The 52,998-nt window shown below is 37.9% G+C and overlaps 1 protein-coding gene across 1 annotated transcript; it reads right to left on the bottom strand.

Annotated features, from left to right (window-relative positions):
* Window positions 1–1,443: 1,443 nt before the first annotated feature.
* DLGAP5 (DLG associated protein 5) lies at window positions 1,444–43,667 on the bottom strand. The gene is made up of 19 exons (XM_068965816.1): window positions 43,596–43,667; window positions 40,916–41,154; window positions 34,995–35,188; window positions 30,062–30,124; window positions 28,925–29,009; window positions 28,715–28,834; window positions 27,857–27,927; window positions 26,051–26,325; window positions 25,196–25,320; window positions 24,694–24,820; window positions 22,605–22,690; window positions 21,705–21,865; window positions 14,363–14,455; window positions 10,582–10,798; window positions 7,805–7,988; window positions 6,251–6,311; window positions 4,997–5,240; window positions 4,098–4,147; window positions 1,444–1,780 (listed from the first exon to the last, which is right to left on the bottom strand). Exons 2-19 carry the CDS (start codon window positions 41,151–41,153, stop codon window positions 1,640–1,642), a joined length of 2,535 nt encoding a protein of 844 aa, XP_068821917.1. The 5' UTR covers window position 41,154; window positions 43,596–43,667; the 3' UTR covers window positions 1,444–1,639.
* Window positions 43,668–52,998: the final 9,331 nt, after the last annotated feature.

The following is a 52,998-nucleotide window of genomic DNA, read 5'->3' as shown; positions in this document are numbered from 1 at the left end:
CCATCTAGTTGTAGGGCATAATGACAGCTGCCTACCTGACTCATTCCCTGCTACCTAACAGTCCTGGTTTTACCCAGGTATAATCCCAGGTAAAACAGGGAATCCTGATTAAGTAAATCCCAAATAAGATGCAGATGGAGATGTGGCATTAATTGGCCTAACCAAACTAAAGGGAAGGACATAGCTCTGATTACCACTAGCAGCATATCTTATCACCCCCAAGCACCCAGCGTTAGAGATGTTGACACCAAGGATGCCAGAATGAACTGTGAACAGATATTGGAGCTTGATGCATCATTGAGCTGTTGACTGTGAAGTGCCTGAAATCACCATGACAACATTATAATAATGAACTTCCTATTGTTAACCCAGTTGGAGTTCACTGCATTGTTACTTTAACAGCCAAAAGTTTTCTAAGTGATTCAACAGTACATCTTATTAAACCTAAAAAAAATCATGTTTACTGACTGACATTGTTTTAGTCTCATCTACTTTATCAATGGCAACCCACTCCAGTATTCTTGCCTGGAAAATCTCATGGACAGAGGAGCCTGGCAAGCTACAGTCCACGGGGTCGCAAAGAGTTAGACACAACCAAGCATGCACACACTGACTTCATCCTTGAGGGCAAATGTTATCTTATTGTTATATCACATATCGCTTTATGTATGTTCTAAGTCTTGGGTTGCTCTGTACTCATCTCTTTTACATGTTCATGGCCCTGGACCCTTAGAAAACTCCCAACTTTGATAATACTGTCTTTTCTACAAGCCCAACACAACTTCCTCTAACAAAAGTGGACGTGCTTTTCCTTTCTTGTTTGGAAGGCCCTCATCTTAAAGAATTATCCATAAAGGTGCTGCTTGTTCAGTGAATACCCCCAACACTCACCTCATTTGCAAACAGAAATAACTGGCCCCAGGTCTGATGGGAAGCTTCTGCTACTTATGAGTCAGCTTAGTGCTCTGTTGTACTGAAGCCCCTGTCTTCTACAATCCTACAGTCAAGAGTTTTATAAAGGAGAAAGTATTCCAAATATACTGATTGATAGCTAAAGAAACTCCACATACCCTGAAAATGCAATATGTAAGCTATTCAATATCAACAAATTTAAGAGTTCAAACTAAGAATAAAGTATAAAAGAATGCAAATATTTGTCAAAGTTTAACATTATATTTCAATTAAACTGAAGAATGTTAGTAAGCTCTGAGCAGGTATACTTAAGCTTATACATTTTAAACAAGAGAGGCAAGGCACAGTACATTTTTATTCTGCATTGGTTAATATACAACATATCCCCACTTCCCTTGAGAAATAGTATCATAGCTAAAATACACTTTGATGAACACTGAATATTAAAATATTACACAATCATTCCTCAGAATCCTGAGGGGGGTGGTTGGGTTGGTCCCATGATCACCCCCGTCCCCTCACACACACACAGATACCAAAATTCAAGGATGCTTAAATCTCTTAACAGCAGGCTCTCAGTATCCACAGGTTCTGCATCCACCTAAGGAGGGTCAACAGTCTACAAGTGGCTTGAACAGCAGTGAACACAAACACTCTTCAACTTTTCAATATTCTAAGAACACAGCACTGATGACATGAAGAAAGATGTCTGGATTTATTTTTAAATTTAAAATTTTTCTGGTTGTTCTCCACTGAGAGGCTTCAGAGGTGAAAAGGAAATCAGGTTACCACCAAAGGAAATGTGTCTGGTCTGTTCTTGATGTCTTCTCTCCACCTGAATGAATGTATTACTGCAGTTCAGGCCTGGCTAGAGAAGAAATTTAAGAGAAGCCACTGAAGTAATTATCAAGAGTTTTACCAAGTGAGTGTTCAATCTTTCAAATTAGTAGTGGATTAATTAATAATATAAACAACATTTTTTGTACACAATGATAAAATTCTTAGTAACATAATGTTATGCTACCCTCCATGGATCTAATTTCAAAATAGAGATTTTTTAAAATTGAAAAGTATATTAGGAGTATATACCTTATATATGGAACCTAGAAAAATGGTACTGATGAACCTATTTGCAAGGCAGGAACAGAGATGCAGACATAGAGAACAACCTTCTGGATACAGTGGAGGAAGGAGAGGGTGGGACAAACTGAGAAGTACTGAAACATATAGAGTATCATATATAAAACAGAGAGCTAGTGGGAAGTTGCTGCATAACACAGGAAGCTCCACCTAGAGGGGTGGGATGGGATGGGAGGTGAGGGGGAGATTCAAGAGGGAAAGGACATATGTATACTCATGGCTGATTCATGCTTTTGTGTGGCAGAAACCAACAGAACATTGGGAAGCAATTATCCTCCAGTTAAAAATAAATTTTTAAAAAATAAATATTTCTAAAAAGGAATACATGCCTTAAAAGGTGACAGACTTCAGTAACATATGCAGGGTGACTAAAACTGAAGCTACTTAGGCAGATTCCACACACCCTAGTCCACATCACTGTAATTAGCAGAACTTTTACTGGTGTGATCCTGCCAGGATCCTTCTCTTTGTTCTCCCTCAAGCCCTACTTCAGGTTTAAATTATGCTGGTAATCGTGTGGGTCTAAAGGTATACCTATTAAAAAGATCCTAGAATATAAATCCTAATATTTATGGGAATGGAAAATAACTCACAGGGAGACTAAGTTATAAGATACTAAGATTTATCAACAAGAAAATGTATAACTGTGAAGCAATTTTAATTATATTACTAATAATATATCAAAAAACAGAATGTTATGATTAACTTCTAGACTTATTTATAATATCATATATTATCAGAACCAATCATGTAGAGTTGAGAACTGGGAACGAGATTAAATCAGGTTTCTATAAACTGGCCTCATGCTGAAATCCCTGTCCGTCTAGGTGTCAGCCTCTGAGTAAAGAAGGCTGAAACCAAGAATGAACAGTGCACGTCACAGTAACCATTCTGCTCCTGAGATGCAGCGAGCCCTGAAGGCTGAATATGGAGAAGGCAGCTTTGAAAGATAATAAAAAGTCAACATAGTCAGAGGTCCTTAAGGAATTAGTGGTGTAAGAAAGCCAAGCATTCGTCAGGCTTCGTGAGATTAACAAAAATTGTTGCTGTTTTATCCTACATTTGCCTTAATGATTTTTTTATATTCTGAGACTGAAGATTAGCAAAAAAGCCCATTCCCTGACTCGTTTTAACAATTGTCCCTGGAAAATTTCCAGGTTAAGGCTGTAAACCAGAGTTGCTGACCCTGGCTACATAAATTGCCTGGTGAACGTCCAAAACCAGATCACTGAAATAAAAATATCTGGGAGTGGGGCTGAAAACCAATGCTGCAGACACTCAGTAGGCAAGAGAGCACGCTTCCATTTATGTCCTACTGTTAAGTGCCAGCATCCATGAATATGAATCAGACAGCTCTGCCCAAAGAGGAACTTATAGTTAATAAGGGAAATAGATTCCTGAAAGCATCGTATGTTTTACGAATGCAAGTTTATTCATATTATACTCTCAAAAAGAGATTAAATGTGTGTACTGCATGTACTGTACGCCTTTGTCTACAGAGGAACAGGTGAGAGATGAGAGCTTTTACAGGAAGGCTTCACAGACAGGCAAATGTCTGGACTAGACTTAGAGGCAAGAGGTCACTAAAAGGTAAAGGTCGGGGGGCTTCCAAATAAAATAACAGGACATAAAAACAGCAATCTAAAAGAATTACAATGAAAATAAGCATTGATGACTGAAGATAGGATAGACATTTTCTTCTCAACTGTATACTTCAAAAGGGTATAAATCTTGTGTTATCCTTTTCTTGCATCTTAGTATTTCTTGAGAAATACTAAGCATACTAAGTATTCAACCAATCTGTCACAACAAATTTGATACATAAACCATATAAAGAATTAAATCTTCAGTTTAATACTAAAGCATACTATAAAGTATATGAAAATTTTTTCCCCATTTTGAGAAAAAAATGAACAAAAAAGGACTTCAGAGTAAATAGTGATAAGATGTACATTTTAAACTGTGCATATAAACTGAAAAATAACGCTCATTTTATAAAACAAATCTAAAATACAAAGAACTTTTCAAATAAATTGAAAACTTACTGAATCAAGAAGATGGCATCCAGTACTGAGACTTTTATTATCACATAATACTGAAAAAAAAAAAAAAAAGAATAATTTTTAACTTTTTAAAGAATATTCTCGCAGTTAAGGGTTGTTAGAAAAGGACAGACTTAAAAGATATGAAAACTTCCAAATATCAAAGGCGAAGAAAAATGTGGGCCATCTTATGCTATATCTTTTTAAATGTAGTTAAATTTCTTCGTAAAATTCTCATCCTTAATTTCAGTAAACTAAGTCTTCTCTAAATAAATCTCATGCTTGTAATTTAAAGGTACCCAAAAGACGCTATAAGAACACAGCAGAAGTGCATTAAGTGTCTGCCCAATGTTATAATGTTTATTTTACCTTAGGCCCCAACCAGAACAGCACCATAGGGTAACAGGTAAAAACAGGAGGTGAAACCAGCACACATTACATTATAACATAAATACAAGAGCCATTTCCTATTGAAGAACAATCGCAACAAAACAGGTAAGAAAAGGTATTAGTGCAGAAAAAAGGGACATTTTTAAAGAAAGGTTTGAGGTTCTTTGATGGAAAAGAAGAGAACTAAAAAAAGTTTAAGGGAATTTTTCTAATTCTGAGCCTTCACAAACAGCAAAGGACCCCAGATAGTTAGGTCTAATCAAAAGTGCTCCTGTCATTCAACATGGATTAGTATCTGCTGCTGATTTTTAACAAGTCTGTCTCAAAAGGTTTGGGGTAGAGAGTGGGTTACCACAACAAGAACTAATTCTCATTAGATATTTACAGCAAGTGTCCAGTTTCTCAACCTTTATTCTTGGAAACTATATCCAGAAGTATCTACAATAATCTATACTTTAGGACAAGTTCATTTTTTAATGAAACCTTATTTAAATACATTAAAAAGACCTTACCTGGCTGAGAACTTTTTGTTTCTTCTTCCCATGAGATGTTATTTTGTGATTCTATATTTTTTTCAGGGCTAATCATCAAAACATCTTGTGTTGTAACTGAATTTAGTTCCATTCCTTCCACAACATCTGAAACTTCTTCCTTTTTGTTAGTATTAATATCATCTGCTACTTTGCCAGCATGGAGAGCCAAATTCATTCTTTTACTAGATAAACAATCTATCTCAAAGTTTATCTTATTTATACCCTGGAAGTAAAAATGGTTTTTATATTTAATTACCCAAAAGTTAAATAAACATAAAAAGTCTTGTCACTATTTAAAATAATAATAGAGGGATGACATTCTGAGCACAAGCTAAAGAACACTATAAATCCATCCTACTATCTTGCTTCTTGAACAATGAGATCAGATAATATTACAGCAATAGTATAACTGAAGGAAAGTTTCTCAGCAAGTACCAATATCCCGGTTCAGAGATTGACAAACATTCTATGTGAAGGGCCAGGTGTATGATGGACTCTTGAACAATACATGTTTGAACTGCAAGGGTCCACTTAGAATCTTTTCAGTGGTAAATACTATAGGATCTGCAGTTGTTGAATCCACAGATGCAAAACTACTAACATGGAAGAACCAAGTATAAGGAGTGGGCCAACGTAAGTTTTATGTGGATTTTCAACTGTGCAGAGGGATGGCACACCCCTCTTGCTGTCGTTCAAGTGTGTGTGTGCTCAGCTGTGTCCAACTCTTTGTGACCTGAAGGACTGCAGCCTGCCAGGCTCCTCTGTCCATAGAATTCTCTAGGCAAGAATACTGGAGTTGGGTTGCCATTTCCTACTCCAAAGAATCTTCTTGATCCAGGGCTAGAACTGAAGTTTCCAGATTCTTTACCATTACACCACCTGGAAAGCCCTCTGTTGTTCAAGAGTCAACTATAAATATTTTAGGCTTTGTAAGCCAGTCTCTGACACAAACACTGATCACTCTATCATTGTCTTTTTAAAGCAGCCAAATATATAAATGAATGACAGTGGCTGTAGTACAATAAAACTTTATTTACAAAAATAACCTTGATGTAAGCTGAAATACAAATTGGCACTATGGTCTCAAACAAGCCAAAGGAATAAGAACTATCATTTCATATGACTGATTAAGATTTCCAGTGGAAATTCTGGGGGTTGTTTATGGAGTTACTATATATATTGATACAAATAGATAACATCCTGGGCTACCTAATGCATCGGAACAGGACTTACATGGTTCATTTCAATTAAATCTTGTAATCCAAGACACTTAGCATCTTTTCCTATGCTGTTCCTGAAAAAGAAAAAAGAAGCACTGTACTCAGAAAATTAAACATATTGCTGTCTTGACTTGTTTTGAGACTATCCTTTATGGGTCAGAGATGGGCCCTCATCTAAGATCAGGCCTGATCCAAATAGATTAGTTTTTGATGATAGCTACTACAGGATGGCCTTAGAAACCAAATGCATTTTCCCCAGAATGCTTGCAAGCCTCTGACCATGCTGGTCAGTCTATTGGAAATCTTTTGAACCTCAGCCAAATCCAGAGCCACATACTAGGGAAGGGGAAGCTAAAGCTTACTTCTAGGGGATGGAAGCAACATGCAAGTATTGTATAGCTGGAGTTGGCTACATTTACTTGTTAGCTACAGCACAATACATTCAAATCCTGAAGTTCTTAACTCACGTTTTATTAGAAACACCTGTCTCAATCTCTTGGAGTTTTTTTTTAAGTATACTCTATTTTTCTGGTTTTCAGCTTCACTTTGCCTTCATTGTACAAAATTGTTTGTAAAAAGGCTCTTTTGAGACTTTTTTTTTTTTTTGAGACTATTTTTAGAAATTAAACAGTAAAGAGAAATCCTAAATAGCACTTGTAATATCACTTAAATACAATTTTGGATCTTCTTAGTACAAGAAAATGAACTGCAGGATAAGAAATGACAATAAATTGGTATCTTATAATCCCCAGAGTTTTAAAGCATCTAAAGTATTTTAACTGCCACAAATGCTAAATACACTGTGGCTTACATTAAAAACTAGAAATTTTACAACTTGTTCCATGAAATACTTACGAAGAAAAACTTTAATTTGTTTCCCCCATTTCAAGTTATAGGGTGTTCTCAAGGTGAATTTGGGTAACTTACTCACTTTCCAAATTTTCTCATTTTTGAAAAATGGGGATTCAGTACCTCACATGGTTGTTCTGAGGACTGAATGAGATAATATGTGATAGGAACCTAGAACCATGTCCAGCCCATAATAATTGTTCAGTACGTATTAGCTCCCCCTTGTCTGCTCTGCCATCTGTCAAGTCAAGATTCCCAAGGTACTTTCCATAAAGGCTGGTACAAAAGTGCCTACCTCTTAATGACCCTGCAGGGACGTAACAGCACTATTTTATACATGATGAAACTGAAGCTGAGTTAATTAAACTTGACCTGAAGTTTCATAGTATGTCACATGACTGGTTTTGAGCTCAGATGTGTCAAGCACCAAAACTGCATACAAAAGAACACTATACTGCTTAGCACCAAAGAACACTACATTGTTTCTTTTCTTCTTAGTTCTGCAGAATTTATTTTATCCTTCTAGATATGACCATTTCCAAATCTGAAATCTGAAGCCTTAATTTCCTCCTTTATAAAACAGAAATATTGCCTATATGTTATGGTCATTGTGAAATTTAAAAATATATGTGTTGCATACTTAACAGGTTAACAATTGGAAATGGTATTTAATGTCTACATCTGTTAAACTCTTAGTAATAACACATTAAAGAAATACCTGTTTCCAGGAATATTTGAAATCAAAGTCTTATCAACATGTTCACTTTTGGCACCCTGAGGACCAGGATTCTCTGGTGATGTAGTTTGTCTTAGAAGGCCCATCTCAGCCCTGGTCTCAGACACAGTTTTGCTGACAGACTGAGGTGTTTTAAGTCTTTGAGAAACACATTCAGAAGAAAGTCCTAGAAGATGAAAGAAATCATCTCAATACCAAAAAGCTCTTTCATTCATTTTTCACTATAGTTAGAGAGACAGTGCCAATTCTTCCTATTCCCCTAACAACTAGCTTCTTTCTCCTATAAAAAATAATGTTTGTTAAACTCAAATGCCTGAGACTTTCAGTTAAAGATGATACTGAACACACAAACTAAAGGCTTCCTCTTAACATTTCACTACTATAAACAGTAAAGAGATAATCTTAAAAGGGAGAACACTACAAGGACAAAGCATCCTCTTTTTTTAAGGTCAGTGACTTTTAAAATTTGGAATGTAATTTTCAAGGACAGGCGAAACAAAGAGACAACAAAACTCAGGAAATTTTGGAAGTGCAATATAGATGGGTGAGTAGTGTATTTCCTAGTAAACCTGAGAAAATAAATCCTAAGCCACCAGTCAGGAAAGATGTGAATCAGCCCAGTTTATACCACAGTACTCCTCAAAAAGAATTGGTGGCGTCAAGAATCGCTAGGAGCACAGGTAATAACAGGAAGATTGGTTCAAAGTCAGTTTAAAAAACAATTAAGAGTCCAGACGCCTTTCCTCATTATGCACAGCTGGGCAGCTGTGAACAATCCCCTCCCACCATGAAGATTAAAAAAAAAACTAGAGGCTTATTTCCCCTAAAAAGTTGAAATAGAGGGTCTCTGGTTTAGGGGATACAATTCAAAGATGAGTACTATGTGGAAAAGGGGGGATGAAATGAGTATTTTTAAAACTGTTGATACACTCAGTTTCCCTCCCTCCATGTAGCTCCTGAAAGACTGGCAGCCAGAATTATACCCTCCAGGCAGCAGATTGGAAAGATCTCTGGAGAACCTGACTGCTGCTGCTGCTAAGTCGCTTCAGTCATGTCTGACTCTGTACGACCCAATGGGAGCCCATCAGGCTCCACCGTCCCTGGGATTCTCCAGACAAGAACACTGGAGCGGGTGGCCATTTCCTTCTCCAATGCATGAAAGTGAAAAGTGAAAGTGAGTCGCTCAGACTCTTAGCGACCCCATGAGAATCTGACTAGCCCATGAGAAAAGACTTAAATACAGCATAACAATGCAGCTAAATCATCCCCATAACAATGCAGCTAAATCATCCCACAGTAAAAACCCTACCACCCATGTGCTGCCATGCAGAGCCCTGCTCATCGCTGTGAGCAGGCAGTGAATTGCCATTAGATACCCAAGGGAAGCCTCTGATACAAGAGACAGAAACCAAAACCAAACAGATAAGAGTATTTTGGAACAAATATTGACTCTCCAGGAGAAGAATACATAAAAGTTATCATTAATGTCTGCAGAAAGATAAGACAACGCACTTAAGAAACAAGTACAGAATATTATAAAACGGAACATCCAAAGAATGAGAGAGAGCTCTTAGGAATTAAAAACATCGTCAACAGGAAAGTTGAAGAAATTCAGGAAGTAGAAGAAAATGACAAGTACAGGAAAGAATGATAGCCTATTACCAGGGGAAAGACATGTGCTTCTGGAAGAAAGATCAGAGAGAACCAAGGAAAGTATATCAAAGAAATAATTCAAGAAAAAAATCTACACTTTATTTAGAAAAGGCCATAAATAATACCCAAAGATTCCTCTAAGCACTGGAAGTGGTGATCTTGAGGACATAACAAATAGGGGCTTCTTGGGGGACTTCTGTTTTATAACAAACCTCATATAACCTATGTGTTCTATAATTAAAACTCAATTTCAAAAAGATAAATTTTGGTCAAAAACCTTGATCTCTCTAGTCATAAGTGCCAAGATGGGACATGAAAGAACACACAGCAGTGAACCCACAGTCCTGCAAACTACTAGGATCCTTGGAAAGTAAGCAGCAAGGAGCCGTGTCATTAGCAGTGAGGCAATTCCTGGGCATCCAGGGAGCATAGCTGCTTAGAAGAAAGGAAACACATCAAAACCACACACTAGGTGTGATACCTAAATTGATTGGGAGGTTATAAAATACTTGGTGATAAATTTACATTTTAAAGTAAATATTAGATAGCAACTCAACTTTATTGTCAGAAATCTTCCTAGTGGACACAGTTAGATAATAGAAAAAAAAAAAATCCCTTCTGCTAATTAGTACTTAAAGAAGACTTGGTCTGCTTCTCCTTGGAAATAAACATCTAGCACTTAAAGCATTAACAGAAGTGTCTACCAAGATTTAAGGAACAGATTACTTCAACTATGACCTCTCATTTATGGCTTATATTTAATTTCAATCTAAGTAAATAAATTCAATCTAATAAAGATTGCCTATGAAAAACACAACCAGAGTTAGAAAATCATAAGAAAGAATGACTTCCTAAAGTATTAAGAGATGGTTACCTGGCAGTATTTTAAAATCAGGGAATAGGTACTTTCATTACATTTCAAAAACACTGGAGGAAAATTTTCACTCCAAATGAAAATGAAACCAAACTTATCTTCCATAAGCTATTTCTCAGAAATCACAGTGAAAACACATAAATCTTCACATGAAAACTGTTTTTCAACTCTTATGCAAGCGTCCATCCAACCAAAGTATTTCCCTTAAGTAGTCTCAGCAGAAAAAACTAACCTGAGAATGATTTAATGGGACTTTCAATTCTGAAAAATCCAGCATCAAACACTATTTTATCCACTTCCTTTGGCATTACAGAGGCTGCTGCCTCAGCCTGTTCCTCCTGCTTAATTCTCTCTCTCATTGCATTTTTTATGGCAGCGAGGCGATTTCTAGCAGCAATTCTTCCGTCATCCTGTTTGGGTTTACTTGCTATACCCGAGACAACTTTTTTCTGTGAAGAGAAATTATAACATTTATTAAAGCTACTCATTATCATCTAAAGAATCTGCCTGCAATGCAGAAGGATCCAGGTTCGACCCCTGGGTTGGGAATATCTTCTGGAGAAAGGAATGGCTACCCACTCCAGTATTCTTGCTTGGAGAATTCAATGAACAGAGGAGCCTGGCGGGCTACAGTCCATGGGGTCACAAAAAGTTGGACATGGCTGAGCAATTAATACTTTCACACATTATCATTTTATAAGAAAAACAAATAAAGCATATGTAAAATATTTAGCATGTTCAATATATACTTATCAAGCTCCTAGTATGTGCTAAAATGCTGGGGCCAAAAGTTAAAGGACCAAGTTCCTGCTCTCAAGGAGGTCTCAGCCTCATGGTGGAAGAGCTAGATAAAGGCACAGAGAAGAATAAATGTCATGTTCAAACTAAATTCAGAGGGCTGAATTTATGAATTAATCAACCTTCAGAGGCGCCAAGAAAAGCTTCCAGGAAGTCACACCTAAGCTGAAATCAGAGATAGGTGAGCTACAAGATGGGGTAAGGAAAGGGCTAGGCAGAGAGAACAGCATGTTTGCAAAACCAGAAGTGAAAAAGCACAGAGGAGTTGGCATGAGGTGAGCACAGCTAATCAGAATCCTTCACATGTGGCCATTTACACAGAGGACAAAAGAATAGAGATTACCTATGATTTTTAAGCAGGAGGTTAGCATTACCGAATTTGCCTTTTAGAAAGGTCACTCACTCTGTCCAGCCTGGAGAACGGGCTGGAGGGTGACAAGCCAGTTAGGAAGGAGACTTCCGCAGTGACACTGGGAAAAGATGCCGGTAGTTGAGGTTAAGGAGGGGGTAAAATGGAAAAAAGTAAACAGATTCAAGAGATGTTTAAAAGGAAGAATTGAGAGGACTTAGCAATCTTTTAGACACGCAAGGGTAAAATGGTAAAAAACAGAACGGATCACAGAAGATAACCAGGTTTCATCTTGGGCCCCTGGAGGGATGGTACCACCATTCTCTGGAACAGGGAAACATCAATGTGTGTGCAGATGATTTCAGTTTGGGATAAATAGCTTATATATATGTTGATACTTAAAGTATTACCATGTCAGCAGTAAGTGTGGTTTGAAATATAGATTTGGGAATCATTGCAGGGTGGGTACAACTGCACATGAAGAAAGTGGAAGGAGGGAAGAGAGCTGAAGTAGAAACTTGAATATCACAAACACTTAAGGGACAAGTGGAAACAGAAACTTGCAAACATGACCGAAGAATGGATATAGAGGTAGGAGGAAGATCAGTAGAATATAATTTCAAGAAAGAGGAAGTAGACTGTATTTAATAATGCAGAGGGACTAGATTTTGTAATTAACTGTCTATTAACTGCGGAACTAGTGGGTCAATAACCTTGGTTATAACTGTTCTAGAGGCCTGGAGGGGGTGAAGCTGAATGGCAGTGAGCTGGAGAGGTAAATGGGAATCAAAATAGTAAAGACAGAGTATAGAGAACTTTGTGACTGGGAAGAAAGAAATGGGAATGAGAAAAGGAAGGTGCAGATAACTAGAGGGAGATGTGGACCTCATCGGTTTAGTCGTTTTTGTTTTTTCTAATGTAAACAAAGATAAGACACTTAAATTTATCTAAAAACAGATGGAAAAAGGAGGGAAAGGTAGAAAACAAGGCTAAGTGATGGAATGAGAAGTCAATAAATAGGAATCAGAAGGGAACGGTGTCAAAATATAGGTAAAAGATAAATCTTATTTGTTCCATAGCTTAACAATAGCTTATAAATAAAGTAGGAGGAGAGAGACACCTGGTGATAAAATGCAGAATTACAAGTCTCTGCCATATTGCTACAGCCATTATTTGCATCACTGATGATATTGATGTTTCCAGGCCTGAGTACTCAATAAGAAATATCTACAGTAGCTTCAAAATGTTCAAGTATCCTTCACTGTTTAGTATATTTAAAACTCATTTGTTTAATTTTGTCAGTGTCCTTAGAGTCCTTGTTATAACAATTAGCAAAATAATTTTATTAAATCTTTCTTTAATACTCTAACATCTTAAATTCCTAAGGAGTCAAAACAGTTTTTTATCTGGATTACACAGCATAATAAAGTACCAATCTGGAAGCCTAATTTTATAACCACAGGCATTTTTCTAAAATCTAAAAGGAAAACTGGATGTTTGAAAAGTGCTCATCTGAACCAGTGAGTTTAAAACATTACTAGAAGGCCTCCCTGGGGCTTAGTGGTGAAGAGTCCGCCTGCCAACGGAGGAGACACAGGTTTGACCTCTGATCCGGGAAGATCCCACGTGCCATGGAGCAACTGTGCTTGTGTGCCGCAACTACTGAGCCTGTGCTCTGGAGCCTGGAAGACACCTCTGTTGAGACCACGTGCCACAACTACGGAAGCCCACCCACATGCCCTAGAGCCTGTGCTCCGCAACAAGAGAAACCAGCAGCCTGCAACTGGAGAAGTGCCCCACTCGCCACAACTAGAGACAAGTTCACAAAGCCATGAAGACCCCATACAGCCAAATAAACAAACAAACATTATTAGGGGAAAAAATCTACAAATATATAACACTGGAATCTATCATGATAGCCAGCAGCCTGCAACTGCAGTAGTGCCCCACTCGCCACAACTGGAGAAAAGTTCACAAAGCCATGAAGACCCCATACAGCCAAATAAACAAACATTATTAGGGGAAAAAATCTACAAATATATAACATTGGAATCTATCATGATAGCCAGCAGCCTGCAACTGCAGTAGTGCCCCACTCACCACAACTAGAGATAAGTTCACAAAGCCATGAAGACCCCATACAGCCAAATAAATAAATAAACATTATTAGGGGAAAAAATCTACAAATATGTAACACTGGAATCTATCATGATAAAGTGAATTTCACAGAGAAAAGTAATAGGAAATTTTACGAAATAAAGTGTAGGGAAGAAGACAGATATTCTAAAGAGTCATTGTTCCTCTTTTCTATTTAAAATTCTTTCATTTTGAAATGTATCACTCAAAAGAGACACACAATCCACTGTACTGGATAAAAGCAGGGATTCTGGAATGTGCAAGTCTGGCCTGAAACCTAGCTCCACCTTGGGCATGTAACTTAATCTATTCTGGGCCTCACATCCCAGATAACAGTACTACCTCAATAGGATTGTTGAGGATTAAATGAGTTAAAACATGTTGCGTACTTGGAACAACACCTGGCACATACTAAGCGTTATATAAATTATTTACTTCTACTATACATAAACACAATTTGAAGAATAAAACAAACACACACATATGCGCTACTGAGTACCTCAGAAGCTCCTGGGGTACCCCAATGCCATCACAGCCCCTATCATTCCTCCCTCCAGAAATAATCATCCTGAATTTCGTGTTGTTCATTTCCTTATTCTTTCTTTAAGGACAATCAGGATATGAAACTTATTTTATAAAATGATAAAAAAATCTGAAGCTAAGTTTTTGAAGCTGGAAAATAAAAATTCTTTAGAGTAGAAGAGTCTATATTAGAAACCCACAGACTTACCCGAAAAACTTTTTTGCTTGTATTGTTATTGTTTTGCCATCCAGATTCCTCAAGTTTGGTCAGATTGCTGAATTTTTGATTTACGTCTTCTATCTGTTAATAAATAAAGCACAAGTTTATCAGATCAATTAAAAAAACCACATTAAAATGACAAACTAATAAACTGAAGCTTAAAAAAAATTGAGAATGGCAACATAAATTAGACTAAATCATTCTCAATTCAGTATTCAAGTAAAAAACTCTTATGGTAAAATTGTTTATTGTTATTTTTTGTCTTCTAAACCTCCAAAATCTACATAATGGATGTCATATATGAATAACTCTCCTAAATTATTTTTGATCACTAAAATGCTAAGAGAGATATCCTAAATGTTTTTGTTTCCTAAATTACACAATGTGAACACAACCATTCTCTCTCTTTTTTACAGTTTATTTATCCATTCTCTTACTGAAGGACATCTTGGCTGCTTCCGAGTTTTGGCAATTATGAATAAAGACGTTATAAACATCTGTGTACACGTTTTTGTGTGCACATTTTGGATTATATGATAAGAGCATATCTAGCTCTGTGAGAAACGACAAACTGTCTTCCAAAGTGGCTGTACCATTTTGCATTCCCACCAGCAATGAATTAGAGTTCCTGACGCCTGCCATGCTCACCAGCATTTGGTGAAGTCAGTGGTTTGGATTTTTGCCATTCTAATAGGCATGCAGTGGCATCTCATTGTAGTTTTAATTGGCAATTCCTTAGTGATCTATGATGTTGAGCTTTATCTCTTCAAATGCTTACTTGCCATCTGTATATCTTCTTTGGCAAGGTGTCTGCTCAGGTCTTTTCTCCACTTTAAAACCACTTTAAAGGTGGTTTTAAGGATTCTTTGTATATTTTGATGCAGATATGTCTGTATCAAATATCAGATATATCATTTGCAAACATTTTTCTTCTAGTCTGTGGTTTGCCTTCTCACAATCTCACTTTAAAAAATTCAAAGTAATATCCCTATCCTTTTGATATTTCCAATCTCTTCCAAAGAGGTACCCACTGTCAACAGTTTGGTAAATTTGCTTCAAGTGCCCTTACTATGTATTTATATTTATAAATATTCTCAACCTCTCTCTCTCAAAAAAAAATTTAAATGTCAAAATGACTCAGGATTACCTTTATGATTACTGATTTTCAACAAGATGCCACTGCAGTTCAATAAGGAAAAGACAGTCTTTTCAAGAAACAGTACTGGGAAAATTTTATATCCTCAAGAAAACAGATGAATTTAGACTTTTGCCTACACTATACACACACCAAAAATTCCAAATGGCTCACAGACCTAGCTGTAAGAGCTAAAACTATAGCACTTTTAGAAAAAACCTAACAGAAAATCTTTGTGATTTGTGGTTAAGCAAAAAGAGTTCTTAGATATGATCACAAAAAGAAAAAAAATTGATAAATTAAACTTCATCAAAATTTAAAATATCTACACTTCAAAAGAAATTATTTAGAAAATTACAAGACAAGCCACAAATTGGGAGAAAATATTTGCAAATAATACTTCTGATAAAGGACTTGTGTCCATGATACATTGAAAACACTTACCACTCCATAATAAAGACAAACCAATGTAAAAATGGGCAAAATATTTCACTAGATATTTTACCCCCAAAAATATGAACAGCTAATAAGCACATGAAAAGATGCTTAACATCATTATCATTAGGGAAACACAAACCAAAACTATTATATAACGAGATACTTCTCACCCACTAGGATGGTTATTCTAAAAACGACAGACAATAACAAGTATGAATATGGTAAAAAAGGAACACACCAACTGTTGGTAAGAAAAATGCTGTAATCACTTTGGGAAATAGTTTGGCAGTTTCTTTAAAAGTTAAACATAAATTTACTGTATGATCCAGCAATATTCCACATATCTACCCGAGAGAAATAAAAACATAAATCCACACAATATATGAATATTCATAGAAGACTTCATAATCACCAAAGAGTGGAAACAATCTAAACATACATCAGTTGGTTAAAGTTCAGATACAATCTACAACATGGATGAACCTCAAAAACATCATGCTAAGTGAAAAAAGTCACATACAAAAGACCACATACTGTATTAGTCTATTTAATATGAAATGTTCACAAAAGGCAAATCTACAAAGACAGCAAGATCAGTGGTTGATTGGGGACTAGGAGTGGGAGTGCGGACTGATTTGCAGATAGGCAAAGAGGACCTTTTTGTGGTGATAAAAGTTTTCTTGGGAATTCCCTGGTGGTCCAATGGTTAGGACCCAGTGCTTTCACTGCTGGGGTCTGGGTTCAATCCCTGTACAGGGGTCTAAGATCCCTTACGCTGAGTGGTGAGGCCAAATAAAAAATGTTTAAATAACAAAAATGTTCTAAATTTGGATCATGGTGATGGTTATACAACTCTGTAAATTTATTGAAAATCATTGAACAGAACACTTGAAATGGGCTAATTTTATGATATGTAGATCATACTTCAATACAACTCTTAAAAAAAAAAAAATAGGTCCCAACAGCCAATTTGTTGAAGAGGCTCCCAATGACCAAAGCTGAGAAATGAGCATCAATACAGATGGTAACTATAAACAATGAAAACACATCCAATATCTTTAAATCTATAAATTAACAATACTAGGAAACACAAAATTAATTGATCACCATTGAAGTATACTAGCTGCAGTCCATGGGGTCACTAAGAGTCAGACACGACTGAGCGACTTCACTTTCACTTTTCAATTTCATGCATTGGAGAAGGAAATGGCAACCCACTCCAGTGTTCTTGCCTGGAGAATCCCAGGGACGGGGGAGCTTGGTGGGCTGCCGTCTGTGGGGTCGCACAGAGTCGGACATGACTGAAGCGATTTAGCAGCAGCAGCAGCAGCAGCAGCAGCAGCAGCAGCAGCAGCGAACCAACTCATCAATGTGAAAATTGTCAGATACATAAAAACTGGTCACAAAGTAATGCTTACAGTATGATTACATAAACACTATTCACAGGACTCCCCTGGCAGTCCAAAGGTTAGGACTTCGCCTTCCAATGCAGGGGGTGTGGGTTTGATCCCTGGTCTGGGAGCTTAGATCCCACATAACTCGCAGCCAAAAAACCAAAACATAAAACAGAAGCAATACTGTAATAAATTCAAAAAAAGACTTTAAAAATGGCCCACATTAAAAAAAAAAGAACAAAACACTATTCACATCTGAGTCATACAGTTATTAAGACAATTATGTTCCTTTACTCATTTTTTTCTCTAGACTTGTGTTTTAATATTTTATTTATTTGGCTGCACTGCATCTCAGTTGCAGCACACAGGATCTTCGCTGCAGCAAGCAGATCTTTAGCTGTGGCACGAGGGATGCAGCTCCCCAACCGGGCACAGAACCTGGGCCCCCTGCCTTGGGAGCGCAGAGTCCCAGCCACTGGACCACCAGGGAAGTCCTCTTGTTTTGCTTTTTACTTGCTTAGTTGTTCATGTATGATATCTATCACTGACTCATTCTAAACTCTGCACAGTAAGTATAAATCTCCTCTTAATGCAATTTTTAAAACAAATCAGGTATTTTACTCAGTTTCACTTTCCAGAATTAGGTCTGGAGGAGCCCGAGGCCCCCTGCTCTGCTTGGAACATTCTTGGCTCCCCCCGGCCTCAATTCTCTTGGTCTCTTTCTGGGGATCAAATTCATCTTCTCCCCCATTCTTGGTTCATTCCCTCATTTTTGTGAGATACTTTCTCATTTAGCTTCCTGAAAGAGTGCTTCGGAGGTAGTATCTGAGACTGTTGTGCTTGGAGAATGCCCATCCACTTGATTGGTTGGCTACAGAACTCCAGGTTGGAAAATTATTTCCCTTAGAATTTTGAGGGCATTGTTTTCCCAGTTTTAAATGTTGCAGTTGAGAAATTCAAGGCTATTCTGATCTTTGACCCTTTATATGAAACTTGTTTTCTCTCTGGAAGCTTCTAGAGTTTTCTCTTCATCATAAGAGTTATACAGGTACACTTAATGAAGTGTGCTGGTGTGGATCTATTCTGATTCACAGTGCTGGGCACTCAATAGGCACCTTCAATCTGGAATTCATGTCCTCCAGTTCTGGGGAAATTTTTAAACCACTTCATTGATTTCCCATTTTTTCTGTACTATTTTTCTGGAATCCCTATTATTTGGATACTATACCTCCTAGATTGGTCCACTTCCTCCATCCAAATACCTTTCTTATGTTTTTCTTGGCTTCCTTCTTTCAGGTTTGAGGCTTTCTTGAAATGTCTAATAGTTGTTGGCTATAGGTTCTTGACTTCCCTGGTGGCTCAGAGGGTAAAGCATCTGTCTACAATGCGGGAGACCCAGGTTCAATCCCTGGGTCGGGAAGATCCCCTGAAGAAGGAAATGGCAACCCACTCCAGTACTATTGCCTGGAGAATCCCATGGACAGAGGAGCCTGGTAGGCTACAGTCCATGGGGTCACAAAGAGTCGGACACGACTGAGCGACTTCACTTTCACTTTCTTTCTTATAGGTTCTTGAAATGGCTTTTTATATACTTATCACTAAAACATGCCCAAGAAGCTGGAAACTGTCATCTCCTCCCATGCCTTTACTAATCTTCCTAGTGATTCCCTCTCTCATAGCACTTTTTACATTAGATTGGAATTTCTCTGGGGCAGAAAATGTGCCTTATTTTATCAACTCCTAGTACAATGTCTAGCACACACAGGAACTCAGTAACTGCTAGATGAACTCAACTACTAAAGAACAGATTTCATTTTCTCACATGTAGAAGCATTACAGATTATTCAACAGTTGAATATAACTCAATTTCCAACCCAAATAGAAAACACTGATTATATGGGGAGAAGAAATCAGTCATCACATTTTGACAGCACTTTACAGTTTAGAAAGGTACTAACATCTCATTTATTAGGTTGGTGCAAAAGTGTGACTTCAGACTGTGAATTTTAAATCATTATAACTAGCTTAAACACATCTTTCAAAATAGGAACCACTACAATCAACACATTTTTGCCAACAAGAAATGTTTGCTTATTCCTGTAGCATAAAAATATGTGCTTTGGGATTCGATGAACCCTTGGAAAGCATTTTCTGTATCCTGATGATTGTGGAAGCATTTCCCCTGCAAAAAGTTGTCAAGATGCTTGAAGAAGTAGTAGTTGGTCAGCAAGGGGTTGGGTGAATATGCTTGTTGTTCAGTTGCTAGGTCATGTCCCACTCTTTGCATCCCCATGGACTGCAGAACACCAGGCTTCCCTGTCCTTCACCATCTCTCTGAGCTTGCTCAAATTCATGTCCACTGAGTCGGTGATGCCATCCAACCATCTTATCCTCTAGTCTCCCCTTCTCCTTCTGCCTTCAATCTTTCCCAGCATCAGGTTCGTTTCTATTAAGTCGGCTCTTCAGCCACCTTTCTAATAAGGTGGCCAAAGTATTGGAGTTTCAGCTTCAGCATCAGTCCTTCCAATGAATATTCAGTGCTGATTTCCTTTAGAACTGACTGGTTTGATCTCCTTGCTGTTCAAGGGATTCTCAAAAGTCTTCTTTAGTACAATTTGAAATTCTTCAACATTTAGCCTTCTTTATGGTTCAACTCTCACATCCATAGATGACTACTGAAGTCAGGCAAATATGGTGGATGAAGCAAAATTCCATAGCCCAATTTGTTCAACTTTTGAAGCACTGGTTGTGCAATGTATGGTCGGGCATTGTTGTGGAGAACTGGGCCCTTTCTGTTGACCCATGACAACTGCAGGCATTGCAGTTTTTGGTGCATCTCATCAATTTGCTGAGCATACTTCTCAGATGTAATGGTTTTGCCAGGATTCAAATAGCTGTAGTGGATCAGACCAGCAGCAGACCACCAAACAGTGACCATGTGCGAGTTTGGCTTTGGGAAGTGCTTTGGAACTTCTTGGTCCAAATACTGAGCTGGTCATCACTAGTTGCATAAAATCCACTTTTGGTTGCATGTCACAGTCTGGTTGAGAAATGGTTCATCATTGCATAGAATTCTAAGAGAAGACAACACTTAAACATGATGATATTTTTGATTTGTGGTCAGCTATTGAGGCACCCACTTCTTGAGCTTTTTCACCTTTCCAATGTGCTTCAAATGCCAAACAACCATAGAACAGTCATCACTGAGTTCTTCAGCAACTTCTCCTGTAGTTTTAAGAGAATCAGCTTTGAAGATTGCTCTCATTTGAGTCTTGTCAACTTCCAACAGCTAGCTACTGTGCTCCTCATCTTCAAGCCTCTGTCTCCTTTGCAAAACTTCTTGAACCACCACCGCACTGTACATTCATTAGCAGTTCCTGAAGCCAAATGCATTGATGATGTTGCGAGTTGTCTCCACTGCTTTACAACCCATTTTGAATTTGAATAAAAAAGAAATCGCTCAAATTCACCTTTGGTCAAACATCATCTCCATAGTCCGAAATAAATATAAAATAAACAGCAAGTAATAAGTCAGCAAAAAACATAAAGTGAGAAATGTACATTAAAAATGATGTATAACTTAACCATATTTATTAAGAATGTAGTCCGATATCAAACAGCAAATTTCAACAACGGAAAAACGACAATTATGTTTACACCAACCCAATAATATTACAGGTACGTAAGAAGCTACTTTTCTTTTTTCTTAACTTGATTTATTTTTGGCTACACTGGATCCTCATTGCCACACAGGTTTTTCTCTACTTGTGGCAAGCAGAGGCTACTCTCTAGTTGTGGTGTGCAGGCTTCTCATTGCAGTGGCTTCTCTTGTTGAGGTTCATGGGCTCTAAGGCAGAAGGGCTTCAGAAGTTTGGGCACGTGGGTTCAGTAGTTGGGGCTCCCAGGCTCTAGAGCACAGGCTCAATAGTTGTGGCACATGGGCTTAGTTGCTCCAAGGCGTGTGGGATCTTCCCAGATCAGGGACTGAGTCCATGTCTCTTGCACTGGCAGGTGGATACGTAACCAGTGAGCCACCAGGTTAGTCCCAGAACCTACTACTAACCCTTTTATATTACTGTTAGGGGCTTCTCCAGTGGCTCAGTGGTAAAAAATCTGCCTGCAATGCAGGAGCTGTAAGAGACTTGGGTTTGATTCTTGGGTCAAGAAGATCCTCAAGAGGAGGAAATGGCAACCCACTGCAGTACTCTTGCCTGGGAAATACCATGGACAGAGGAGCCTGGCAGGCTACAGTCCATGGGGTTGCAAAGAATCAGACACGACTTAGCAACTGAGCACATATTACTGTTAACTCATTAAAAAAAAAGACTCAAAGTTAATATATTCAAAATACTTGACCACATACCTGAAAACTAACCATATCCCAAAATCCATCCAGATCTGTACAGGTAGTCTCCTTTTCACCTCGTTTATATTCACAATTGTCCACCAGTCCTTCAAACTGTTTAAACCTTTCTTTCATAAGGAGTCTTGTTTGACCAACTGCTGTGCGAATAAGATCTTTAGCTAGAGAAAATACAAGGTTTTTAAAAGTTAAAGGACAAAACAAGATCTTTATTGCAATTCAACCAGCTGATAAGGTGACCTCATTCCAAACATCCTAGAGTTATAGAATCAAATTTTTACTTTATAGCAAAACAAACAATATCTACTATAAAACTTTGTCATACAAATACAGAGCATTTACTATCTGTTTCAATTCCTGCTAAAAATTAGCAATATACATGCTCATCCTCAACAGCTACACAGCAAAGCATTCTATCTCTCCTTGTATTGTATAAGAACTCAACCTTAAACAACTTACTATACATCAATATCTAAGGACTTTGAGCTGGCAGCACACAAATGACTTTTTCCTGAATAGGCAAGATTATAGAATTTTTCACAAAATTTGATCCATATTGATTTGAGTAATCTTCATTCAGAAAACATTTTTGTATAATTAAGCAATATCAGACATAGTTGTCATTCATGGAATCATAGTAAAAAAAATTTAATAATAAAATTGGCAAATGTCTAACTCTCAGGAATGATAGTCAATATTCTAAATACTTACATCTTTTAAGTTAGGTACCATTTTAGCACAGAGATATTAGTGAACATATATGTCATATGGAAAATTCTTGCTATTTTGAATAATAATGAAACTATAAAGCTGGACAACACTAGATTTTTATGTTTCAGGTAAATGCAACCATATTAAAGTAAACAAAGCTAAGACATTAAAAAATAAGTGTTCTCTCACCATCATCTGGAATGTCCAAGTCAAGTTTCCTGTCCCACTCAAGGCAGTGTGAAGTTAACTTCTCAGTTTCTGACCGGAGAGTATTTCTACAATGAAGACATACATTAGCACTATGACACTTACACAACACTAATTTCCCAGAGCTGATGCTGAGCTATTTTATGAACTGCGATATACTAAAATCCATGAATACATATTGATATTCCATGTCCATCCTTATACACCTAAAACTTAAGTGGATGGTTAATGCTAAGAGCCCATTTTTCAAGCTAATATTTCCAGTTACTTCTGTTCTTATTTTTCAAACGTTGAGCAGAAAGAATCAGACATTCCTTAGTTCTGCTCTTAGTTATTTTCCATGGAACTATGACCAACCCAATTGCCAAGAGTGAGTAAGATGAAGCTAAAAACTGTAAGTCTCAAATTACAGTGATAAGGGCTTACAGATTTTACTTGGCTTTGGTTATCCAAAGACAGCAGCATTTTCAAGTGGGGTCAATTTTTCCTACCAGGTAGCATTTGGCACTCTCTAGAATCATTTTTGATTATCATGAAATAGAGGAGTGCTGCTGGCCAGGGATGCTACGAAACAACCTATAATGCAGAAGACCCCACAACAGGAATTATGCAGCCTAAAATGTCAACAGCGCCAAGGTTAAGAAACCCTGGCTTAAGGTAAATTTAGTATGTTTCTTTACAAAAACATCTGAGCAGGAAAACTGAGGACAGGTTTTCTTAGAAGACAAATTTAGCTGTTTAAATCAATGGCAACAGAGAATAGTTTAATAAATGAGAAAGGAGACCTGACTTAGATCTGACATTATTTAATTGGATAAATTGCTTATCATCTCAATGTCTCAGCTGAACAATATATATAGTAGACTAGTTAACCTCTAAAAGACCTTACAATACCAAAACATTATACATAAAAAGAGATACTCATTCATGAGAGGAAGAATGACTATTAAAACAAGAGTAAAGGGAATTGCCTGGCGTCTCAGTGCTCAAGACTCTGATGGTTTGATCCCTGGTCAGGGAACTAAGATCTCATGCCAAAAAAAGGAAAAATAAATAAAAAATAAATAAAACTAGAGTAAGATAATATGTTTATTTATTTGATTGGTAAAGTTCAAAAATTGTTAATATTGTACTGGAAATGGTATGGGAATTTTCTTGCTATATTCATTCAAAAATTGTAGGATATAATAATTTTCTGTATGATGTGGAATATAAAGGCCTTTCTCAAAATGCACACCTCTGATATGTTTCCAAGGCATTTAGGTGACATGTTGAAGTTCCCCAAATAGGAACTTAATTTTCAATTCAGAGTTAGAGAAACATAATCCTATCTCATGAGTTGACGGGCCACTGAGCCTCCTATTCTTTTTTTTTTTTTTTTAATAAACTTTAATTTGGTTCTTTGCGGGGTGGGGAGGTATGAGAAAATAGGAACTCCCATACCATGCTGGAAGGGATGCAAACTGAGGTCCTCATATATTTGCACATGAGAGAACTGAAATGTATGTTGTTCTTTGCAGCCTTGATTATAATAGTATAGATTGAACGCAATGCAAATAATCAGCAACAGGGACTTATTCAGTAAATTATGGTATATCCATATTATTGGATACTATGCGGCCTTTAGGAAACACACACTCAAAATAACATGAGAGCTCTTTAAGTACTAAAATGGAATGTCTGTTACAGTTAACATTATATGAAACAAAATAGCATGCTATTGTTTATATTTTAAAAAAGAAAAAATATGTTTGTTATTCTACATATGCATTATCTAACTCTGGAAGTATTCACAAGAAATGAATAACATTTGCCTCTGTGGAAGGTTCGAACTATCCCCTCTGTGAGACAGATTTGGGAAAAAGACTTCTCACTTGTATCTTTTACTACCTTTTGAATTGGGAACTAGTTAGTGAAAAAAAAATTATTAAAATTTAAAAGATAAATGAAAATCACCAGAATTCAGTTTCCCCCAATTCATCTATTACATTCAGGCTAAAAATAGTTAATCTTGGTTTTAATTGTCTACACATGAATACAAAATTCTTATACTAGGAACAAATGGACAAACCTGAAATACGGCACATCATGTTGTGGCTGAGATAACTGATCTTCATTTACTTCAAGTGATGGGACTTCTTTTACTGAAAGGCCATTTGAATTTTCATTAGTAGTTCCATTTTTATTTGAGATGTGTTCTATAGATTAAAGGAAACATTACATATAAATTTCAAAGCAGCCACTAACAAAATGATGTCCCCCACAAGACAAATCTGTTTAAATCCTCCAATTTTTTCAATATGAATTTTCAAATTTTATCTCTGACTTAAAGATTCCATTCACCACATATCTCTAAAGTGCCTCCCAATATTCATCTCTTCAAAGTTACATTTAATTTTCAGTCCATACTCCTCATTCCAACTCTCTCTCTCTCTCCAGCTACTTTTCCCCATGTCTTCACATCTTTCCTGACCCTGATATCACATTCCTGAGCTATATGTTGAAAAGGGCCTAATAAACCTGATAAATCACAATTCAGAAAAGCAAGTAAAAAATTAATTAAAATTCAATACCTTTATTCCAAACTGTTAAAGAACCCAAAGGACACTGTGATTTACTTGAATCTTGAGGTACTGTTTTGGCAGAGAAAGTTTTACATTTTTGTGCCAAGATTTCTTTTGTTGCTTCAGTCTTATCACTAAAAACAATAGTAAAAATATACCTCTTAAAACATAAGCCTCATATGAAGGATTTCAAAATGATGTTGCTTTTTAAAAATCTGGGATTAAATAGAAACATGTTTCTAATTTTTTAAAATGTGTCTTTTCTGGACACATTTAAACACCTATAGTGGGAATGTCTGTCTTTACTAATTATGAGATCCAAAGATTACAAACATCTCTTCATGAAACATAAGCACTCTATAGTCTCACATGCTGCTGAGCAGTTTCTAGTAAATTTGCTACCAGACAGTCTTTGCAAAACAACCATGCTGTTTCTATTAAAGATTCTAACTGATTTTCCCTCACTTTGCAAGTTAATTATTTTTGTCTTTAGAAGTAATTTTTCTAAAGTAACACTCAGCAAAAAGACAAAAAAACCCACCATTTCTGAGCTATAGTATTAGTTTCTTTCTTCTAAAAATTTATTTTTAAGTCTTTATAAAAAGATCACCTATTAAAAGCAAAAAAACCCCACAAAGAGTACCATGAAAATACAGATAAAAACAATGTATAGAAAATAGTAAAACTGTGTAGTACATTACTGTACCCTTCTGAAGAATTTTTTTTAAATACCAAATTTTCATGATTTATAATTAACATAATTTACTCACTAAACATTAACCTTTAAAAAGCACAGGACAAATCTAAGAAAGGTGATTGTTAACCATCTTAGCAAAGAATTCATTATTAATTTTAAATTCTTACACTTCTGTGTTTAATGGGGTCCAGGTATAACTGGGTGTCAAGAAAGCATTGGCACTTCTGGGAGTCATAGGTGTTACTTGATAGGTCTTCAGACCATCTAGTGGCTGAAATATAAAATCTTTAGGTGCAAAGGAATTCTTCCCTTTCATTTTTGCACTGTTTGTCTTAGATACATTTTCCATTCTTGATAAGACTCCATCTGGATTCATTCCATTTGTTGCACTGGTTTGTGAATCCAAAGTATTTCCTTCATTATCAACTTTAAAAGAAATGACCTGGATGGAAGGAAACAGAAAAGAGTGAGAATTTCTCTCCTGAGGATATAGAGAAGCCAATTTTTACAGGTCTGAAAATTATTAGAGTTGAGATATGTGTCCCATGAATATAATTTAAGAAAGAAAAATAAATACAGTTAAATGTAAATATGAAATCAGTAGACCAGCTAACTAAACCATTGTTATGATCCAGAGAGAGAGAACCAATCCTCATTAAAAAGACTAAATAATAGGTTTTAGGTATTACAGCAAATTAAAATACGTGAAAATTAAGGTGGAAGACTTACCCAACTAACAAATACCCATCTTTTAATTTAAATTATGTGGATAATTACAATGATTTGAGAATCAGAAATCCAGTGTTTAATGGACGACTATTATTGTCAAGTAACAAATCCTCTTTTACAATAACCTTGATTATAAATAAACTTACTGACTAATGAGAAAAATATTTTTCAATGTGACGCAGTGAGATTAACCAAATATAATGTGAAGCTTATTATTTTCTTTGTCAATTTAATTATTTGGTTTTTGTAAAAAAAAACCTGATGCTAGTTTTAGGCATGAAACATAATGATTTGATATTTGTATGTATTGCAAAGTGATCTAGACAATAAGTCTATCAACATCTGTCACCACACAGTTACAATTTCTTTTATGTTGAGAATCTTATGACCTATATCCTGTTAGCAACTTTCAAATATACAACACAGTATAACCATAGTTACCATGTTGTTTATTACATCCCCAGACCATACTTTGTAACTGGAAGTTTGTAACTTTTGACAACCTTTACACATTTCACCCACCCATACAAGCAAAATTTTTAGAGGATTTTATTCTGATTTTTAATTTTCAGTTAAAAATCTAGCCACATTTTTTTTTAATTTTTAAATTTTTAACTGGAGTATAATTACTTTATAATGTTGTATCAGTTTCTGCTGTACAACATAGCTACATTTCTTATACTTCGGTATAACTTTCTTTTTTAAGGTTAAGGAATTATAGCATTGATTATAAACCAAGGCATTGGGGCCTCAAAATGGTGACTCTTTTCTGAAGACCCTATAAGGTACTATGCTAGACACTGTCAGAAACATTAGAGTACTTAGTTCTTAAAACTACTCTTATGTTGGAGATGGGAAAACAAATTCATAACTTGCCCAGGGTTATATAGCTAATAGGACAATATTCAGACTCAGGCCTAACTGAATCCAGAGTCACTACATTTCACCCTACTCCACCCTCTCTCAGCTAGTTCCCACCTGAAGGTTTCTGTCAGCTTCGTTTCTATCACTTTCCTCTATTTCCTGTTAACCAAGTTATGCTTTCTCTAACTATAAAACTCTGAGGATAAGACATCTGAAAAACAACAAGTAAAGCCTCCTGATGCTCCTTTATGGTTAAGGAGGTTTTAAGACACATGGTGAGTCAACTTCTTGAAGCAATTCTATATGCTTAATTTCCATTTTATGAAAGTAGCAATGAGATTTTCAAAGTATCTAGAGATAAACAGATGTTTATACTCTACCTTGTCAGGTTTTGTTCCTATCTTTTTGGCAGGTTTTCCTTGATTTGGTGCCTTTCTGTCTGCTTCATTATCTAAATTAAAAGTGAAATAAGACACCCATTTTGACTAGATAAAAAAATGCTGCATTAAAAGTACAAGTTAAAAAAAAAAACTAGGTAATTTGGGAAAGGAAAAAAGGCTTAATAGAAATGTACAGCTTAAAGGACATTATGATTAAAATTCATATTAGAAAACAGGATAGAAACAGATGAAATTTCCTGTTTCAAGTATAGGCCATCTGTTTTCAAAACCAAACAAAATAAAAGGTGTTAAGATATTTTACCTTTTGCTTCTAAATATAAAATACATATTTATTATAGAAAATTAGAAAAAATTGTAAAAAGCACAAAACCAAAAATTTTTCTAAAGTTTACATTACTCAGTGGTAATCACTGTTGACACTTAAGAATATGTTTTTAAAAGTTCACATACATATTTCATTATAGAATTTCGATCACACTGTTCAGGGTTTTACCTGTTTCTCTTTGCCCACTTAATATCATTAACCATATCATTAAGTGTTTTTTCACACCTTGTTCTTACATGATTACACTTCTATCCACCAAATGGATGGACTATTATTGGGGCTATTAATTTTTTACTTTGAATCACTGCTTACACCAATTCAGCATTTCAACATTTGAGCACCCACTGTGTGCTAACACGATATCAGGGCACAAAACCTGCTTTCAGGAGTTAGAATCCCATTTCCTCCTGTCCTACTCAAAGAAGTGTAAGGATCTTAAAAACTGAACACAAAAACCCTCAAGGATCAAAACATAATCCTAGTTCAGTCACTGATCAAGAAATTGTTCTTACCATTAATAGCCCTTGTCTCTGGCTTTCTTGCTGCTGTAGACGGGATTTCCTTGACAATCTGCTTTGCTGCTTGAGTAGATGATCGAGTGAGTCTCACTGGCAGCATTACAGGTTGTACAGCTGCGGAAGGAAAAAAAAAAACGAATCCTTTTGGTGGTTTTAAATTATTGTGGCAATATCAGAACTTACAAAAATTGCTAATACTTCTACCTTTTTTCTCTTTGTCCAACACTTTCTTCTCAGAAGTCTGTCTTTGACCAGGTCGGATTGCTCGAACATCAATCCCATTATCACTCTATTTAAAAGATAAGGTATTAATTAGGTGATTTAATTGCATAATGAACCAAACCACCACATTTTTAAGGTGTAAACTGACATCTCATTTGAAATCTGCTACTGTAAAGGAACCAGCAAAAAATCCACTACCCTAAATGAGATGAAGAAACAAGTTTTCCATTACATAAATTTCCTAACAAACCTTTCCAGAATCCCAGAATTTAGAAAAACTATTAAAAAAATAACTGACTATAATCTTCTGAGACTCCTTAAATGCAACAGGTATCTTTTTATTTAGAAAATTCCTCTCCTGGAAGAAAGCTCTTCCCCACAACTCACTCTTCTACTTCTTGAAAGACTGCATTTAAACTGCCACCAACTCAGTGAGGCATGATCAGAAGTCTACCCTATACCTACTTCAAAACTCTCCAGCTCTGTTCTTTCTTCTCTTTCATCTCCCCCATAATACTTTTGACCATCTGACACACTACGTGGTTCTTTTTTGTTTTAACACTATCTCTTATGTAAAGTCCTTGAAAACAGGAAATTTTGTTTGTTTTATTCACTATTATATCCTAGAGCCTAGAAGAACGTGACAGTCACTCCAATTCAGTAACGACCTGAAGCAGCTTCCTCACCTGACAAAGCACTCTTTTTCTCCCTGCCCACTTGACTTTAGTAATCCTCCTAGCAGCTTCATCCAAACCAGTGTTTTGAAGACCATAAATTTATAAAACTCACCCTGTGTGCTTTCTACTTCTATCTGCGCTTCATGGTGACATGGGATACATAATAAAAGCCCAGTAAATAAACAAAAAAGAATGTGTCCGAGTTTAGTATAGATCTCATAAAGGATGTCTGTGCAAAGTATTTTAAGGGACTGCTTCCTTGGCATGTAGCCAAATCTGCTCTGTCACCATATAGCAGCATCTATTTTGGTACTATTAACTCTGGTAAAATAATCACTATTGCTTAAAGCTGACATTAAATTAAAAATAAATTTACTTACTCAGAAAAAAAAGGACAATTTGTCATTTTAGTAACACTGACCTACTAAACTACCAACTATACCTTAGTCAGCTCCATTTGGTTTCTGGCCTTTGACCTTGTAATCCGTACAGAAGATGGAACATCCTTAAAACAGTCAAAAGAAGATAAAGTTTAAAAAATATATTAAATAAACTGCAAAATTTATTTCCATAAAGCTCCCATTTTATACATTTATTTTTGAGTGGCTGCATAGCATGCCATGTGGGATCTTAGTTCCCTGACCAGGGGTCAAACCCTCACCTCCTGAAATGGAAGCTCAGAGTCTTAATCCCTGGACTCCCAGGGAAGTCCAAAGTTCTCATTTTAAAGTTATAAATAAAAAATATTTATATTTTAAATTTATATATTTATATTAATCATTTACAGCTAAAAGATACTTGCTAACTTACTGTTTTCTTTTTTTTTTTTAACTTTTGTGGGTTTTTTGGCCATGCTGCACAGCTTGCAGGAACTTAGCTCCCTGAAAAGGGATTGTATCCCAGCCCCAGCAGTGAAAGCACCGAGTTCTAACCACTGGACTGCCAGGGAACTCCTTAAATTACTGTTTTTTTTTTTTTTTTTTTTTCTGGTTCTGGTTTGATTTAAAATATGTTTAATTTAATAGCTTCAAAACTTACTCATATTATTCAATAAGGAAAGAGAAGAAATTTCAAAGCATATTTTCCAAGTTATTAGAATCCTCATTAGTATGATTAGCTGGACATATTTGGAATGGGGTAGATGAACAAACTGGGAAGATTCCCTGGAGTAGAAAATGGCAACCTGCTCTAGTGTTCTTGTCTGGAAAATTCCATGGATAGAGTAGCCGGGAGGATGACAATCCATGGGGTCACAAAGAGTCATACATAGCTGAGCGACTGAGCACACAGATGAACAAACTTGAGTATTAGAATTTTTTTTCTTGTTTATGAAAAGATACTGTACAGCTTAATTCCCTAGCTTTGACAATTTGCCTTCAAATCTCATGATTACACAGCTGTTCACTGTCAGTAAGAAAATGGAGACCTGATCAAAAAATGTGGGAAAAATTGAGGAGAAAGACTGATTAAAAAATTATAAGATATTTATCAACTCTATAAAATTTCTTAAGAAGCATAATCAGACTTCTCTAGATGAGAAGTCATTTTTCTTCTCCAAATCTCAATGAAAACCTAGTGCTAAAGAAATTAGGCTTTTCTTAACAGTACTTAAAAGGATTAAAATTCAGCAATGGCTATTACCTAAATAAAATGAAGAACAATTATTGACTCCTCACTGAATCATACTATTTAACACAATGATGGGTCTCTTGTTCCTCTTACACATATTTCTTATCATATTTTAAAAGTTGTTTATGGTGTAGACCAATGAATGGCATCCTATATATTTTTGAAAAGATAGCTTAAATCTAATCCCTTCCAAGATGTCTTCTCTGATGTTCCTCCAATGCAAACAGTCTCTCCTTCCTCTAATATATAGAATGTATTTATCTATATCTTTCCACTTGAACTACATTCTATTAATTTTGGTCTCTTCTACATTATCCTAAGATCATACAGAGTAAATAATCAAAGATCTGTCAAACGAATTATTGAGATTCATGAGGCCTAAAAAAGAAGCAGTATCTTGGGGCTTTATATTATCAATTCTTACTTAAATCAGGAATGAGTATATATAGTCAATGAGTTCATTTATATGTATCTTTAAATTGCAAACCACCAATGACTGCCTAATCTACAGTCCAATTGATCTGTTCAAATTTCAACTTTTTTTTTTAGGTTTTAAATTTACTTTTTAATTGGAGGAAATTGATTTAAAATGTTGTTGGTGTCTGCCATACAACAATCCTAATTATATATACACACATACATGTATCTCTTCTCCCTCGTGAGCCTCCCTTCTCTGCCCCCATGCCACTCCCTCTAGGTCATCACAGCGCCTGGCTGGGCTCCCTGGGTTATACAGCAACTCCCCACCAGCTATCTGTTTCACACGTGACAGTGTATATACGCCAAAGGTACTTTCTCAGTTCATCCCACCCTCTCCTTCCCCTGCTGTGTCCGCAAGTCTGTTCTCTACATCTGTGTCTCCAATCCTTCCCAGCAAACAGGTTCATCAGTACCATTTTTCTAGATTCCATAGAAATGCATTAAGATATTTGTTTTCTCTTTCTGACTTACCACATTTTCTTTATCCATTCATCTGTCAACAGACATCTAAGTTACTTCGTGGCTATTGTAAATAGTGCTGCAATGAACGCTGGGGTATACGTCAAACTTCATCCTTGACTTACTCATCATTCTCTTTACATCACCCCTCCTTTTAGCATTTATTCTCTTGCCATTTGATCAGTCCTTTTCAACATATCGCTGCCCACTTGAAGCTGTTCTCTAGACCTCACTCAGATAATTGTACATATTCTTACTGGAGTGGTTACATTTAGTCCTACAACTTAAACTCCTAATATTACATCCTAAATCCACATTTTAGCATGAATCTCTAGCCTGATTTCCAAATAGGATTTTTTTAAAGGTTATTAATATTCACCAACTTATGCTTATTCCTTTTCTTGCCTTCCTCATCTCTTTTAGCAGTAGCAAAGTTTGTAATATTATTTTTTTCCCATACATTCTTTCTTTAAAATTTATTTTTAATCAGAAGGTTAACTGCTTTACATTGTTGTGTTGGTTTCTGCCATACAACATGAATCAACTATATGTATATGCATATCCCCTTCCTCATAAAGCCTCCCTCCCACCCCACTCTCCCGTCTAGCCTCTAGTTTATCACAAAGCACCAGGCTGAGCTTCCTGTGTTACACAGCAACCTCCTACTAGCTATCTACTTTATACATGGTAATGTATATATTTCAATGCTCCTCTCTCAATTCATCCCCCCCTTTTCTTCCCCTGCTGTGTCTACAGTCTGTTCTCTGCATCTGCATCTCAATTCCTGCCCTGAAAATAGGTTCATCTGTATCATTTTTCTAGCAATCCCCCTAATGGGCATATACCCTGGGAAAACTATAATTCAGAAAGACACATGTACCCCAGTATTCACTGAAGCACTTAATTACAACAGCCAGGACATGAAAGCAACCTAGATGTCCATCGACAGATGAATGGATTAACAAGTTAGGGTACCTATATACAATGAAATATTACTCAATCATAAAATAAACATGAATTTGAGTTAGTTGAACTGAGGTGGACAAACTTAGAGCCTTTTATAAAACTTGTATTATTGCTCAAACTATTATCTTCAGAACAATCATCCTTAACTCTTCAACTTCCTTTACCCCTCACTACTTACTTGAGGTCACCAGTCCTGTCAAATTTATCTCTTAAGAAGTCTTATATGACACCTGTTAGAAAGGCCATTATCAAAAAGACAAGAAATAATAAGCATTGGTGAGGATATAGAGAAAAGGGAGCCCTACCACACTGTTGTTGTTAATGGAAACTGGTGCAGCCTCTATGGAAAAAGAATGGAAGACCCTCAAAAAATTAAAACTAGAACTACCATATGATCCAGCATTTCCAATTCTGGGTACTTATCCAAAGGAAATGAAAACACTGACTCAAAAAGATACATGTAGCCCCATGTACACTGCAGCATTATTTATAGTAGCCAAGTGTCCATCAATGGATGAGTGAATAAAGAAACTAATAGTCCATTTGTGTGTTTTTAATATTATTCAGCCATGAAAAGAGAAGGAAATGTTGCCTTTTGTGACAACATGAATGGACACTGAGGGCATTATGCTAAGTTGGACAAAGACAAATACCATATGATCTTATATTTGGAAGTTTAAACAAATAAGCCAGAGAAAGACAAATACCATATGACCTTACTTATATTCGGAAGTTTAAACAAATAATAATAAAAAACCCAACCTCCTAGATAAAGAACAGACTGGTGGGGGGCTTCCCTGAGGGTCCCGTGGCTAAGACTCTGTGTCCCCAATGCAGGGGTCCCAGGTGCGATCCCTGGTCAGGGAACTAGATCTGGCATGCCATCAGTAAGAGCTGGAATGCCACAACTAAAGATTCCACATGCCACAACAAATATCAATAGCCCTGCATGTGCCATAACTAAAGACCTGGTGCAGCCAAATAAATTAATTAAACTAAACTTAAAAAAAAAAAAAAAAGAACAGACTGGTGGTTGCCAGAGGTGCAGGTTGGGCAAAAAGGGTGAATATAGTCAAAAAGTACAAACTTCCAGTTTTAAAAACAAGTCAGTCCTGGGAATATAGTATTCGGCATGGTGACTACAGTTAATAATACTATAGTGTATGTTTGAGCATTGTAGAGTAGACCTTAAATGTTCTCATCATGAGAAAAAAATTTTTGTAACTATGTGTGGTGATAGATGTTAACTAGACTAATTACGGTGGTCATCTTATAACGTATACAAATACTGACTCATTATGTTCCACACCTGAAATTAATGTCAATTATATCTCAGGGAAAATGATGTCTTAAACCTATTTCTTGTTTTTAAACCAAAGGCCCAGTCCACTTATCTCATTTCTCCTAATCTATGTATAGAGAATAGTCATAATATATGATTCACAACTGGTCTTCCCATCTATAAAAGCTTGCCTTTCTAGACTATAATCCTCAAGGCAAGGTAATCTTCCTGAAATTAGTTTGATAATGGTACAATCTCATTTATAAGCCTCCCTTAACCCTGCATATCCTATAAGGTAAATACCAAATTCTCTGGCACAGCATTCACTGTTTAGCCTGACTCTACCAGGTTTTTTCCAATCTCTCCCCTGGTTTTATCCAATCTCAACCTACCAGCAGTTACATCAAGAGACTCTGTTTTCATCTTCAGAGTTACTATGATGTCATTCCCACCGCTATCAACTAGGGGACTCAGGGAAATGATTATTTTAGTCATCTAATCTTTAAAGAAAATACCAGTTAAAAGCAACTATTTCTCTGTATCAAGTTAGGATACTAACCTTTTTTGGCTCAGCTTTCATAGCATTCTGGTTTGAGAAAAGAAAACAAGGCATATCAGGTCTATAAAGACCCACTTTAAATACTCCTCGTTTAGTTTTCTCTCTCTGCTCTTTCAATTTTTGAAGTTGTTTTTCTTCTTTGTATTTTTGGAGCATCTGTTTTCGTTGATCAAAGACAACAGTTTTTGTTGACTCTAAGTAGGAAAAAAGAAAAAACAGTATATAAAATATTTCAGATAGAAAGTTAGGCAAATATCTTAACTTCTAACTTCAACTGTTGCTAAGAAGTGCTTTTAGTAACTTCCTATTAATTCCTCAGTCCTTCAATTTATTTCCACCTGTCTTAAAATTCCTATTTCTTTTGACTTCACTTGCTCAAATATCTAATTGCTTGCTATGTACTAGGGATGTATTACTTCCCTTTTAAATTAGTTAACTTCTGTGACAGCCAGACTCCAAGCTGACATCCAGGGATTCTCGCCTCCAGGCAGCCATGTCTTGTGTCATCCCCTGCCGTCTGAACAGGGCCGACCTGTGTGACCAAGAAAGTACTGTGGAAACGATGGAGAACAACTCCATGACTATGCAGGTTAGCTCCTGGGTTGGGAAGATCCCCTGAAGGAGGGCATGGCAACACACTCCAGCATTCTTGCCTGGAGAATCCCCGTGGACAGAGGAGTCTCGAGGGCTACAGTCCACAGGGTCACAGACACAACTGAAGCAACTTAGCAAACACTCTTAGATCACTTGTTCTGGGGGGATGCCAGTGGCCACGTGGAACTGTAAGGAGACTCAGGAAGCCGCACAGAGATGTCTGCATGACAAAGAACTATGGCCTCTTGCCAAAAGCCAGCATCAACTTGCTGGTCACATGAATGAGTCACTTTAGAAGCGAATCCTTTACAATAATCAAACAGTATGGTAGAAGCAGATTTCCAGTCTCAGTCAAGCCCTCAGATGCATCCTGGATAACATCCTGACTGCAGTCTCCAGAACCACCTAGCCAAGCTGCACTCAAATTCCTGACCCACAAAAACTGTGTAAATTAATAAACATTTATTGTTTTAAGCCACTGAATTTTGGGGTAACTAATACTATTTCTTTCTTTTGATATTTGGGCTGTCAGTTTCTTTAGCTCAATTTAGGTTTTCTACATAAATCTTCTTATGTTTCTTTAAACTATGAAGCATTTTACAATATAATGCTTATTTAATATAATAAGGTTTGCTGAAACATTTTTATATGAAAAATATAAGTGGCTACCGTGTGTGAGACATTTTTAGGTAGGAAGAATAAGTAAGAAAATGTCTGCCCTTGAGGCGCTCAAGGGAACGTAGTTTCAGTTTAGCATGATATAAAAAGGAGAATGCACATAATAAAGAATCAGTACAACAGCTATCTGGAGAGATCAGGAAATGCTTCCTTAAGATAGCACACCTAAAAAGGGTTCAGAGGAATAAGTAAGTGTTTGTCCCCTGGGTAAGGATTAAAAATAATCCATACATAACTGCATAACTGAGTAAATTTACTACAAAAAGGTATATACTTAAAATGAGGGAAATTTATAGTATATAAATTGGACCTTGATAAAATTGTTAAATAAAAGAAACCCCCAGGCAGAGTACAGAATATGCAAAAGCACAGATGATCAAGTGGTCAGTCACCAACAAACCCCTTTATCTTCGACTTCTCTGAAGGTTCCCCTCAGCTCTTGACTGAACTGAAACCTGGCTGTCCCCTGAAGTCACTGCTTCCCTAGTTGTCCTCTCAAGAGGCTGACTGTTTTTTCTCCCACACCAGAGTATCACTGCACCTAAAGAGGAGAGATGACCTCATTGTTGGTTCCTGATTATGTCTTCTTCTTCATTTAAAGATCCCAGCATTACATTTCATGTCATCAGATCTAACTACCCAGTATCTCAATCTGCTTCCACGTTTGTTTCTCCTTCCTTGATGGCTTTAGCTCGTGGCTCACTGTCATTGTCTCCATCACTACTCTTGCACAAATCTTGATGACTCATCCAGTACCCTAGCTTCTCAGTTCTTAGGTGTTCTTTCTTCCAGTGATCTCTCTTCCACTGTATCTCAGGTACCCATTCCCATGATCACACCCATACCAGTACTTCAACCTTTCTCGTGTCATGGCACGCATAGAATAACATTCACAGACCACACTGCTTGTGGTCAAATGCAACTAACCAGCCAAAGAGAGAGAGGTCTGATCAACCCAGGCCCTGCCAGAAACTGCAAGGGCTCAGAGGACCAATTTCCTGTCACACCTGTATTCATTCATGAGATAACCAGGCACTTGAGACCTCACTATTACTGATAAATACTGTATATCCTTCATCAGCCCAATTTTAAGAAATCCACTCTCTGATTACCATATCTTATCTTTCCAAAAATTCTTTGGCTCCACCAGGACGTACCAATGCGCTCCTGACCTACGATCATATTTTCACTGTCTTTCACCTCCCTCACATCAAGTGTTTTCATATCCAATTTAAAGTCCATGATTTATCATCATAATCACTACTTCAACTTTTTGGCCCCTCTCTCACTCTGGCAAAATCCCAATTCCAATTAAAGGCCTCTCTGTGTCTACTTCCCACCTGCAATGCGCAAATGAATATGGCTGGAACAGCACACAAAATGCATGCTACTTCTTTCCTTTCTACAGCTGACTCTCCATATTCCTGGGTTCCACAGCCACAGATTCATCCAACTGCATACGGAAAATATTCAGGAAAAAAAAAATTCCAGGGGATTTCCTAGCACTCCAGTGGTCAAGAATCTATCCTACAATGCAGGGGATGCAGGTTTGAACCTTGGTCAGGGAACTAGACCCCACATGCCACATCTAAGATCCCATATGCTGCAAGGAAGATTGAAGATTGAGTGCCACAAGTAAGACTTGGCACTGCCAAACAAATAAATATTTAAAAAACCAAAATACCATGTATAAGTTGGCAACACCTGAATTTATATATCTAGCTCAGACTTCTCTGAACTCATCTTGGATATCCAACTACCTTTTCAAAATCTCTTTTAAATCTAATAAGCATCTTCAGTTTAACACATGTAAAACTGAACTCTCAGTCTTACCACTCCCCCAGTCCTTTACAATTTAGTAAATGGCCACTTCATATTTTTAGGTGCTCAGGCCAAAAACTTTGGAATCATCTTGATTCCTCTTTCTTACTCATCTATATTTATTTAACTTTTTGGCCACTCAGCATGTGGGATCTTAGTTCCCTTACCAGGGATCGAACCCTCACCCCCTGCAGTGGAAGAGTGGAGTTTGAACCAGTGAACCTCCAGGGAAGTTTCCTTGACTTCTCTTTCTTTATCAACCCTTACATTGAATCCATTAAGAAATCATATTGGTTCAACCCTCAAAATACATCCAGAATTCAACCAACTATTTTTGCTGCTACCACTCTGGCTTCCCTGGTGGTTCAGACAGTAAACAGTCTGCCTGCAATGCAGGAGACCCAGGTTCAATCCCTGGGTCAGGAAGATACCTGGTGAAGGAAATGGCAACCCACTCCAGTATTCTTGCCTGGAGAATTCCAAGGACAGAGGAGCCTAGTGGGCTATAGTCCACGGGGTCGCCAAGAGTTGGACATGACTGAGCAACCAACACTTTCACACTTTCACCACTGTGGTCAACCATGTACTAAATTATTACAACAGTCTTCAAACTGGTCTCTCTGTGGCTATGCTTGCCACCCCACAATCTATTCTCAACACAGTAGCCAACGAGATGCCTTTAAATCATAAATCAGAGAAACACTCATTAACCCACTAAACATTTCATAGTAAGTAAGTCGCTTAGTCGTGTCCAACTCTTTGTGACCCCATGGACTGGGGCCTACCAGGCTCCTCTGTCCATGGGATTTTCCAGGCAATAGTACTGGAGTGGATTGCCATTTCCTTCTCCAATATTCCAGAGTAAAAGCCAATGTCCTTATAATGATAAGGCCATAAAGGCTCTATGGGAACTTGCTTGCTTTCTCCAGCCATGCTTCCCTATTCACTTTCTCTGGAAAACACCTGGCCCACTCCTACCTCTGCTGCTGCTGCTAAGTAGCTTCAGTCATGTCCGACTCTGTGCGACCCCATAGATGGCTGCCCACCAGGCTCCCCCGTCCCTGGTATCTCCAGGCAAGAACACTGGAGTAGGTGGCCATTTCCTTCTCCAATGCATGAAAGTGAAAAGTGAAAGTGAAGTTGCTCAGTCTTGTCCAACTCTTCGCGACCCCATGAACTGCAGCCCACCAGGCTCCTCCGCCCATGGGATTCTCCAGGCAAGAGTACTGGAGTGTTGCCATTGCCTTCTCCAACTCCTACCTCTATGCCTTTGCAAATGAGGAATAAAAGACACTTTAATAGCACACTGACAAAGTTAAATTTCATTTGAAAGATTTTGGCCGAGGAATGAAATGTTTGAGAGGGTCCAAGTAGAAGCAAAAAGACAACTCAGAAGGCAATAACATCACCTCTTCTCACAGAAAATGTCAGTTCTTTCTTCAAAGTCCATCTTATACAGTTCTATGACCCAGTTTTCATTTCCTCTGAACTCCTAACAGATGTTATCCTTTACTCTATCCCTCTCAATGACCAACCCATTTCCTTTGATCTTCAAACATAAACCATCACTTCATCTCAAAAACAAAAACGCTACAACATATTAATCAATTCTTTTCTCTCACTTTCTTTTAGAATCACAAAAATGACAAATCTAGAAGAAATAGTTTTAGCCCACCCCTCCTTTTTACAGAAGCAATTAAGCTTTATATGTTGAGTGTCTGGTATGTGTCAAACATTACACTGGTTCTGGAAAAATAATAAAAACTGAAGCAGTGAACACTTAGAATAATGTGACATCTCATCTCTATAAAACTTCTAAGACTATCTCTCTCTGCCATTTCTTCAAAGTTCATCTTTGCTTTGTTTCACTGCAATCTAGCTCCTGCTGCTGCTGCTGCTGCTGCTGCTAAGTCGCTTCAATCATGTCCGACTCTGTGTGACCCCAAAGACAGCAGCCCACTAGGCTGCTCCATCCCTGGGATTCTCCAGGCAAGAATACTGGAGTGGGTTGCCATTTCCTTCTCCAATGCATGAAAGTGAAAAGCGAAAGTGAAGTCGCTCAGTCGTGCCCGACTCTTAGCGACCCCATGGACTGCAGCGCACCAGGCTCCTCCGTCCATGGGATTTTCCAGGCAAGAGTACTGGAGTGGGGTGCCACTGCCTTCTCCCAATCTAGCTCCTAGTACCTGCTATATAAACACAACTAAATAGGAGTCCAATGACTCATTCTGCAAATGCATGCCACTTTCCAGTTCTCTTCCTTCTATTCTATAGTATCCCTTGCCTTCTAAGACACTCGTTTTTATTATCTTTATCTTTTGCTGAGACCATTCCTTTCTTTTTTAATTGGTTCTTCCCCTCCTAACCACCCCAAATCCTTCTAGGCAAACTACAGGGATGAATACTTTGATTTAGTATCCTTACTTTGTAGATACTTCAATCAAGCATATCCATATGTATTTTTAATTGCAGCATGCAAATTCTCATCATCAGTTATATTTTTATATAACCCTTATCAACTTATCTTGTTAATGTTTATCTTACCTAAGCTCTAGAAGTAAGAAATTAGGATTCCTATAAGGCCATATAGGTAAAAAATGTTATAATACTCCATAGGTGAATGGCGTTAGCCTAGATAGGGACGTTCAGTCTTTGCTTGAAATAGGCAGTACTTAATTGTAGAAAACACAGTTATTTAGAATGTTATTTCAAAACTCCATTCTTCTGGTCAGGGTTTTTTTAAACCTCAGATATTAATACTCTCAGGTAATAATACTCTCAGATATTACTCTTCAAAGCACTTGAAATTACAATCAACCTTTACTTACTTGGCTTGATACTGGCCTTTTCTGGAACAAGCTCTTGAGATGTCTCATCTAATTCAAGAAGACTTCTACTTTCCAAGGTTGGAATGTTGACATCTTTCAAACCAAAGTGTCTATTTCGTTCATATTCCTTATGTCTGTTTTCCTTCTGAGACAGTGATTTTCTATGAGCAATTTTAGTTCTAATCATGTCAGTACTTAAATCCTTTCTGTGCCGACTGGCAAAATGTGATGAAGACATCCTGTCAGGAAAAAGAGAGAAAGACAAACTTACATGGAATTTCATTTTATATTTTAAAAACTCAAGATTCCAGTTCACTTCCTATACCACTTCAGAGCTTTCTGAAATAAAAATGTTAAAATACAAAATGGAATGTACATGTGACTTAAGAGTGGGAAGAAAGTTATCAAAAGAGAAGATGCTACAAACTATTTTGGGGTTCTGAATAGGAACTTGTTTGACAGGTGAAGTGAAGTCCAGGAAGCCAAGGTTTGGAATAGAAACAAGAGATTCTAGGCTTACCATAGAGAACGCTGCAAAATGTATGAAGTAAAGGTGAAAATAGGGAAAAGTAAATGAAGGACAGTATCCAGAATAGTTGCCTTAACCTTCCCCTGCTGATGAATGCAGGCAGCCTAGCACTTTTTCTCAACCCAAAAGACAAAAACAAACAAACCCACAAGATGTCTATTATATAGTTAGAGAAGATAAACAGGCAGTCAAATATGAGATTGAGAAAAAAGGGTTTCCAGAAGTACCATAATGATGTAGAAGGATAACCATATGCTTACTTTGGTGAGACAGAATAAAATTCTTTTAGCTATATAAGAAGTCATATAGTTTATTTGGCATATACTCTTTTCTTAGAAAGACCCCTGAGAATGTATTGAAGTAAAACAAGAGAGAACAAGAAAGATGATGTCATGGGTTCTAAGAAACTGTGGATCCAAATGAAAGTGAAAGAGAAGTCGCTCAGTCCTGTCAGACTTTTTGAGACCCCATCAACTGTAGCCTACCAGGCTCCAACTGAGAAAGAGAATAAAGGAAACTGGAATATCTAAGAGCCTCACCTAAACAACTAGTGGAGAGAACAACTAAGCCAAACTGGAGAAAAAGGACCAATTCTCTAAAGAGGGGCGGGGGAGGGGGGGCGGCGCAGGGAAGGATGGAAAGTCTGTCACAAGGAATTTTAAAAATATATAAGCACATAATGCTCTTCAACAACAAGAATAACTAAGAAAGTACCCTAGAAAACTGCACATAAAAATCTGCATAAGAAGTGAGGCAAATTAAAATGCTATTTCAAGCAATCAATAGAGTATAAAATAGGAGAATTCATCTGATTTGAATGACTCATTAGAAAACATCCTGATGCTGGGAAAGACTGAAGGCAGGAGACGGGAATGACAGAGGATGAGATGGTTGGACAGTATCACCAACTCGATGGACATGAGTTTGACCAAGCTCCAAGGAGTTGGTGATGGACAGGAAAGCCTTGCAAGATGCAGTCCATGGGGTCACAAAGAGTCCGACATGACTAAGCGACTGAACTGAATGCTAAAAACATTCTTTTTGAAGGGTCCAGAGGAAGTGATAAAGAACTGTGCTTTTTATCAAGAACTCTCCTCTACTATTTGATTTACCACTTCTCACAAATACTATGGAACACCTGCTCTCCTTGCTGCACAGCAGGCCAATGAAGGGGAGATGACGTGTAGAGGTAAGGACTTTATTCCTGAGAGCTGACCAAGAAGATGGCACACTAATGTCTAGAGTTCTGAACAAAGGCATTTTAATTTTCGTTTAAGAGTCAAGCAGAGGGGTAGAATTCTCTGAGGCAGGACATTATGTATGATTATAATAACAAAAGCAACGGAAAAGCAAGTCAAAGAAACGGTTCCAACCTGGAGTCAAAATTGGCTTTTCCTGCAACAATATTAAGCAGTTATTAAAGAAAAAATAAAAATTATGTATTAGTTATTTAAAATACGGCATAGCACTGTACTGTACACAGCAAAGCGAGAAAGGACTAACACTAAAGGCATATTTTATTATCATCTAAATCCTAAAAGGTAGTATGCTGCCGCTGCTGCTGCTGCTAAGTCGCTTCAGTCGTGTCCGACTCTGTGCAACCCCATAGACGGCAGCCCACCAAGCTCCCCCGTCCCTGGGATTCTCCAGGCAAGAACACTGGAGTGGGTTGCCATTTCCTATACAGATGAGATAAATTAACTGCCCACATAAGCACTGTTAAAAGGTAGTGGAGCTGAAATCCCCAGCCCCGCAGCCCGGCCCTTCACACACATTTAAGTTCTCTACTCTTGACTGGAGTTTCTGCCAGCCTGAAAGTCTAGAATGCCTTACTTAGTCTTGCTTGCCTAGGGATTGTCAACCCAAGCGTTTTTAGTTGTCACATAATCTGTAAGGAGCTACTGCAATAAAGTTGGGGCCAAATGCCAATTACACCCCGGTGGAGAAATGCTGCTGATACACAGATCTTCTCAACAAATATTTACTCTTCCAGAGGACTGCGTCAACAGCTTCCGGAAGGAGAGGTAATGCGGTCCTAGAAGAAGCTCCCCCAAGCGACGTTCAGAGCGTTGCCGCCAGTCCTCGGACGCTTTTATAACTTCTAGAAAGAAGCGAACCGTGTCCTCCTCCAGCTCCCCAGCACCCACCTACCTGAGGCAGTTTCTAGCGTTAAACCTCAACCAAACTAAAAGGAACCCTCTGGGCCCGGAAGACCACCACCGCCTCCGAAGAAGGAACGTCTACAGCAAGAAGCGACAAAATTCAAACTTCCCGCACAGAGCCGCTGATTGGAGGTATTTTAACCAACACTTCCGGTAAAAAGTGCCCGCCTCTTCCCCTCGACGAGACTCGCTATTGGCTCGCTCCTTGCCATATTTGAATTGATTGAAAGGTGAACGGACCATTCAAAGGGTAGGTGTGAGCGGACTCTGGGCGTGTCCGGGATGCTCTATTGACGGAGGTGGGAGGGCGGGGCGGGGAGCGGTGGGAGGGCGGGGCGGGGAGCGGTGGGAGGGCGGGGCGGGGAGCGATGGGAGGGCGGGGCGGGGAGCGGTGGGAGGGCGGGGCGGGGAGCGGTGGGAGGGCGGGGCGGGGAGCGGTGGGAGGGCGGGGCGGGGAGCGGTGGGAGGGCGGGGCGGGGAGCGGTGGGAGGGCGGGGCGGGGAGCGGTGGGAGGGCGGGGCGGGGAGCGGTGGGAGGGCGGGGCGGGGAGCGGTGGGAGGGCGGGGCGGGGAGCGGTGGGAGGGCGGGGCGGGGAGCGGTGGGAGGGCGGGGAGCGGGGCGGGCTAGAAGCGGGAGTGGCGGGTGGTTGGCTGTGGGCTACGCTTGCCTCGCTTCTGCAGCTACATGGCCCTCGCGGGTATCGGAGAAAGGACGGATGGAGGAGAGGGGAGTCAGAGTTTGCAGGGCTTTTTATTGTTGTTTTTTATTTGCCCGGCTTTTTAATGTCCTTGTTTAATTACATAAATCAGCTGAACTTAATGAAATATTTTCTTCGCTTAAAGTTTTAAAGAAAGTTTTATCACACCAAATTGCTCCTTAAATCATTATTAGTTTTATTACTTGTTACTTGTCTGTTTTCTCGTCTACTTTAAAAAATAGATATAAAGTAATTACATTCAGAAGCATAGGTTTTTTTAGTGTATAATCTGATGAGTTTTGCTAAATGTAATCAGCTGTGTAACCACCACTCAGTCAGGATATGAGAGCATTTTCAAAACCTTTGAGTTCCTCAAGCCCCATTCTAAATCTCCCAGCGTGTAGGTGCTCACTCTTCTGATTTCTGTCACCTTAAAAATAGGAGTGGTAGGTACTCTCCTGTTTGCCTTTCTCTCAGTGTATTGTTTGCAAGATCCATCCCTACCTTTGCATGAATCAGCCTTGTTGTTTTTATTGCTGAGTAGGATGGTGTGATCACTCACCTAGAGCCAGACATCCTGGGATGTGAAGTCAAGTGGGCCTTCGGAAGCATCACTAGGAACAAACTAGTGGAGATGATGGAATTCCAGTTGAGCTATTTCAAATCCTAAAAGATGATGCTGTGCAAGTGGTGCACCCAGTATCCCGGCTAATTTGGAAAACTGAGCAGTAGCCACAGAACTGGAAAAGGTCAGTTTTCATTCTAATCCCAAAGAAAGGCAATGCCAAAGAATGCTCAAACTACAGCACAATTACACTCATCTCAGTACCAATATCATATCAGTTCAGTTGCTCAGTCATGGCCGACTCTTTGCAACCCCATGAACCACAGCACACCAGTCCTCCCTGTCCATCACCAACTCCCAGAGTTTACCAAAACTCGTCCACTGAGTCAATGATGCCATCCAACCATCTCATCCTCTGTTGTCCCCTTCTCCTCCTGACCTCAGTCTTTCCCAGCATCAGAGTCTTTCCAAATGAGTCAGCTCTTCGCATCAGGTGGCCAAAGTATTGGAGTTTCAGCTTCAACATCAGTCCTTCCAATGAACACCCAGGACCGATCTCCTTTAGGATGGACTGGTTGGATCTCCTTGCAGTCCAAGGAACTCTCAAGAGTCTTTTCCTCTCACATGCTAGCAAAGTAATGCTCAAATTTCTCCAAGCCAGGCTTCAACGGTACATGAACCATGAAATTCCAGATGTTCAAGCTGGATTTAGAAAAGGCAAAGGAATGAGAGATCAAATTGCCAAAGTCCGTTGGATCATCAAAAAAGCAAAAGCGTTCCAGAAAAACATCTACTTCTGTTTTATTGACTATGCCAAAGCCTTTGATAGTGGGGATCACAATAAACTGTGGGAAATTCTAAAAGAGATGGGAATTCCAGACCACCTGACCTGCCTCTTGAGAAAATGTATGCAGGTCAGGAAGCAACAGCTAGAACTTGACGTGAAACAACAGACTGGTTCCAAATAGGGAAAGGAGTTCATCAAGACTGTATATTGTCACCTTGCTTATTTAACTTATATGTAGAGTACATCATGAGAAACGCTGGGCTGGATGAAGCACACTCTGGAATCAAGATTGCCGGGAGCAATATCAATAAGCTCAGATATGCAGATGACACCACCCTTACAGCAGAAAGTGAAGAAGGACTAAAGGGCCTTTTGATGAAAGTGAAAGAGGAGAGTGAAAAAGATGACTTAAACCTCAACATTCGGAAAACGAAGATCATGGCATCTGGTCCCATCACTTCATGGGAAATGGGGAAACAGTGGAAACAGTGACAGATTTTATTTTGGGGGGCATGCTCCAAAATCACTGCAGATGGTGGCTACAGCCATGAAATTTAAAAGATGCCTGCTCCTTGGAAGAAAAGTTATGACCAACCTAGACAGCATATTCAAAAGCAGAGACATTACTTGGCGAACAAAGTTCCATCTAGTCAAAGCTATTGTTTTTCCAGTAGTCATGTATGGATGTGAGAGTTGGACTGTGAAGAAGGCAGAGCACCAAAGAATTGATGCTTTTGAACTGTGGTGTTGGAGAAGACTCTTGAGAGTCCCTTGGACTGCAAGGAGATCCAACCAGTCCATCCTAAAGGAAATCACCCATGAATATTCATTGGAAGGACTGATGTTGAAGCTGAAACTCCAATACTTTGGCCACCTGATGCGAAGAGCTGACTCATTTGAAGAGACCCTGATGCTGGGAAAGAGTAAAGGCGGAAAGAGAAGAGGACGACAGAGGATGAGATGGTTAGATGGCATCACCGACTCAATGGATATGAATTTGAGTAAACTCCAGGAGTTGATGATGGATGGGGAGGCCTGGCCTGCTGCAGTCAGTGGGGTCACAAAGAGTCGGACACGATTGAGTGACTGAACTAAACTGAAGTGTTCCATTGAATAATTTGCCATCCATTCTCCTGTTGATGGATAATATTTGGATTGCTCCAGTTTTCAGCTATTATGAATAAAGTGGCTATAAACAATCTTGTACAAGTCTTTTTGTGGGCATGCTTTATTTATCTTAGAGAAATATAAATGTGAAATTTTTTTTAATACTGAGCTCTAATTAACATAGTATTAGTTTCAAGTGTACAGTATAGTGACTCAATATTTTATACATTATGGAATGATCACTACAATAAATCCAGCTACCATCAATCACCATACAATATTGTTATAATGTTATTTACTATATTCTGTGATGTTGGTTTTATAGTTGAAAATTTGTACCTCTTAATCCCTTTCACCAATGTGGTCCATTCCCCCCACTCCCTCTCCTGACTACCAACAGTTTATTCTCTGTATTTATGAGTCTGTTTCTGTTTTGTTTATTCACTTGTTTTGTTTTTTAGATTACACATATAAATGAAATTATATGATATTTGTTTTTCTGTCAGATTTATTTCACTTGGCATATTACCCTCCAGGTCCATCCATGTTGCCATAAATGGTTGAGTAATATTCCATTGTACATAGGTATACCATGCCTTACTATATCCACTCAACCATCAATGGACATTTAGATTGCTTCCATATCTTGGCTATTGTAAATTAGCTACATATTGCAGTGGACATAGTGGTAGGGCTTCCCTGGTGGCTCAGTGGTGAAGTATCCTCCTGCCAAGCAAGAGATACGGGTTCGATCCCTGGGTCAGGAAGATCCCTGGAGAAGGAAATGGCAACTCTCTCCAGTATTCTTGCCTGGAAAAATCCCATGGACAGAGGAGCCTGACAGACTACAGTCCATGGGATTGCAAGGAGTCAGACATGATTTAGTGACTAAACAACAACAGCAAACATAGGCATACCTATCGTTTCAAATTATGTTTTCACTTTCTTCAAATAAATACCCAGAAGTGAAATTGTTAGATCATATGGTAGTCTTTTTAGTTTTTTGAGGAAACTGTACAGTTTTCCACAGTGACTGCAATAATTTACATTTCAACTAACAATGCAAAAGGGGTCCCTATTCTCTACATACTTGCCAACACTTGTTATTTTTTAATATTTTTGATAATAGCCATTCCAACGGGTGTGAGGAGGTAGTTCTCTGTGGTTTTGATTTGTATGTCCCTGATGATGGGGGTGCTAAGCACCTTTTCATGTGCCTATTGGTCATCTGTATGTCTTCTTTGGAAAAATATCTATTCATATCTTCTTGTTTAATCAGGTTATTTTTTTTTTTTTGATGTTGAGCTGTGATTCCTTTGTATATTTTGGCTATCAATGCCATTTTGGTTTATCTTTTCAAGTATCTTCTCCCATTCATTGGGTTGCCATTTTGTTTTGTTGGTTTCTTTCATTCTGCAGATTTTTAGTTTGATGAAGTCCCCTTTATTTATTTTTGTTTTTATTAACCTTGCCTGAGAAGACATATTCAAGAAATATTGCTAAGAAGAAAGTCAAAAAGGTTACTACCTAGGTTTTCTTCTACGGATTTTGTGGTTTCAGGTTTTACATTGAAATCTATAATCCATTCTGAGTTTATTTATTTATTTCTATGTTTTGGCCACACCATGTGGCATGTGGAATCTTAGCTCCCTGACCAGGAATCGAACCTGTACCCCCTGAGTTGGAAGCACAGAATCTTAACCACTGTACCAGCAGGTGAGTCCCATTCTGAGTTTATTTTCTTATATGGTGTAAGAAAGTGGCCCAATTTCATTTTTTTGCAAGAGGTTGTCCACTTTCCCCAACATTGTTTATTGAGACTATCATTTCCCCATAATTGTTCTACACTCCCCATTCTTGCCTCCCTTATAAATTAATTGGGCATATAAGCATGGATTTGTTTCTGGGCTCTCTATTCTGTTCCATTGATCTATGTGTCTGTTTTTGTGCTAGTACCATACTATTTTGATTACTGTAACTTTGTAGTATAATTTCAAGTCTAGGAGTGTGATGCCTCTAGCTTTATTTTTCTTTTTTAAGTTTGCTTTGGCTACCTTTTAATTATGAATAAAGTTTCTATAAACATTCTTGTACAAGCCTGTCTGTGAGCATGTTTTATTTCTCTTGGGGAAATGTAGATGTGGTATTTCTGGGTCATTCTGGGTATGCTTAATTTTATAAAAAATTGCCAAGCAGTCTTCGAAAGTGGTTGTACCATTTTCAGTTCAGTTCAGTCACTCATTCGTGTCCGACTCTTTAAAGTGAAGTCGCTCAGTCTGCAACCCCATGAACTGCAGCACGCCAGGCCTCCCTGTCCATCACCAACTCCCAGAGTTCACCCAAACTGATGTCCATCGAGTTGGGGATGCCATCCAGCCATTTCATCCTCTGTCGTCCCCTTCTCCTCCTGCCCCCAATCCCTCCCAGCATCAGAGTCTTTTCCAATGAGTCAGCTCTTCACATGAAGTGCCCAAAGTACTGGAGTTTCAGCTTTAGCATCATTCCTTCCAAAGAAATCCCAGGACTGATCTCCTTTAGAATGAATAGGTTGGATCTCCTTGCAGTCCAAGGGACCCTCACAAGTCTTCTCCAACACCACAATTCAAAAGCATCAATTCTTCGGCACTCAGCTTTCTTCACAGTCCAACTCTCACATCCAAACATGACCACTGGAAAAACCATAGCCTTGACTAGACGGACCTTTGTTGGCAAAGTAATGTCTCTGCTTTTCAATACACTATCTAGGTTGGTTATAACTTTCCTTCCAGGGAGTAAGCGTCTTTTAAGTTCATGGCTGCAGTCACCATCTGCAGTGATTCTGGAGCCCCCCCAAATAAAGTCTGAAACTGTTTCCACTGTTTCCCCATCTATTTGCCATGAAGTGATGGGACCAGATGGCATGATCTTAGTTTTCTGAATGTTGAGCTTTAAGCCAACTTTTTCACTCTCCTCTTTCACTTTCATCAAGAGGCTTTTGAGTTCCTCTTCACTTTCTGCCATAAGGGTGGTGTCATCTGCATATCTGAGGTTATTGAGATTTCTCCCAGCAATCTTGATTCCAGCTTGTGCTTCTTCCAGCCCAGCATTTCTCATGATGTACTCTGCATAGAAGTTAAATAAGCAGGGTGACAATATACAGCCTTGACGTACTCCTTTTCCTATTTGGAACCAGTCTGTTGTTCCATGTCCAGTTCTAACTGTTGCTTCCTGACCTGCATATAGGTTTCTCAAGAGGCAGGTCAGGTGGTCTGGTATTCCCATCCCCATCCTCTTTCAGAATTTTCCACAGTTTATTGTGATCCCCACAATCAAAAGCTTTGGCATAGTCAATAAAGCAGAAATAGATGTTTTTCTGGAACTCTCTTGCTTTTTCCATGATCCAGTGAATGTTGGCAATTTGATCTCTGGTTCCTCTATACCATTTTACACTCTCACTAATGATGTTTAAGAGCTCCCATTGTTCCACATGCTTGCCAACATTTTGAGTTATCACTCTTTAATTTTAACCCTTCTGGTGGGTATAAAATGGTATCTCATTCTCATTTTGTAGTTCCCCAATAGCTAATGATGATGAGCATTTTTTCATGTGCTTATTGACTACTTTTGTATCTTGTTTTTTGAAATTCCTGTTCAAGTCTTTTGCCTATGTTTTTAAAATTGAGGGTTATCTCTTAAAATTTAATTGTCTTTTTAGTATTCAATTATAGAAGTTTTATCTATTCTGAGTCCAAGTCTTTTTTCAGATACATGTATTTTTAATAATTTTCCCTTTTTAAAAAGGTTAACCTTTTAAAATAACAAACCTTTAATTTTAGAATAGCTTTAGATTAACAGAAAAATTACAAAGATAATAAGATGAGTTCTCATATGCCCCATATTCATTTCTCCCTGTTATATTAGTATGGTATATTTGTTACAATTAATGAAATGATACTGATACATTATTATTAACTAAAGTCCATATTTTATTCAGATATCTTTAGTTTTTATCCATTGGTTTTTTTCTCTTCCAAGATACCATATTACATTTGGTCATCATGTTGCATTAGACTTCTTAGATATCTTCTCAGACTTTTCCTTATTTTTGTTAACCTTAACAGTCTTGAGGAGTACTGGTCAGGTATTTTGTAGAATGACCCTTAATAGGAATTTGTCTGATGTTTTTCCTATACATAGACTGGGATTATGTCTTTGGGAAAAATACCATAGAGGTGAAGTACCTTTCACATCATATCACAGTGAGTATATAAAATCTACATGACTTATTACTGTTAATGTTAACCTTGATTATTTGGTTGAGGTAGTGCTTGTCAGATTTCTCCAATGTAAAACTACTCTCCCCCTTTCCGTACTATACTCCTTGAAAGGAAGTGTGAGCAGACCACTCTTAATGCCTGGGAAGTTATGCTTCTTGAGTACAAAATGTGGACATAAATTGTTTGAAACTGTTCTACATGGGAAATTTGTCTCTTCTCCCCAATTATTTGTTTAGGCAATCATTTACCTTAGAACTTGTGGTCGTTTATTTTATGCTTTGGGTTATATACTAATACTACTTTATTTTGTTGCTCACATTGTTATAATTTCAGCCATTGGTAGCCTTTTCCGTTTGCTCCTCCGTCACTTGGAACATGTCCCCATCATTGAGGGTTTTTGTCTGGTTTTTGTCTGGTTTTGTTTGTTTTAGTATTACCTTACTTTCTGATGCTACAGGACACCCTGTGCACATGTATTCAGTCACTCAGTCATGTCTGACTCTGTGCAACTCTTGTGGATGGTAGCCCATCAGGCTCCTCTGTCCATGGGATTTTCTTGGCAAGAATACTAGAGTGGGTTGCTATTTCCTTCTCCAGGGGATCTTCCCGACCCAGGGATTGAACTCTTGCATTGGCAGGTGGATTCTTTACCACTGAGCCAACTGGGAAGCCCATAAAATGCTCCACATTCATCTTATATTTTCCTTGCCCACTGCTGGAATCAACCATTTCTCTAAGGAACAGTTTCCTCTGACTGGATCATTGTACTAGAAACCAAGATCTGGGCAATAGGTATACTCTTTGCTACTAGGGAGTTTCTCAGGTGATAGAATGAAGGAATATACCTGTCTAGACTAACATATGTATATACATATCTATAAGTATTTCTACATGTAAACATCTGTATATATTAAGCTAATCATGAGTTCATGCTGATGTCTCCAACTCTAATCCATCACCACATGGATCATTCTAGCCTCCTCCCCTTGCTTATCTGTAACCTCCCACCCTTACAGTAGAAACCTGGCTCTGTTGGTTGCCTTTGCATTTTCTTAGCATCATTGGTGAGTAGAGGGTTAAAATTTGATGCAGTCTAATTTATAATTTTTTTCTTTTATCTTTAATGCTTTGTTTCCTGTTTGAGAACTGTTTGCTTAACACAAGTTCATTAAGTTTTCTCCTATGTTTTCTTCTTGAAACTTGATAGTTTTAGCTCTGATGCTTAGATCTGTGATTCATTTTGAACTAATTTGTGTGTGGTATCTCCAATCTTTTCTCACTTTTTAAATATATTGTCCAATATCACATATAAATAAAATTCGGATGTGTGGCTATTTGTGGAAAAGTTCCCCCTGCAAAAGCCTTGGGTCATATTTCAGAGTTAACTAAAACTAAAACATTTTAGTACATTATGACATATAAAGCAAACACTGCCACCACCACCACCACCACATATACTATGTCATGCAAAAACTAACCAGTAAAAACCTGGTACATTGTTAAGAATGGAGAAGATCATGGTGGACTGATAAAAGATTCTGTTCACCAAGCTAGAGCAGCGTTGAGACACGCATAAAAAAAGCAAAAGTGTTAGTCACTCAGTCTTGTCCAACTCTTTGTGATCCCATGGACTGTAGCCTCTGTCCATGAGATTCTGCAGGCAAGAATACTGGAGTGGGTCGCCATTGCTTTCTCCAGGGGAGCTTCCTGACCCAGGGGTCGAACCCAGGTCTCCTGTATTGGAGGCAGATTCTTTACTGTCTGAAATCAACCAAGTTAAAACTTAATTCTTTTTAAAAATTAAAATAGATAAAACTCTAGCAAAAGTAATTCAAAAAGAAAAATATTATCATGAATGAGGATACACATTATCTATTACTGTGTAACAAATTGTCCTTAAATATGTAGCATACAATGACAACCATATTACTTGTTCTTGATCCCATGGATCAGGAATTCCAGCAGATATCCATGGGAAAG

This window comes from Capricornis sumatraensis, chromosome 2, assembly GCF_032405125.1.
Source record: "Capricornis sumatraensis isolate serow.1 chromosome 2, serow.2, whole genome shotgun sequence".
In the NCBI taxonomy this organism is placed as follows: Eukaryota; Metazoa; Chordata; class Mammalia; order Artiodactyla; family Bovidae; genus Capricornis; species Capricornis sumatraensis.
This window is presented reverse-complemented; position numbering and strand designations above follow the sequence as displayed.

What these genes read in the sequence shown, in the direction of transcription:
- DLGAP5 (XM_068965816.1), bottom strand. Translation starts at nt 41,153, where the DNA reads ATGTCTTCATCACATTTTGCCAGTCGGCACAGAAAGGATTTAAGTACT. An exon ending in TAGGAACAAAACCTGACAAG is followed by an intron (nt 26,326 to 27,856) that starts GTAGAGTATAAA and finishes CCTTCCATCCAG; the next exon opens with GTCATTTCTTTTAAAGTTGA. An exon ending in CATGATGTGCCGTATTTCAG is followed by an intron (nt 22,691 to 24,693) that starts GTTTGTCCATTT and finishes TCTTCATTGTAG; the next exon opens with AAATACTCTCCGGTCAGAAA.